We start from the raw sequence: 70,020 nt of genomic DNA, 5'->3' as shown, positions 1-70,020 counted from the left end.
TGAACAGAATAAAATAACGATGTAAAAAAGATGTTGAGACTCTAGAAAGAGTGCAGAGAAGAGCAACAAAGATGATCAGGGGACTGGAGGCTAAAGCATATAAAGAAAGGTTGCTGGAATTGGGTATGTCTAGTTTAACGAAGAGAAGGATGAGGGGGGACAGGATAGCAGTCTTCCAGTATCTCAGGGGCTGCCCCAAAGAAGAGGGAGTCAAGCTATTCTCCAAAGCGCCTGAAGGCAGGACAAGAAGCAACGGATGGAAACTGACCAAAGAGAGAAGCAACCTAGAACTAAGGAGAAACTTCCTGAGAGTTAGAACAATTAACCAGTGGAACAACCTGCCTCCAGAAGCGGTGAATGCTCCAACACTGGAAGTTTTTAAGAAGAGACTGGACAGCCATTTGTCTGAAATGGTATAGGGTTTCCTGCCTGAACAGGGGGTTGGACTAGATGACCTCCAAGGTCCCCTTCCAACTTTATTATTATTATTATTATTATTATTATTATTATTATTATTATTATTATTATTATTATTATTATTATTATTATTATTATTATTATTATAAGGGTTTTAAAAAAAAGAGAGCCAATTAATTGAAGGGCTTTTTCAAATTGAACCGGCCCCCAGCTCTCTGCAAACTCGGGTTCCATGCTTGAAAAACTGGCCCGTCCCTAGTGGAGTAATAATCCCTTGCCGTTTGGATTGGGGAAGAAGCGATTCTCGTGGGATTTGATCTTGGCAAGGAAGGTTAAATCTTCCGGTGTTTGATCACGGAGCCCAGCTTTGTCCTGTTTCACTTCCTGCTCGCCTGGATTCAGCCCCGGCCCAGATAAGGCGAAATTAAAGAATTTTAGGTGTGGCCCAAGAGGCCAGCAGTGGCATGGAAAAAGTTGAGAGACTTGTATATTCTGAACTTCTGTTTGGAGAATTTTTAACTCCGAAATCCAGTTTTTCTGGCTTCTTAGCATAAGTGTTTTGCAATGATTCTCTCTCTTTCTCTCTCTCTCTTAATTTCTCTCTTTTGCATTTTTGAGCTCCTGCAGGCAGAAGCCGAGCACTGAAATTAAAGCATAATAAATATGGATCTTTTTAATGAGGTATTTTTATTTCCAGCGCTCGTAAATTAAACAGCGTCTCCTGTTATGAATTGCATGCACTGTCTTCCCTTCCAAATTTCCCCTTTCCGACAGATCCACCCCCTCCTGGGGCAAAACCATTCCTCCTTTCTCCATATATCAAACTTTCCATAAATATTTCTTTCCTATCCTGTTCCCCCAAATGGTCTTGGAATACCTCCAATTCCATCTCAAGCTCTTCTACCCCGCCCCTCCTGCATTGTTTTTGTAGTGTATTTTTGCAGCTGGCTCATTTCACCAAGGAGAGTCAGGCTGAGGGGTTTTTTTTCCCTAGTTTTCTTCTGTTGCCAGAAATAAGAGAGTTTGTGGGACATCTTGAGATCCTCAATTAGGAAACCTGAATGGTCCAGCTGGTTGCCAGAAAGATCTTTCTGCTTTGAATTCAAGAGCGTGTGATGGTTGGTAGTATAGGAGCTTAATTTGATCGCCTGTCTCCAAGATCTCTTTTAGAATCAGAATCAGCATAGAGCTGGAAGGGACCTTGGAGGTCTTCTAGTCCAGCCCCCTGCTCAAGCAGGAGATCCTATACCTATACCATTTCAGACAGGTGGCTGTCCAGTCTCTTCTTAAAAATCTCCAGTGTTGGAGCACCCACAACATCTGAAGGCAAACTGTTCCACTGCTTCGTTGTCCTCGCTGTTAGGAAGTTTCTCCTTAATTCCAGGTTGCTTCCCTCCTTGATTAGTTTCCATCCGGTGTTTCTTGTCCTGCCTTCCGGTGCTCTGGAGAATAGCTTGACTCCCTCTTCTTTGTGGCAGCCCCTCAAATACTGGAACACTGCTAACATGTCTCTCCCCCCCCCCCCCAGTCTTTCTTTTCTCTAGACTGGCCAAACCCAAGTCCTGCAACCGTCCTTAATATGTTTTAGTCTCCAGGCCTTTAATCATCTTAGTTGCTCTTTGTTGCAGTTTTTCCCCAGAGTCTCTGGATTTTAGGATCCGTGCAGGGAGTGGAAGAAACACGAGATCATTGTCTCTGTAAAGGGAGCTCTGTGTAGGAAGATGTCCACAGCCTCTGAAGATATCTAGCCAGGGTTCCAGAGCAGCTTGGTTTAAAATCGCCCGGATATCAGATCAAGAGACAAAACAGTTGACCTCAGTGCTTAAATGCGTCAAACCAAATGTGTCTTGCTTTGTCGAGGACTCCAGCGTCTCCTGCTCTGCAAGGCTGAGTGGTTTGGGAAGTTGGAGGCCGATTTCTGATGAAGATCGGACAATATCCAAAGAGCTTTGGTGGCTCCTCCTTCTTCACCACTCCTCAATCCCTCCTCCTCCACCACCACTCTTTTAATGTCGTCTTTCTTCTTCTTCTTCTTCTTCTTCTTCTTCTTCTTCTTCTTCTTCTTCTTCTTCTTCTTCTTCTTCTTCTTCTTCTNCCCCTCCTGGGGCAAAACCATTCCTCCTTTCTCCATATATCAAACTTTCCATAAATATTTCTTTCCTATCCTGTTCCCCCAAATGGTCTTGGAATACCTCCAATTCCATCTCAAGCTCTTCTACCCCGCCCCTCCTGCATTGTTTTTGTAGTGTATTTTTGCAGCTGGCTCATTTCACCAAGGAGAGTCAGGCTGAGGGTTTTTTGTCCCTAGTTTTCTTCTGTTGCCAGAAATAAGAGAGTTTGTGGGACATCCTGAGATCCTCAATTAGGAAACCTGAATGGTCCAGCTGGTTGCCAAAAAGATCTTTTCTGCTTTGAAATCAAGAGTGTGTGATGGTTGGTAGTATAGGAGCTTAATTTGATCGTCTGTCACCAAGATCTCTCTTAGAATCAGAATCAGTATAGAGCTGGGAGGGACCTTGGAGGTCTTCTAGTCCAGCCCCCTGCTCAAGCAGGAGATCCTATACCATTTCAGACAGGTGGCTGTCCAGTCTCTTCTTAAAAACCTCCAGTGTTGGAGCACCCACAACATCTGAAGGCAAACTGTTCCACTGCTTCGTTGTCCTCGCTGTTAGGAAGTTTCTCCTTAATTCCAGGTTGCTTCCCTCCTTGATAAGTTTCCATCCGTTGTTTCTTGTCCTGCCTTCCGGTCCTCTGGAAAATAAGTTGACCCCCTCCTCTTGGTGGCAGCCCCTCAAATACTGGAACACTGCTATCATGTCCCCCCCCCCAGTCTTTCTTTTCTCTAGACTGGCCAAACCCAAATCCTGCAACCGTCCTTAATATGTTTTAGTCTCCAGGCCTTTAATCATCTTAGTTGCTCTTCGTTGCACTTTTCCCCCAGAGTCTCCAAATTTTAGGATCCGTGCAGGGAATGGAAGAAACACGAGATCATTGTCTCTGTAAAGGGAGCTCTGTGTAGGAAGAGGTCCACAGCCTCTGAAGATATCTAGCCAGGGTTCCAGAGCAGCTTGGTTGAAATCGCCCAGATATCAGATCAAGAGACAAAACAGTTGACCTCAGTGCTTAAATGCGTCAAACCAAATGCGTCTTGCTTTGTCGAGGACTCCAGCGTCTCCTGCTCTGCAAGGCTGAGTGGTTTGGGAAGTTGGAGGCCGATTTCTGATGAAGATCGGACAATATCCAAAGAGCTTTGGTGGCTCCTCCTCCTTCACCACTCTTCAATCCCTCCTCCTCATTCACCACTCTTTTAATGTTTTCTTCTTCTTCTTCTTCTTCTTCTTCTTCTTTCTTCTTCTTCTTCTTCTTCTTCTTCTTCTTCTTCTTCTTCTTCTTCTTCTTCTTCTTCTTCTTCTTCTTCTTCTTCTTCTTCTTCTCCTTCTCCTTCTCCTTCTCCTTCTCCTTCTCCTTCTCCTCCTTCTCTTCCTTCTCCTTCTCCTTCTTCTTCTTCTCTTCCTTCTTCTTCACCGCTCCTCCGTCTTTTACTTCTTCTTTTCTTACTTCTTTTTCACCACCTGTCCTTTACCACCACCCCTCCTTCTTTGTCTCTCTTCCTTCTCCTTCTCTAGCACTCCTTCCCCTCCGCTTCTTTTCTCCTCTTTCATCACCACTCCTTCAACCGCTTCTCCTTCACTTCCTTCCTCCCCACTCCTTTTTCATCACTTTCTCCACCCCCCCTTGTTCTTCTCTACCACTCCTTTTCCTCCCTCCCTCTCCCCCTCCTCCTCTTCCACCACCAAAACAGCATGGATGTGCATAAAGGCATGTGTTGTTTTTGTTTTTTTTTAACAACCAAATCCTGGCTGCCATCTTGACTTTCTCGCCTGCACCTTGGCGACACGGCTGCCAGGATCCGGCTTTCTTTGACGAAAGATTCCCAGGGCTGGTTTCGGGATGCCCTGCCCGTTGCAAGACGGAGCAGGCCGAAGCGGTTGAGCAGCGTGGAGGAAACTGCTGGCTCACAAACCGCCAGAGATCTGGTCTGTTGGGGCTCTCAGGAAAAGTTAGCTAACAACTCCAGAGTGTTGAGCGGTTGGCATGGGTGTGCACAGGTGGGGAGCTTGCCAGAACGGGACCTGGCAAACCACGGCCTGCGTAATTACCTCCCTCGCTTTCCCTAAATGCCAAGTCACACCCTCGTGTCAAAAATCACACATTTAAGTCTTATTAATTTTCAGCAAGCTGCCTGCAGTTTGACCTTAAGGCTTGGCTAGCTGGGGAAAGAGAGTGGAGCACTCTTTGAGAGATTCGTCTCCCAGGTTCTCCCTTAAACAGGATGCATTTAATTCCATCCTTCCCTTGTCCTTGGGATATTTGTAGACACCCCCCCCCAAAAAAACCAAACATTTTTTAGATATTAGATATGGCTGTGCCCGGATTCTGTGACAGACATGGTGCAGAAAGCTTCGTGTCACACAATATGCTGTTAGAATAATTTGGTTTATTATTTTTTTTTCTCTGAATGCGCCTCTAACTCGGAACCGGTTCCCACTGAAATATCTAGTCCAGTCTTACTCAACCTTGGCAACTTTAAGATTTGTGAACTTCAGCTCCCAGAATTCCCCAACCATCATGCAACCTTAAGATGGGCGGGTTTCCGCAGCTATCATGCAATTTGAAGAGGTGTGGACTTCAATTCCCAGAATCCATGCTGGTTGGGGAATTCTGGGAGTTGATGTCCCCCCATCAGTGTTGAGAAACCCTGATGGAAACCATTGTTCCAATGGCCAGCCAAAGCATATTTATATATAAAGCTGGCTCGGCGTCATGTTTATAGGTATATATATATATTCCCCCCTTTCTGCCCTCCATCCAAACAGCTGTCTTTCAGGCAGGGATTATAAAAATAGGCCGTTCTCCATGGAATCCCTTGAAGTTAAGAGAATGAACATCAGCTGGAGTTGGAACAGATACATTCTGGTTTCCTGGTTGGAAGAGAACATCCCAAATTCCATCAGAAAGCCCTGGGAATTGGAATCAGGCTTCTGTTGACCGGAGAGAAATGCTCGCATTCCAAAAAATTGGATTTGAAGAATGAGACGTTGAGATAATGACTTTAAAATATGTCGGGCTCTTAAAAAAAAAAAAAAAGCAAAAGGCCTTTTTTGATTCTTCTGCCTTTCTCTCTAGCAGAGGGAAGCTGCCTTTGCCTCAGTGAAATGGATTCTCAGGCGCTGAATTACACCGTGGCTTGCTAGAATGATGGTCTGTTGAGTAGGACATGGGGGGCGGTGAGGATAGCCCCTAGCTCAGTGGTGGCGGACCTATGGCACGGGTGCCAGAGGCGGCACTCAGAGCGCTCTCTGTGGGCACGCGCGCCGTCTCCCCAGTCCTAGGCCTTCAGCTGGGTTTTATAAAACCTTTTCGCTTTAGGCCTCCGTCACCATGTGCAAAAAAAAAATATGTTCAATCAGTCAATTTCAACTTCTCGCGGGGAAAAAAAAGATCTTGCAAAGTTGGAATTGATTGATTGAACTTTTTAGTCCCACCCAGTCTGCCGTTACCACCGCAACCATGCCCACCCAATGGGCCATGCCCACCCAATCGACCACACCCAGCCAATGGACCACACCCACCCGGCACCCAACGATGCATAAATGGGTTTTGGGTTGCAGTTTGGGCGCTCGGTCTCTAAAAGGTTCGCCATCACTGCCCTAGCTGGTGAAGCCATCCATCATCCCGGAGGTCTGATGCTCAGAATACCCTCCATCAAAGCCAAGCTCCCCAAATTTCTGGGAGTTGAAGTCCACAAGTCTTGAAAGTGGCCCAGTTTGAAGACCCCCTGCTCTTAAACAAACGATAAATGCATTTAGCTTCACTTTTTATCCCTTTCTCTCTCCCTTTCTTTTTTTTTGGGTGGTGCAAAACCTTTATCGATATTCCCTTTTTTCTCTCTCTCTTCTCCTTGTGGAGGTGGCATCTCTTGTCTGACGATAAGGTCTTTCCCCTGAGGGTCACAAACAGCTGCTCTGCATCTCTTCCGATCTGGCCCGACACCCACCCGCCCGCCTGGATAACTCAGCTTTGAGGTTCCTCCGGGGCGGCGTTGAAAAAACAAGGAAGAGGGAAACTCCGAGGTCCTGATTTAGACTTTGGGAGGGAGCGGGCGGCCCCACCCGGCCTTGCCACCTTTCTTCTCAAATGAATTCAAAAGCCGCGTTCCTCAAGGCTGAGCTCACCAGAGGCCACCCCGATTGGCCGGCCTCGCCTGGCAAATGGTTTGGAAAGAAGCCACGGTCCACCCCAGGTCATTCACGTGCCTCTGATGCCACCCAGGAGAAGCCCCGTGGGGGGGAGCCTGTCTCGTGGAATGCAGACCCCCGGGGTTCCCGAACCTTTTAAGGACTCCTCCGAGCGTGGGAATCGGTGCGTGCAGTGGTGATCATGTGGTGAGAATAGAGCTGGAAGGGATCGAGGAGGTCATCTAGTCCAGCACCCTGCTCAAGCAGGAGACCCTATGCCAGTGATGGCGAACCTTTTAGAGACCGAGTGCCCAAGCCACAACCCAAAACCCACTTATGTATTGTTGGGTGCCGGGTGGGTGTGGTCCATTGGATGGGTGTGGCAGACTGGGTGGGACTAAAAAGTTCAATCAATCAATTCCAACTTTGCGAGATCTTTTTTTTTTTTCCAGCAAGAAGTTGAAATTGATTGATTGAACCTTTATTTTGTTTTTGCACACGGCGGCGGAGACCTAAAGCGAAAAGGTTTTATAAAAGTTAGCTGAAGGCCTAGGACTGGCGCGACGGCGCGCGTGCCCACAGAGAGGGCTCGGAGTGCCGCCTCTGGCACCCGTGCCATAGGTTTGCCACCACGGCCCTATACCATTTCAGGCAAGTGGCTCTCCAGTCTCTTCTTAGAAACCACCAGCGATGGAGCACGCACAACCTCTGGAAGCAAGTTGTTCCACTGGCTAATTGTCCTCACTATTAGGAGGTTTCTCCTTAGTTCCAGGTTGCTTCTCTCCTGGATTAGTTTCCATCCGTTGCTTCTTGTCCTGCCTTCAGACGCTTTGGAGAATAGCTTGACTCCCTCTTCTTTGGGGCAGCCCCTGAGATATTGGAACACTGCTATCATGTCCCCCCTCGTCCTTCTCTTCTCTAGACTATCCATACCCAGTTCCTGCAGCCGTCCTTCATATATGTTTTAGTCTCCAGGCCTTTAATCATTCTGGTTGCTCTACTCTTCTCTTGCACTTGGATCATGCTTTTCTTGGCTGGGGCTGTGGCTATTTTTTTTCTCCATTGCAATCATACAGGTTAGCCGACTCTATAAGACAGTGGTTCTCAACCTGTGGGTCGGGACCCCATTTGGGGTCGATCGACCATTTCACGGGGGTTGCCAAGCAAGGCTGTCCGCCATTTTTTTCCCCCTTTTCCGGCGGGTGCCTTACCTCCCTTGGGCTGGGCCAGCTGGTGGTCGGCCTGCTCCGTCTCTGCCGCTTGCCAGCTACGCCTCGGCCGGCACAGGGGGAGGAACCACGCATGCGCGGCACTCCCGGGCAGGGAAAGTCCTCGACCTACGACCGGTTGGGTAGTCCTCGACTTACGACCGGTTTAGTCCTTGACTTACGACCGGTTTAGGCCTCGACTTACGACCGGTTTAGGCCTCGACTTACAACTGGTTGGGGTCGCAGCATTAAAAAGGTTGAGAACCACTGCTATAAGACCTTCATCGGGTGTTCGAAGCCGGTCGCGGGCATCCTCTTGTGAAACGGTATGACTCTGGGGTCGTGTATGATGAGCCTGGGATCCCTTGTGTGACAGACCTGGTGCCAGCTGGGAAGACGCGACGCTCGCCCCATGAAAGCGGCCCCTTCCCTGCCCTTGAAACTGTCCCCCTCCTTCTCCTCTCCAGTTCAGGGGGGCCGTGGCACCGAACAATTAGGTAGTTAGTGTGTGACACTCAGCAGGAGCCCTGGCGTCCGATCCCCCCTGTTTCGCAGAACCGGCCAGCCCAACATTGCTCCCTTTGTGCCACCCGGTGCCTTTGCCCAGTTTTTGGCCTCTCTCCTGCCCCACCCCGAGCACCGGCTGTCCTGCCTGCCTTGAGCAGAACAGATGAGCTTCTCTTGTGGGTCTCTTCAGGACCTCCCCTTGCCCTTTCCGATTCTTTCCGACGCTGGTCAACTTTGCACTGGTTTGCCAGCTTTGGGGACGAGGACAAAGCCGCCCGCCTCCATCCGGGCTGCCTCTTTCCACTTCAATTGTCCCACAGTTCCGGAGTGGGGGCCCAAAGATGCCCGGGGCTCTATGGGCCCAGTTAAAGTGGCTTGGGCAACCGTGCCCAGCCCCATTGGCAGTCTCAGAGGAGCTGGGGTGGCACGGCTGGTCCCTGGATCAGGTCTGGTCTCCATTTCTGAATGAAGAAGGTGAGTGGAACAGAAAACGAGAGGAGCTTGTCCGGCAAAAATGATTTTTCTAATTTTTTTTAAGCAATATTTTAATCTTTAGCAATATTTCGATTTTTCATCATGATTGTGGTACACCGGCCAGCGTCACCTCTGGCGAGGAGGGCAGCCATATAAATAAGATAGACAGACAGACAAAGGTGAGTGGATGCATGGATGGACAGACAGACACTAGATGGACGGAGAGATAGACGAACTTTGTAGATGGGTGGACAGATAGAGACTGTTGATGGGTGGATGGACAGACAGAGACACTGTAGATGGATAGACAGAGCCCGTTGATGGGTGGATGCATGGAAGGACAGACAAACTGTAGATTGGTGGACGGACAGACACACTAGATGGATGGATAGGCCAACACTATTGATGGGTGGATGGACGGACTACAGACACTCTAGATGGACAAACTGTTGACAGATGGATGCATGGATGGACGGAGAGATTGTAGATGGATGGACAGATGAAGAGACACTGTTGATGGGGAGATGGACGGACATACACTGGATGGATGGATGCATGGACGGAGAGATTGTAGATGGATGGACGGATGAAGAGACACTGTTGATGGGTAGATGGATGGACATACACTGGATGGATGGATGCATGGATGGACGGAGAGATTATAGATGGATGGACGGATGAAGAGACACTTGACGGATGGATGCATGGATGGACAGAGATTGTAGATGGATGGACGGATGAAGAGACACTGTTGATGGGTAGATGGATGGACATACACTGGATGGATGGATGGATGGACGGACGGACGGACGGACGGATGGATGCTTGAAGAGGCCATCCCATCTGCTCCCAGTGTGTATGTGTGCACGTGCATGTGAGTGTGAGACACAGGGAGATGTTGGGAGTTGGGGCTATTGCGGGTGACAACTGACGTAGCATGACAAGACCTATTCATAGCCCCAGAGCCGAATAACTTGAAAAGGCTGCTCTGTCACCAGCGTCTTCTGACACCCGCCTCGCCTCGCCCATGCACAGGGGGAGCAGAAGAGAGACCTAATTGAATTATTGAATTTCCAGGGGTGGGTGGGGGATGTTTCAGACAGGTTGTGTGCTTGATCTGGATGGGAGCTTCGCATTTTAATTTTTGCAATGCTTGTCGTTGTGTTTAGTCTAGTCTTTAGCTTTTCGTTTAGATTAAGGTTTAGCGCCTAGTTTATCGTCCAGTTTTAATTTAGTTTAGCGTTTAGTTTTTGAGTCTAGTGTTTAGTTCCGTTCACCGACCAGAATCCTGTTGAGCTAGGAGGCCATATCAGTTGAAGGAACAGTTACATAAATAGGAGATATAAAATATACACTGGGCATCCCTTTTTTTGGAAGGCAGCACTGTGGCAGGAAAAATCCTACTACTAATCTGGGATAGCCCCAAATCAAAAGGAGTTTAGTCGCCCCTTTTCTGATTAACGCATTTCCTACAAAAGCAGAAACGACTCATAATGTGCTCAAATGGATCTGCTGAGAAGTTACCTGCGCAGGCATAAAAACCAGCTCTTCTACCCTGAAGCAAAAATGGAAGAGGGACGGGGATGATTAAGTTGTTGGGCGTAACCAAATAAATCCAGAACAAATCGCTTTTCTTAGTCAGAAAAGGTGTACCCAGACGCCTCCTGATCTTTTTTTTATTTTATTTTATCCCTTTGAAAGTGAACAAAGAATGGATTCTTTTGAAGAATTGGCGTCGGTTGGATAATGGAAAACTCACTATAGTACTAGCGGTGGTTTTTATCCTGGAAAGAAATGAGGGTGCAGGTGTAGTAGTAGTAGTAGTAGTAGTAGTAGTAGTAGTAGTAGTAGTAGTGGTGGTGGTAATAATAATAATAATAATAATAATAATAATAATAATAATAATAATAATAATAATAATAATAAAGTTGGAAGAGACCTTGGAGGTCATCTAGTCCAACCCCCTGCTCATGGAGGAAACCCTGCACCATTTCAGACAGATGGTTGTCCAGTCTCTTCTTAAAAACTTCCAGTGTTGGAGCATTCACCACTTCTGGAGGCAGATTGTTCCACTGGTTAATTGTTTTAACTGTCAGGAAGTTTCTCCTTAGTTCCAGGTTGCTTCATCTCCTTGGTTAGTTTCCACCTGTTGCTTCTTGTCCTGCCTTCAGGCGCTTTGGAGAATAGCTTGACTCCCTCTTCTTTGGGGCAAACCCTGAGATGCTGGAAGACAGCTATCATGTCCCCCCTTGTCCTTCTCTTCACTAGACTAGACATACCCAATTCCAGCGACCGTTCCTTATATGTTTTAGCCTCCAGTTTTTCCAAACGATGTCAAATGTGACGCATAAACCCAGCCTATTTTGGTGAAAATCTCCTTTTCCAGTTATCTCATCTGTTTGCATCTTATGCTCATGGTATCATCAGATGCTAGGGTGATCATGTATACCACTTAATAGATTACATTTCCATTTTTTCCTTTTCTGGTCTTCTGCTCTGGATGATTCGTTGTAATGGTGAAAGAGGACAAAAACCTGCATCCTCCAGACCATTCTTTGCACATGTGTTCCTTACTCATCCTTTCCTCCAAAAACTATCTGACGGGGTCATCTTCTCCAAGCCAAGCCTGATGCAGTAGACAAGGCCTAAGTAAACTTGGGTCGGCTTCTGCAATTTTCTGAAAAGAAGAAATTGCAACTGGGACTTTTCTAAATTTCTTCCCCTGCTTTTGAAAGGCGGTTCCAGGAAGCTGACGCCAGATTCCCGCCAAGCCCTGTGTCCTTGTGACTCCCTTGTTCACTTTGGGTTTCATCATTACCCACTTACACATGTTCCACGGACACACAGGTAGAGCAAGACTTGAAAACCCCGTGAGTTTTGTTCCTTAAAACGAATTAGGACTTTGACGGTGGTGGAAAAGAAGCTGGTTGCAAAATTACGTGCAAGGTCTTGAAGGACCTGGAAGCAGCTGATGTTTTACTGCCTAAAGTTTCCTCTGTTGCAAAACTTCCATTGCTAATCCCAAAAAAGTGGGGCTCCCTTGCTGAATCTTCTTCTCGGCCACATGTCAATAGGACATCCTCTTTCTCCTTCCTTCTGAGGTTTACTTCAGGTTGAGCAGACGAATGTGTCGTCTTTTTTTTTTTCTTTCTCCTGCAGAAAAAAGATGGGGAGGGGTTTTTTGGTTCAAATCTTTTGCTCTAGATCACTTTTCTCCTGGTAGTAGGAGAAAACGAGAGGGACAGTCCATCATTTCTACCGAAGGGGAGAAAAAAAATAGCTTCCTCCAGATGTGAAAGAGAAAAAAAAAAATTCTGCTGGCACACCCAGTGGACAGCTGTACTGCTGCGTTAACTCCTGGCTTGGGCCTCCTGCATCCAAGCTGGGCTCAATTTTTATTTTTTTTCTGCTCAGAGAAGCCAGGATTAGTTTGCAAGTTGCAGAAGTTTGCAACGGGACAAAGAGAAGCCTGTATGCAGGGCATCAAATCCACCGTACCAATTCAGTCCCTTTTTCAGCAAGGTAATAATAATTAATAATAATAATAATAATAATAATAATAATAATAATAATAATAATAATAATAATAATAATAATAATAATAAAAAGTTGGAAGGGACCTTGGAGGTCATCGAGTCCAACCCCCTGCTCAGGCAGAAACCCTACACCATTTCAGACAAATGGCTGTCCAGTCTCTTCTTAAAAACTTCCAGTGTTGGAGCGTTCACAGCTTCTGGAGGCAGGTTGTTCCACTGGTTAACTGTTCTAACTGTCAGGAAGTTTCTCCTTAGTTCTAGGTTGCTTCTCTCCTTGATTAGTTTCCATCCGCTGCTTCTTGTCCTGCCTTCAGGCGCCTTGGAGAATAGCTTGACTCCCTCTTCTTTGGGGCAGCCCCTGAGATACTGGAAGACTGCTATCCTGTCCCCCCTCGTCCTTCTCTTCGTTAAACTAGACATACCCAATTGCAGCAGCCGTTCCTTATATGTTTTAGCCTCCAGTCCCCTAATCATCTTTGTTGCTCTTCTCTGTACTCTTTCTAAAGAGTCTCAACATCTTTTTTACATCATGGTGACTAAAACTGGATGCAGTATTCCAAGTGTGGCCTTACCAAGGCATTGTATGATGTCTCAGTCCCACAAGAGTGGCTTATCTCCAGAACTGTGGGAGGAAGGAGAACTTCGATTTTAGAAGGATTTTGGAGCTAATCCTTGTCTGGAATCTCATAACTGTTTGTACCCCTGTTTCAGATGTTTTTATGGATTCCATTTGTCCGGGATGGTATAAGGTTTCCTGCCTTGTGCAGGGGTTGGACTAGAAGACCTCCAGGGTCCCTTCCAGCCCTATGATTCCATTGTACGTGACACAGGTTTTTAGATTACCCACGGTGTTCCGAGATTTTGCAGCTTGGAAAAATAGCTCCCAAAGGTAGCTTCTCCTTTTCCCCAGCTTGGGCTGGATCCCACCAAAATCGGGGAAAAAATTAACATTTCTAGCATTTACAATTGCAGAGATTCTCTGGACGTCATGTGAGCTTTGCATGCTGACCGAGTAAGCTTTTGTTTTGTCGGGATGAATTCCTCAGAGCAAAACCAAAGAATTTTCAAGAGGGGCAACTTTAAGATGTGTGGACTTCAGCTCCCAGGATTCCCCCAGCCTACAAATGGAGTCCTACACATCTTAAAGCAGGGGTCTTCAAACTTGGCTGAGGAATTCTGGGAGTTGAAGTCCACAAGTCATAAAAGGGCCAAGTTTGAAGACCCCTGTCTTAAAGTATGCTGCCTGGGGAATTCTGGGAGTTGAAGTCCACACATCTTAAACTGACCAAGTTTGAAAAACCCTGTCAAACTGCTCTCCCGATGAGGAACGAATGAGTATTAAGTTGAATCCTGCTTTTCTGTAGCTTAGCTCACTTGATGTGTATCTGGAATGACAGAGAGCAGATCTTGGTCAGACCTTTGATGTGGCCTAGATCAGGAAACAGACTCCATAGGAGGATTAGAACTAAGCTTTACTTGGGACTGTTCGGAACCGCTGAGGAACAAGAAAGCCAGAATTCTGGTCTGCTTCCAAAAGAAGGGTTGCGAGTTTCAGAGGTCAGGTGGTTGGTTCCACGTTCAGGGAATTTTGTGAATTTCCAGTAGTTGCCAAACGTCAGCCCCTGAAATTGTGGTGGAATTAATCCAGAGTTACAGGAGGAAGGGGCTCCTTCCCAGGGACCAAAGAGGCAGAGGATGTCTGGTGGGCAGGAAAAGAACAAGGTTGGACCCTCCCTAGCAGTTCCTGGAGTCTATCTATAGTTATTTCAGATGTAAATTGCTTCAGTTTGCCAAGATTCTGTCTGTAGGCAAGTAACAATAAAGGAACTACTCAGAAGTGACTCCTGCCATTCTTGGTTCGTTCCTGTCCTGACCACTTTCTACAGGGGGACGATCGAGAGCATCCTGTCATACAGCATCACGGTCTGGTTTGGAAGCATCCCTGCTTCAGATAGGAAGGCGGTGCAGAGAGTGGTGAGGACAGCAGAAAAGGTTATTGGCAGTTCCCTCCCTCCCATCCAGGACATAGCACAGAAGCGTTGCTTGTGCAGGGTCCGAAAGATTATCTGGGACACCACACATCCTCTTCACAACCTGTTTTCCTTGTTACCTTCTGGGAGGAGGGGGCTTTGCGGTATCCGTAGCAGAACATCCAGATTCAGCCATAGTTTCGTTCCATACAGCGTTAACCTTGTGAACGCTCCAGCTTCCTCCTTCCGTTACATATTCAAGCTGGTCAGTATTTAATATTTATTTGTTACTAGCTGTACCCGGCCACGCGTTGCTGTGGCTCAGTCTGGTGTTGCTTTTACGTCCAACAGATGGCGCTGATTTTCAAAAACATGTTTTTACCTGTCACAGGTGTGACGTCTATATAATAGTAGGTATATAAAAACACGTGCGTATTCGAATGCAACGTTGTGTCAAACTTTCAAAGCAATCGGTGAAGAACTTTCGGAGATTTAAGATTTTGAACAAACAAACATTTACATTTTTATTTATATAGATGTATATGTAGGGGTGTGGGTCTATACATATGTTGTACATAGTATGTTTAGGAGTGTCTCATGTATGTGTTTCACTTTGAGAGCGGGCAACTAATTTTCATTTTTGATGTGTGCCGTTGTGCCCACAGTAAAAAAAAATGACAATAAAGGTTATCTTATCTTATCTCTGGCCTGACACCCTCTCGATTTTGGAGCAGCGGATGGGATGAGGGGCAGAAAATTGACTTCCTGTGGATGTCTTCTTCTCGGCCAAAGTAATATCTCCGTTGGTTTACTTCTGGTCTTCAAGGAGCGCGAGAATCCAGTGCTGTGCCCGTCTACGCATTTGAGCCTTAAAGGTTCCCAAATCTCATCTCTCTTCCTCTTTTCTCTCTTAGACTTTCACAGCATGGTGCAATTCCCACCTTCGGAAAGCCGGCACGCAGATCGAGAACATCGACGAAGACTTCCGCGATGGTCTCAAACTGATGCTGTTGCTGGAGGTCATTTCAGGTGAGGCTCCAGATGGCTGGACGTGTTTTTCCAGGCCACCGAAGACTTCCCAGGTCTCCTAAGAGCTCCTGCTGTAGGTAGCTTCTTGAGATGATTCTGGACGCTTGTGTGTCTTCCTAATGTGGTCCTCTCCAAATTGGGATCTTCCCATTTTGTTGGAAAGAACGCCCAGACAACGTTCAGGGCATCGGGTTGATCAAAGCCTCAGCAATAGATCATAGAGAGGAGTCGGTGAAGAAACCCTTAAATCAGGGGTAGTCAACCTTGGCTCTTTTATGACTCGTGGACTTCAATTCCCAGAATTCCTGAGCCAGCTTAGCTGGCTCAGGAATTCTGGGAGTTGAAGTCCACGAGTCATAAAAGAGCCAAGGTTGACTACCCCTGCCTTAAATTAAAGGGGTAAAACTGAACATAGATTCGATCTCTTCCCCTCGGCCCGGTTCAGTGCCCCGATTGAAGCAAAAACGGTTTTAATGGAATAACTTGAATTTTGAGTTTCAATTACATTCTGAAGCGGATGAGATCTAGTCAGTAGTCTGTCTCCTGGCTGCTTGCTTGTACCCGTATTTTGGCCTTTTGTATGGATTCCCTTTCGGAGGCACAGCGCGGCACAGGTTGTGCATACAGGTATTCCTCAATCTTTGACCACAGTTGAGCCCAACATTTATGTTGCTAAGTGAAACATTTGTTAAGTGGGTTTTGCCCAGTGGGTGGGATTCAGCCAGTTTGCACCACTTCGGCAGAACCGGTAGCTAATTTTTTGTTGCCCAGGCCCATAAGAACATAAGAACAACTCTTTATAGGCCAAGAATGTGTTATATTTACTGAGTTTTCTCTGTTACAATATATTCTCAGTGATGCACAGCAAACAAAACATTGATCAGGGAAGGATAGGATAGGATAGGATAGATTGTAGAATAGAATAAGAATAGAACAGAACAGAAAAGAATAAGGAATAGAATAGAATAGAATAAAACAGAACAGAACAGAACAGAATTACAAATAAGAATAGAACAGAACAGAAAAGAATAAGGAATAGAATAGAACAGAACAGAATAGAATAGAATAGAATAGAATAGAATAACAGAATTGGAAGGGACCTTGGAGGTCATCTAGTCCAACCCCCTGCTCAGGCAGGAAACAGTATATACCATTTCAGACAAGGGGCTGTCCAGTCTCTTCTTAAAAACCTCCAGTGTTGGAGCATTCACACCTTCTGGAGGCGGGTAGTTCCACCGATGGATTGTTCTAACTGTCAGGATTTTTTTCTTCTTCGAAGAAAATAATAAAATAACACAGCGATCTGTGTTTATATGCTATATTTATTAAATTTAAATACCACCCACCTCGCAGGCAGATGACTCCGCGCGGCCTGCGACACAATAAAAACAGTATTCTAAAAGATTAAAACAGTAGAGTATAACATTAAGAGTGAGCTAAGTTGGGTGTTTACATCAACTAATGCAGCAAAGCAGGATGTAACCACATCCAGTGCATTCTTTTTAGATGTAAAAATGTATACAAAACAATCCTCAGTTTGAAAGTTTTCTGCCGCTGCTCTTCTGGAGCCCCTGAAAGCGTGGGAGTGAAATTTATTTGGCTTACATTTCTGGAATTAATAAAGGAACTGAAACATAACAATATTGTTTTTAGGTTTGGCCCTCTTCTCTTTGCTGTTCAAATTATGCTGGAAAATATGTGAATTAGGGGGGGGGGAATTGTGCATTGTATATCAACAATTATATGTCACCACCACCCCACCCCGAGCTACAAATATTCTTTTACTATTGCAATTGTAAAGAGAGAGAACAATATAATTAGAGGAATAAGCTTGGGGGCAAAAAAAAAAAAACAACCACGTCTCTACCAAAAATTCTGTTCATCAATTCGTTGCGATTCCTGTCTGCCCCAAAAGACATGCAGAGAATTGGTGGATCTGTTAGGGAAATGAGCTGTTCCAAAAACTGACACAGAGGTACAAGGAAATGAATTTATTTATTTTTTTTAAAAAATAAATAAAATACAGCCGGAAGGTTGACAAGCAAAACAGATGGCTTTGTCTGGCTAATAATTGTTTATAATAGAGTTTTGCCAATGGGGCAGGATACAAATTTATAACAATCCCGGAGGGCTAGAGGCATTCCTTGACTTAGGACTATAGTTGGGGGCCAGGGTTTCCGTTGCTAAGCAAGGCGGTTGTTAAATGAGTTATGAAGTGAATTGCGTGGTCATTAAGCGAATCCAGTTCTCCCCCCCCCTCCCCGGCGACTTTGTTTGTCAGAACCAGCTGCGAAGTTTGCAAATGGCAAATTACAGGATCCAGTCCTCATGAGGACATGCTGGTTTGCCAAGGGGTCCAGTTTTGACCAGGAGACTGTGACGATGTTGCGACGGTCGTAAGTGCAGGATCAGGTTCAAGTCACTTTTTTCAGGGCCCTAGGAATTTTGAACGGTCGGCTGTAAGTTGAGAACTACTTGTGCAGGGGGTCCTCCACTCATGACAGTTCATTTAGTGACCATTGAAAGTTAACAATAGCACTGAAAAAAGTGACTTACGATCGTTTTTCACACTTACGACCGTTGCGGTATCCCCGTGGCCACATGATTAAAATCGATCTGAATTTTATCTGAACGTCAGTGGCAACCGACTCATATTTATGACGGTCGCAGCATCCTGGGACCCTGTGATCCGTTTTCGCAGCCTTCCGACAAGCAAAGTCAGGGGGGGGGGAAGAGCCAGATTCACTTAACAACCGGGTTATTAACTTAAGAACCGTAGCGATTCGCTTAACGCCTGTGGCCAGAAGAGTCGTAAAATGGGGTAAAAAGCCACTTAAACAAATGTCTCGCTGAGCGACAGAAATTTTGGGCCCAGTTGTGTCCGTCGGACGAGGAGTACCCATCCTCAACGTTCTGATTCTCGGTTCGGTTCCTTTTTGGAATCTCTTTAAGATCCCGCCTTCTCTGTTTTATGGATTTTAGGAGAACGGTTACCGAAGCCAGAAAGAGGGAAAATGAGAGTACATAAAATCAACAACGTGAACAAAGCGCTGGATTTCATCGCAAGCAAAGGAGTCAAGTTGGTTTCCATAGGGGCTGAAGGTAAGATGGCCGGCCTTTATAAAGAGGGATTTATTTTTTTTTTGCACTGGTAATCTGCACCCAATTTACTATGTGTACTAAAGAGGAGGTGTAAAACTTTTTAACCCTTCCTAATAAAGGGGCAAAGGTCTAGTGCAAAACTTTTAGAGACCAAGTGCCCAAACTGCAACCCAAAACACACTTATGCATTGTTGGGTGCCGGGTGGGCGTGGCCCATTGGGTGGGTGTGGCTGCGGTGGTAACGGCAGACTGGGTGGGACTAAAAGTTCAATCAATCAATTACAACTTTGCAAGATCTTTTTTTTTCCCACGAGAAGTTGAAATTGACTCATTGATTGAACCCTTTTTTTTTTTGCACACGGCGGCGGAGGCCTAAAGCGAAAAGGTTTTATAAAACCCAGCTGAAGGCCTAGGACTGGGGCGACGGTGCGCATGCCCACAGAGAGGGCTCTGAGTGCCGCCTCTGGCACCCGTGCCATAGGTTCGTCACCACTGGTCTAGTGATAGAAAATTAGCTGCCTTCAAATTGAACTCGTTCCCCCCCCCCTTTATATTTGGGGTGGGGGTAGTCGTTTGTCTTAAGTCTGCTTCCCTGCTCATCTCCATCTTATAGAATAGAATAGAGGTGAAAGGGACCTTGGAGGTCTTCTAGTCCAGCCCCCCGCTCAAGCAGGAGAACCTACACCATCTTGGACAAGTGACTGTCTAGCCCAGGGGTAGGCAACCTTGGCTCTTTTATGACTCATGGACTTCAACTCCCAGAATTCCTGAGCCAGCCACAAGTCATAAAAGAGCCAAGGTCGCCTACCCCTGGTCTAGTCTCTTCTTAAAAACCTCCAGTGATGGAGCTCCCACGATTTCTGGTGGCGAGCTGTTCCACTGGTTGATTGACCTCACTCTCAGGAAGTTTCTCCTTAATTCCAGGTTGCTTCTCTCCTTGATCAGTTTCCAACCCTTGTTTCTTGTCCTGCCCTCTGGCTCTTTGGAAAATAGTTTGACCTAAGAACGGGGTGGGCTGCTGACTGGATCCCCCCACCCTTCCCCATAGATTGTCGCTTCTGTACCTTCGATGAGGACAGTGCAGTTAGCAGATGAGCTGAGCCCCCATTAAAAATATATATATACTTAGCTGGAAATCGCAAAGCCGTATTTCCATTTCAGCTCCCAGCTTTTGCTGCTTGTCTGCTTTGCTCTATCTTTGTTTTTCCTTCGTTTCTCCGGATCCATTTCCAGAACAAGCTGTGTTTTCCTTCTAACTGTGGCTGTTCCTAGAAGGGCCTCATTGCTGGGGCCACAAACACAGCAGGATGCTTTAGGAAAGACATTCTTCACTCAGTTTGGTGCTGCCTGGGCTGTGCTGAAGATTAAGGCTGATTTCACACACACACACACACACACACACACTCTATGCTGCTTGAATAAGGGCCAGACATTCTGCTGCAGCCTCAGTTTCCCCACTTGGTTCAGAGAGGGAATAAAAATGATCTGGATGGGTTACGAAGGGAGGCCGAGAACAGAAAGATGTAGTTGTTATGTTTTTGCTTATTAGATTGGCAGGTAAGAAAGGGAAAAAGTTATAAAGGGAAAACTCGGGAAAAGTAAGAGCGCAAAGGGCCTAGAAAGATTCACGAGAATTATAAAATTCCCCTAACAATATTTCCCAAAATGACATCGATATAAATCCACATACGAGGATGGCTCGCCCCGAGGTAAAGTTTTGAGACCGTATCGAAATTGGGTTACTATACAGCCACGAACAATTACCACTATGAGTAACTCATGATGTGTTATAAAATCCAAGCGAAAAGCCGGCCGTAATTTTGCCAGATTTAACAGCCCATCGAAATGACGAGCGGTTAAAAATGAGAATTTTTGACATGCCTTTCATGAAGTTGCGCAGAGAAAAATGTTCCTTTTAGGGAGCCAATTTACAAACGCAAATACAATATATTTTTTTTTTTTAAAAAAATGCATTTTCGTTTGCCTGGGCGTGTTCATGATTCCGTGTCTGAGGATGTGCTTGAGGGACTCGGTCAGAGTTCTGGCTTTATAATAATAATCACCATCATAATAAAGTTGGAAGGGACCTTGGAGGTCATCTAGTCCAACCCCCTTTGTGACACCTATGGTGAGAACATGTTGGCCGGAGTTTTATGGAAGGGTAAATTCTGAGCATTCAGTGTTTACACAGGATCCTTTCCCGGTGACCTGTACCCACTTGGCACAATTATCCCGGTGTTGCCAACTGATGATGATGATGATCATGATGATGATGATGATAAAGTTGGAAGGGGCCTTGGGGGTCATCTAGTCCAACCCCCTGCTCAGGCAGGAAACCCTATACCATTTTAGACAAGTGGCTGTCCAGTCTCTTCTTATAAAACTTCCAGTGTTGGAGCATTCACCGCTTCTGGAGGCAGGTTGTTCCACTGGTTAATTGTTCTGTCAGGAAGTTTCTCCTTAGTTCCAGGTTGCTTCTCTCCTTGATTAGTTTCCATCCGTTGCTTCTTGTCCTGCCTTCAGGCGCTTTGGAGAATAGCTTGACTCCCTCTTCTTTGGGGCAGCCCCTGAGATACTGGAAGATGGCTATCCTGTCCCCCCCTGGTCCTTCTCTTCATTAAACTAGACAGACCCAATTCCAGCAGCCGTTCCTCATATGTTTTAGCCTCCAGTCCCCTAATCATCTTTGTTGCTCTTCTCTGCACTCTTTCTAGAGTCTCAACCTCTTTTTTACATCGTGGTGACCAAAACTAGATGCAGTATATATCCTGTTTCTTTTGAGCAGGGGCCCTCCGCGTGAAGGCAGCCAAGGTGTCCACACTCCGGCAGGAAGGCGTAGAGCAGTGTTTCTCAACCTTGACCATTTTAAGGCATGTGGACTTCAACTCCCAGCATTGCTGGCTGTGGAATTCTGGGAGTTGAAGTCCACATGCCTTAAAATGGTCAAGGTTGAGAAACACTGGCGTAGAGAGTAAGGAAGGTGACCTTGATGGAAATGATTCAGTCTCTTTTGCCTAGGAAGCAGTTCCTGTACATTTCCATCCGGACAGTCCCAAAAGATGCTTTTTTTTTCAAAAGGCAAAACAGGACATGGTTGTTTTTTTCCCCTTGAAGACGTTTCGCTTCTAATCCAAGAAGCTTCTTCAGTTCATTCAGTCCAGTTGCCTCCTGAAAAAAGCACTTTTGGGACAACCATGACCTGGATGACTGAGAATCTCCATAATCTCCACTTCCATCTGGATTATTATCTTCGCTCCCTACAAACTGGGTATATATGTCTTGCTCATTCCCTTCCTGCTGTCTCTTTCCAGAAATTGTCGATGGCAACGCCAAGATGACCCTGGGTATGATTTGGACCATCATCCTCCGGTTTGCCATCCAGGACATTTCAGTGGAAGGTAAGAGGGCAGGTTGGTGCTTGCGAGATTGCTAAGGCCCTTTTCTCACGCCCATCCCGAGTCGGCAACAGCCTTCCGTTTATCCCAACGTTTTTTCAGACTTGGCAATTTTAAGAGGGATGGACTTCAACTTCCAGAACTTTTAAGATGGGTGGAAATTCAGCTCCCAGAATTCCCCGGCCAGCATGCTAATAAATTTTTAAGATTGGCAGACATCAGCTCCCAGAATTCCTGACAGGGGAACCCTAGGAGTTGAAGTCCACCCATCTTGAGGTTGCCAAGTTTGAAAAAAAACATTGATTTCACTCAACTTTTCCTGGCTTTGACACCTTCCACAGTGGTCAGGCTGGATGAGATTGACGGGAACGGTGGTCCAACCCACGTGGAGACCACCTGACTGAAGGAAGGCAGTGGCTGGACGTGAGAGGGCGAGATTAAAAACCAAGAACGAAGCCTTGCGGTGATCCAGGATGGTGCTCACGCCTTAAGAGTGACTTCTGTGCTTGTAGCTTCTCACTAGATCTCGACACTCCAATGGCCTAGAACGGGTAGGCAACCTTGGCTCTTTTATGACTCGTGGACTTCAACTCCCAGAATTCCTGAGCCAGCTATGCTGAGGGGAAAGGGAGAGGTTGCCATGCTGAGCCATGCTGGCTCAGGAATTCTGGGAGTTGAAGTCCTCCCATTGTCAAGTGGCCAAGGATGAGAAACACTAAGTCTAGGCCAGGGGTAGGCAACCTCGGCTCTTTGATGACTCGTGGACTTCAACTCCCAGAATTCCTGAGCCAGCATGGCTCAGCTTGGAAACCTCTCCCTTTCCCCTCAGCATGGCTGGCTCAGGAATTCTGGGAGTTGAAGTCCACCAGTCATAAAAGAGCCAAGGTTGCCTACCCCTGGCCTAGAACGACTGTCTAAATGCAAGAAACATTGTAAAATGAAGCATACTCATGTGATGACCACTTAACGACCGTAATTGCAGGCTCAATTGCGGTCGTATGGTGAGGACTACCTGTATTCTTAGGCTTTGCTCAATCTGGAGTATGGCAGCTAGCAGAAAGTAGCTGGAAGGATGGAGCTTGATAAACAAGATCCTTACCTTCCCTCTTTTCCCATCTGCTCTGCAAATGTCTGCCCCCACCCCACCCCCATTCCTTGAATCTTTTTTTCCCCTTTTTTCTTTTTTTTAGCAACCAGTTGCATCCTGCAGCCAGATTTGATTCGATGCTGGCTTAATTTTGCCTTCATCCTGCAAATAGCCCCCAAAGGCTGCCTCTCTCAGCCCCCCAACTGGTTTCCATTGGGTGGGTGGGGGGCATCCCAAGCCTTCCCAGCTGTTTGCAGACACAAGAAAGCCATTTATTTGTTGAGAAGACATTTTCGGCCCTTAGTTGTTGTTTTTTTGGCACCTGAATTTACGTGGGATCTGTTTTATTTCTTTGGTATTGTATTGTGTGTTTTCGTCTCTTGGTTCACCGTCGAGAGTCTGGGGGGATCGGGGTGGAATATAAATAGTGGGAAAGAGAAATAAAATACCCTTTTCTCGTGGCAAGGAATGCGTGTGTAAAGATGTCGTTCTCTGTGGAAGGAAAGATGCTCCAGTGGATTCTCTATGATTTATTTGGATTTAGGTTGATAGATTTGGCTTCACCTCAGACTTTTTTCAAACTTGGCTCTTTCAAGATGCGTGGACTTCAACTCCCAGAATTCCCCAGTCAACTTTATTGGGAGTTGGAAGTCTGCATATCTTAACGTTTGCCAAGGTTGAAAAAAAACACCACTCGGTCCTTTTTTTTTTCTTTTTTTTTTTTTTTGGCCTGGACTTATAGTGTGATGTTGTGAACCTGCCCTTGCGACAACACCGCACGAGCAACACGATTACCTCCTTTCTCTCTCTCTCTCTCTCTCTCTCTCTCTGTAGAGACTTCAGCCAAAGAAGGACTCTTGCTGTGGTGCCAAAGGAAGACGGCTCCTTACAAAAACGTCAACGTGCAAAATTTTCACATCAGGTAACTTTTCAACACGACAGATATACCGATATATTTGGGCCGGCTCTTGGTTTTACCTCTTTGAAACACAGAAGCAGCCGTCTCACATCTGGAGAAATGGGATAATAATAATAATAATAATAATTAATAATAATAATAATAATAATAATAATAATAATAANGCTTCTGGAGGCAGGTTGTTCCACTGGTTAATTGTTCTCACTGTCAGGAAGTTTCTCCTTAGTTCCAGGTTGCTTCTCTCCTTGATTAGTTTCCATCCGTTGCTTCTCGTCCTGCCTTCAGGCGCTTTGGAGAAGAGCTTGACTCCCTCTTCTTTGGGGCAGCCCCTGAGATATTGGAAGACTGCTATCATGTCTCCCCTCGTCCTTCTCTTCATTAAACTAGACATACCCAATTCCAGCAGCCTTTCCTTATATGTTTTAGCCTCCAGTCCCCTGATTATCTTTGTTGCTCTTCTCTGTACTCTTTCTAGAGTCTCAACATCTTCGGAAGGCTGCAAAATGTTGATTTCTTGGCTTAAGAAATTCTACCAGCCAGGAAGCCAACTTTTTGAAGCTTTGTGCTGGGACCTGAGGCTCAGGATTTGGAGAATCCCAGGAACTTTGTGAAGGGCTAAATTTCCTTCTTTTCACAAAAGGCCTTTTGTGTTGACAGCTGGCTGCAGCAAGGTTGCTGTGTTGGGCGGGTTGATGGATGCCGATCCAATGAAGCATCCGGTAGGGAAACGTCCCCGGGGGCGTTGATTTTTCCACCACACAGCAAGGTTGAGGGGAGATAGAGCAAGGCAGCCTTTCACACACACCCCACTCCACCCCCTCGACTTAATTGACCCTGGTCAAGGATGGGCATTGGCCTGATTTCAAAACTTGTGCAAGGGAACAATTTGGACTTTGGGTAAGAGCTATCTGCCCTTCCCTGGAGCTTGGGAAAAAGAGAAGAATCTCGGAAAAGGAGAAGAAAAAAAAGAGGAGAGGAAAGGAAGGGAACGAGGGGAAAGGAAGGGAGGGGAGTTATAGAAGAAGAAAGGTGGTGAGAGAGGAATTGAAGGAGGGAGGGAAGGAGGAAAAGGAAGGAGGGAGGAAGGAAAGAAAGGAAAGAGAGAGAGAGTGGAAGGGAGGGAGGGAGGAAGGAAGGAAGGAAGGAAATAAATGTCAGAGAGAATACAACCATGTCCACAGATTCCTGACCCTCATTAAGTCCATTTACCTTTGCTCAGCCTCATCCCTTCCACAGCTTATTCCTGAGTAGACGCTACGCTCCACAGCAACAGCCACCCCTGCAAAAATGGCTGCCAACCCCCAAATTCTGGAATAATTCCTCTTACATTTTCACTTTTCACCATCCTCTGGATGATTCAAAATTTATATCTTTGCCCAGAGTCGCTCCAACACTGACATGGATGGTCTGTAAATGGAACAAAAATATGTTTCCCAAAGCTGTTGCCATTTCTTCTTATCCTGGACCTGCAAGCTACGTTTTTGGAAAGCTCAGAAGGGTCCCACCTTTGAACCAAAACTTGTGTGTCTGAAAAGGCGCTGCCAGATGCCTTCAGATGTTGAGCTCCTTCCGTAACTCAACAGGTTCTCCCAACAGGACACCCAGTTTTGTGATTAACGTTTTTCTAAAGACTCTCTTGGCTTCCTCAAAAGACTTGACTCTCTCTTATTTTCCATTTTTTCAGTTGGAAAGACGGCCTGGCTTTTAACGCTTTGATACACAGACACCGACCAGAACTCATCGAATATGACAAGCTCAGAAAGGTATTTGCGTGTGTGTGTGCGCGTGCGCTGTTCTGCCTTTCACCTCTTGGTTTTGAAATATTTTCCACCTTATCCTGGCCGAACTCGTTTTTTTTCTGCCGTGCCATTTGTACTGGGTTGAGTGAGGCCTGGGATCAAACCCCAGTTTGGCCCCCCAAAAATGCTGGGTTACTCTAGGCCAGGGGTCTTCAAACTTGCCCCTTTTATGTGGACTTCAACTCCCAGAATTTCTGAGCCAGCATGGGGAAACTATGGCCCCTTCATGACTGGTGGACTTCAACTCCCAGAATTCTTCAGCCAGGCGTGCCTGGCTGGGGAATTCTGGGTGTTGAAGTCCACAAGTCATAAAAGGGCCAAGTTTGAAGACCCCTGGCTAAGAGGTAGGATGAGAAAATCAGACACAGCTGCTCATAGTGATGAGCCATTAAGGCAGTGGTCAACCAAGTTTTAACCTCTCCAGCCATTTCCCTTATCCCCAGGACGATCCAGTCACGAATCTGAACAACGCTTTTGAGGTCGCCGAGAAGTACCTTGACATTCCCAAGATGTTAGACGCAGAAGGTAAGCCGGAGATTTATGCCTTAATATCCCGTTTTGTTCCACAAAATCCACCAAGGCAGACGTCATCACGGCATTTGAATGAAGTTAGTTGGGTCAAGCTTGGCGCTGAAGTACAATCTCTGCTTTCTTTTTTTGCCGTCAGAAAGTTGAAGGGGACAATGCAGAAAAGTTAGGGAGACGATCTCGATAGAAATAATAAGAGGAACCTTTATGGGAACAAAGAGGGAGGAAATATTATTTTGTCTTGGGAAACAGGATAGTATTAGGAAGAGGCTCAGGCTGATTCACGGGAAGGAAAAACATAACCAGGCTTGCAAGATTCTGTTATGGTAGCCTACAGCTAGTCCTTGACTTAGGACCAGAATTTTAATTGCTAAGCAAGCTGGTTGTTAAGTAAGCCATGCCCAATTTTTACAAGCTTTTTTGCCAGCCAAGCAAATCACTGCAGATGTTAAGTGAATCACGTGGACGTTAAGCAAATCAGTTCCCCCCCCCCATTGACTGGCTGGGAAGGCTGCCAATGGTGATCACATGACCCCGTCATAAGTACGTGCTGGTTGCTAAACGCCTAAATCTTGATCATCTGACGGGGATGCTGCGATCGTCATAAAGTGCAAAGACCAGCCGTAAGGTTTTTTTTTTCCCCCAATGCCATGGTAACTAAATAAATAGTCAAGGTCTATCTGCATCTCAAACATAGTTCTAATATTTCTGTGTAATCTGTTTTGTGACCTGAGCTAAGTGCTGACATTAGCCTTGCAAACTGCAAACATCCAGATTAATTTTTTTAGAAACAACTGTTTTAAAATAGGCTGAAGGACTGAAATGGAATTTGGAAACCATTCCTTACAAACACACAGATTTGCAATTATTTGTCGAGATACAATGCGAAGGAAGAGTGTGGCTTGGAAACAAGTAATTTCCTAATCATGTTTTTGAGTCATTTTAAAAAAAAATTCCCTCCTCCTTCATATCGACAGCCACAAGTCTTTTGGCTCAATGACTTGTGTGGCATTTCTTAATAATAATAGAAATGTAGATTCCCCCCCAAAAAATTGTGAATCAAATTTATACGGCTGCCTATCAGGTGCAAGCAGCCAGACCCACGTGTGAATAGTCGAAGTCCGTAACTTTATCGCCTACCACCTATGTTACAAGAATCTCCCCAGACTGCTTGCCATCCCCTGGGAAGGACCAGATTAAAGTTTCATGGATCTTGGGGGAGGGTCAAGCTTAACGCTGTTTGCAGCTGTGCAGTGACTCCCAGCTAAGTCCCCACTTGACCCTTCCCTCCAGCCTAGCTGGCAGTCCCCCAACATTGTTCGTGTCACGGAAAGGGATCTTGCAGCCCTGAAATTCCCGCTGCGATAGAAGAATGCGAGGAATTGCCGCGAAGTTACAGACGAGCTTTGCGGTCTTTCGGCAGGCTTGAGTTATGGGACAGGAAACGCGATACAAATCTTGGATAAGCATCCCAGCTTGTACGACGGACAGGCAGCTAAGATCCCGGGTAGAGTTCGTCTGGATTTTTATGGCATTAAGTTTTTCCCAAGCTGGATTTTTGCCTGCGGTCCCTTGGTGATGTTAGGGCTCAAATGACCTGAGTTATTTCCGATGTGCTTAATCCTTCTTGTTCGCTTTTCAGACATTGTCAACACGGCCCGTCCCGATGAGAAGGCTATTATGACCTATGTCTCCAGCTTCTACCATGCCTTCTCCGGGGCCCAGAAGGTACCAGAGACGGGTGGCGTCTTCCCATTAACCGCTTCTGTTCTTTCCAGCATCCTGCCTTCTTTTGACTTCTCTTGGAGAGGGCTGCCGCTACGAGCCAACTGGGAACCCCAGACCTCAGCTAGTTCAGGATAAGCTTCAGAACGACCCAATGCAGGAAGAAAAGAAAAAAATAGGGGCTGGTTTTCCAAAACTCACCCAAAATCCCTTTGGGGGGGGAGAGAGGCTGGGAAATGACACCTGGGCTTGTCGTAGATCAGGGGTTCTCAACCTTGGCAACTTTAAGACTTGTGGACTTCAACTCCCAGAATTCCTCAGCCAGCTTTGCTGGCTGAGGAATTCTGGGAGTTGAAGTCCACAAGTCTTAAAGTTGCCAAGGTTGAGAACCCCTGTCGTAGATGGAGGCCGCTTTAGAAGAAGGAGAGGCAACCTTAGAACGTTTTACGACAGTAAGACCAACCAAACAGGAACTCCACAATTCATCCTTCCCCACACACCCCAAAAAAGAAGTCAATGAGAACATGGGTTGATGAAGACCAAGGTCCCAAATTCTCACTAAGAAGGTCATTTGGTCTTCGACTTCCAGAACATGCAGTGAGGCCATCTGGTAGGCCAAAGAGTCCAAGGGTCTGTTTCAGGGGTCAAGGATGAAATTTGAGTTCCTTAGGAGAAATTCCATGGGGTCCTTTGGCCAGATCTGGGTGTTTTAGGCACCCAGGCCACATCTGGCCCTTTGGCTGACCCTGTCTGGCCCATGTGGGGACTACTAGTTGGTATAGGGCAGGGGTAGTCAACCTTGGCTCTTTTAGGACTCGTGGACTTCAACTCCCAGAATTCCTGAGCCAGCTGTGCTGGCTCAGGAATTCTGGGAGTTGAAGTCCACGAGTCCTAAAAGAGCCAAGGTTGACTACCCCTGGTATAGGGTTTCCTGCCTGAGCAGGAGGTTGGACTAGAAGACCTCCAGGGTCCCTTCCAACTCTTGTTATTCCATACTATATTTTGAGAGCAACTGCTATTTTATTTTATTTTTCAATTTACCTACGTGTGCACATGCACCTTCTTAGCCCTCTCGGTTCACCCTTCCACAACAGCCCCACTTTCTCACGGGGAAAAATGAATTGCCCACGGCTCAAGTTCTGTTCTAGCTGAGGTCTGGTTCCCCCCAGGGAGCAAAAATCTGTCTTCCGTCCTGCCTCTGGTCTTCTGCATGTCCGGGCAGACCTGAGGGATCTCCGGCCGTGCCCTTGACTCTCTGCCTCTCTTTTTCTCTTTCCTCTCGCGCAGATATTGTAGGCACGCTCAGGCCCGACGAGAAGGCCATCATGACTTATGTCTCCTGCTTCTATCACGCTTTCTCAGGGGCTCAGAAGGTGAGCTTGGGCTGGGCTGGGCTGCTTCGCGCTGCCGCCGCTTGTTGGCTTGGAAGATCTCGGGCCGAGCATGGCTGTAGAAATGGGAGGAATAAATAATAGCTAAATAAATAAATGTCGGGACCAAAGGGGCTTGGAAGCGCAGAGGGGATCCGTCAGGTTAGGATATCAGGCATGGTTCTCCACCCCACCCCCCAAATAATGGGCCAGGAAGAGGATTCTGGGCCATCTAAGCCAGCGTGTCTCAACCGTGGCTACTTTGAAGAGCTGCGGACTTCAACTCCCAGAATTCCCCAGTCAACCCCCTCGCTGGGAGTTGAAGTCCATGCATTTCAAAGGGGCTTAAAAATATTGTGTTTCTGAACCTGGCCAGCCTTAAAGTGTGGCCTTCAACTCCTGGAGGAGGGGGATTCTGAGAGCGGGGGTCCACCCCGCTTCAAGGGGCCACGGTTGACAAACTCTGATCTAAGACAACGGGCCGGTTAACTCCTGCCCGTCTTCTCCATCGTTTCGGAAGGAGGCAGGAACGAAACGTGAGATGGGTTCAAGTTGACTTTTGAAAGCGACTTCAAGGAGAGGCGTCAGAAAACACCACAAGGACACAGTCAGAAAACACCACAAGGACACCGGCTGTGGAACTGCCCGCCCCCTCCTTTTTCCCACCCCCAAAAGCTCTCTCTCATCTGGAAATTACTTTCTGCTTTTGATTATCCTTGCTTGCTCTTCCAGACAGTCGAGAGATACACAGACACACACACACACACACACCAAGGTATTCTTTCACGTCCCCCAAATTTTCTGGATGAGGTGTTTCTCCTTCAGTCGTCCTCAGGTTTCAACCGCAGGATAAACATTTTGGCTAGCGTTGACATTTTGGCTAGCGTTGACCTTGAGCGATGTAGTTTCCAGAACCAGCAATTGTGGCTCGTGGTGGCAGGGAAAACGAGGCCACCGATGTAGGGTGTCAGTTGCCCTCTTTCCTAACCTGGGAATCCACAGCTTGCTTTCTCTCCCCCCCCCCCCCTGCATTTCCAAAGATCCCGGGAGATTGGGATTAGAAAAGCTGGGAAAATTCACAGCCTGGCCGGTTCCTTTTGGCCTTTGCGGGAAGCTAAGATCTCTGGAGGGAGGGCCTGAGGCTGCAGAATCCGGGACAGAAATGGGAAGGACAGCCACAAGGCTGAATCCTAAGGAGGAATTTTGTGCATGGGGGGCGGGGGGGGTCTCCATCGGTGATGGATTGTTTCTGGAGGGGCGGGCGATGTTTTTTGCGTGCCGTGAGAAAAGCGGATCGATGTGGGTTCTGCACATCCTCCGTCGGCGTCCTCCAGAGCAGGATTAAAAGAGTCACCACACAGTTTCCTGAACATCTGTGTGTATATGTGTGTGTGTGTGTGTGTGTGTGTGTGTGTGTGTGTGTGTGTGTGTTGGGGGGAACTGTCTCTCTTGAAATTAAAAAAAACAAACAAACACCTAGTTCTCAACTGCTGCAAAGAGCAGCTGGATTGTTCTCTTAGCCAGGCCTGGTTGAAAAGCTCTCTTCCCCGAGTGGATTTTAAGATCCCGTTAAAGCTTCCTTGCTCCCAGTCCCTTGCTCCTAGCGACTTAACGGGAAGAGAGCCAAGCCTGCAAAAAATGCACCCGCAAGCATGAGTTTGCGCTGGGTTTAGAGATTTTGTTTTTCTGGCACAAGAGTTCTCTTTCTTTCTTTCTTCTACCCCCCCTTCCCCTCCCCTGGCTTAATTGCTTGCTTGCTAATTTTAGCTTTTGCATGCTGAACATCCAGCCCAGTTTTACCAAGCTGTGCTTTTCCTCTCTTGTCTCTTTTCCCATCGGATGCCAAGTCGCCCTTTCCTTCTCCTCGGAGCCTGGAAAGGAAAATTGGAAACCTTTCTCCCCCCCCACCCCACCCAGCCAGGTCTTGCCTAAACCTCCCTCCTCCATGTATCCCCCCTATACCTTGAATGCGGCAACCCACCGTCCATTTTTCCCTGGTCCTCCCCTTTGCTGTGCCCGCTTCCCTTCCCCTCTCTGCAACTGTGTTTTCCCTTCCTTCCTTTTGGATGGCTTGTTCTGTTTGTGTTCTTGGGGGGGGGGGTTATGTTCCCCTTTGTCAGATGGGCTCTTGAGTGGGTGGATCGGGCTTGTAGGAGATGGACAACTTTGCACAACTCTCAGTAGTTTTTGTTTTTTTTTAAAATCCCAATAAAATCCCAAGCTTTAATAAAATAAATTAAAATAAACTCTGCAAGCGCTGGTTGCTTACGCGGGTAGAATATGTTCCGATGTTTTAGGGCTAGAAGATAATATCTGTAGCTCAGGGTTGAGCTGTGGGGTCCTCGGTGGTCTCCAAGCTCGCTGGTTTTCTTGCAGACGTTTCGCCACCCAACTAGGTAACATCGTCAGTTCTAGAAGGGAGCGGGGTTTGCCTCCGACCCTCTTTTTTTTCATTTTTTAAAAAAAATCCTTCTGGACCTTTGTCAATCAAGCACCGGGTTAAACCCTCCAGCTTCCTCGGTTACGGGATTATGTCCCATTTTTTCCCCTCCTGAAACCATTCAGATGTGCAGAACCTCAAGCACCGGGCTTAGGGGCAGACGATGAAGGAAGATCGCTTTGCAACAAGGGGTGGACAGAAGTTGAATAAGGATGTTTGGAGTAAACTATTAGCGCAGACTGTAGATCAACCTTCTCCCATCTGATCTCCTCAAAGGGACCTGCAGCTCCCAGATCTCCCATCTGTAGAGAGCCAGGAGGATGGGTAGTGCTCGACTTACAACACAGTTCGCTTAGTGACTGTTCGAAGTTACAATGGCACTGAAAAAGTGCCCCCCGAGCCACAGCCGAGCAAGACACCTGCCTGCCCGCCCGGCGGCGCTCTTCCTCCTGTCCGAGGTTTTCATTGTTATGAGCATTTGTGTTGAGGATTGGCAGTAGGAGTGGGATGGGGGGGTGTTTGGTTTTTATTCCCCCCCCCCCCATCTGCTGGGTGGTTGCAGCAGGTTTTGGTCACTTCACATGACCCTGGGACACTGTGACCGTCATCAATATGAACCAGTTGCCAAGCATCTGAATGTAAATCACAAGACCCTGGAGAGGCTGCAACATTCCAGCTGATCGGCGCTTCTTCTGGGCTCAGCGGAAGCGCCAGGATCAGCGCCGAGCTCTAGCTGGAGCCTGGCGCTGATCCTGGCGCTTCCGCTGAGCCCTGACAGCCCCGAAGAAGCGCCGATCAGCTGGAAAGCGGCACTGATCCTGGCACTTCTGCTGAGCCGACAGCCCCGAAGAAGTGCTGATCAGCTGGAGCCTGGCGCTGATCCTGGCGCTTCCGCTGAGCCCTGACAGCCCTGCAGCTCCAGCCGTCTCTCGCTCAGGCTTGGGCGCTGCTGCCACCAGTTCAGCTCATTCCCCTCCCCTGCTACCACTTTCTTAGGATGGTCGCGTACCACCTGCCAGGTTGCCGATGTACCACAGGTGGTACCCGTACCACTGGTTGAAAAGCCCTGGATTAGTCGATTCCCACTGGGGGGGAGGGACTTATAGTTTTTTTATTATTATTTTAGTGGAAATAAAAGATCTCTCTCTTTTTTTCTTTTGAATATCCTATTTTGTTGGCAACTCATTTCTTCCATGGCTCTCTCCCTTTCCCCTTCCCCTACTATAGACCCTCCTCTTCACCCTTTCTGTTGATGTGTGGCTTCCATCTCCTTCCCTTGGACTCTCTCTGCTCCTAGCAAGGTACTTTGATCTCTTGACTTTTCCCATTTCATGGCTTCTGTGTAATTTGTCCCTTTTTTTTGCTTTGGGGGAAGCGCAGGTGTGGGCGCTACTACGGCGGGACTCCCAACACCACGCGCCCCCTCCCTTCCTCTTTTTAGCAGGCCCTTAACCTGCCCTGCTCCTGCTGCCTTTAAAAAAAACCCAAACCCTGACTTTTATATCCTGTTGTTTTTGAGAAAGGTTCTTAATCGGTTTCATTTCTCCTTTCTTGTGTTTTGGGGTTGTTGTTTTTTTTGTCAGCTTGGAATGTAGCTATCAGTATGAAACTGGGAAGGTTATGCTCACTGGGGGGGGGGGACACAAGAGGGGAAAATAACAATCAACCCCCATTGCTGGAAGTTTTCAAGAAGAGACTGGGCAGCCATTTGTCCAGGATGGGATAAGGACTCCTGCTTTGGGCAGGGTTGGACTAGAAGACCTCCAAGGTCCCTTCCAGCCCTAGGATTTTATGATTTAAGCATGACTTCGTTGAAATAGGATTGACTTAGGAAAGGGGAGCTACCAAAAACGTGCCACTGAGAACTTGTGCAGCTTGCAAAGGAACAAAAAGGCAGGAAAAAGAGGGGAAAAAAAGATTTTGCAGGAGATAATAGAATAAATGCCATAGCAAATGTTTGAGCAGTGCTTTCTGAATCCTAGATAAAGTACAGTAGTCCTCTTAAAGTATTCAAATCTTGGCTTATGAAAAGCTAGGATAACTAGAGGTTTTTGCACAAGTCCTTTAATCTCCATGCAGACCAATGGTTTACCCTCAACATCCAACTTAGAAAATACGGTAATCAGTATTGGGTTTAAATCAGGGTCTGAAACCATGGTTTGAAGATGCTAGCTTTGATCCATGCATGCTAACTATTGTGTCTTGGTTGTGAAGCATCAACAGTTGTAAATTCAAGTGCTCGACTCGAGTAGACCAAAACAGGAAGTATATGAGTTTTGGACATAACATTGGTTTAAGCTGTGATCCAAAACTGGGCCACGGTCATCAGCCAGATACAAAAGATGAGCCTTCTCATCTGGTTCTGTTATCCAGCAGCTCAAACCAAGGTTGGTCCAATCAACTGACCTGGCGTTACGCTTAGCATGCTATCATCTCTGCTTGCGTTAGTAGTCTATGGGAAAGGTCTGCACAGCTTCCAGATCAGCGTTTCTCAAGCTTGGCCACTTGAAGATGGGTGGACTTCAACTCCCAGAATTCCCTAGCTAGCTGGAGAGCTCCTCCGTGGCTGGAGAACCCAACCGTGGCCCGGAGAACCCAAATTTGGTTGGAGAACTGAAGTCCACACAACTTCCAAGCTGTCAGAGTGGAGAAACGCTGCTCCGGATTACGTCCTCAAACTGGATTGAGACTTAATTGTTTGCTCCAAATTCTGCTTTTTCTCTACTTGTGGGGGAGCTCAGTTGTTTCTTATGATGGTTTAATTATTGCTTTGATCTCATGCTGTGCCTTTCCTTGGTAGGTCTCGGTCTACGAGGCGTTTGCCCGTTGAGTCATCCGTTTTTTCCCCTCTTGTTTTGCTCGTAGGCCGAGACTGCTGCAAACAGGATTTGCAAAGTGTTGGCCGTCAACCAAGAGAATGAGCACCTGATGGAAGATTACGAGAAGCTGGCTTCTGACGTGAGTGTTGATGAGCCTTCCCTGTTTTCAAAGCCTGTGACAAGCCAGTGTTGATGAGCCTTCCCTTGTCAAAGCCTGTGACAAAGCCAAGAGTTTTGCGAATCCCATCTGTCAGCGGGCTCTGTGGATATATTTGAGACCATTGAGAAATTGGGGGAGTGACAGGGTGCCTTGATCACTTCTAAGTCTGAACTTAATTCTTAAGGTGGACGTCATAACCAGGTTCACCAAAGACAACCTTGCCTCACTGTCACGTGGGTTGAGCTGGCTAGCAAAGCCAAATGCTTGCCAAGTCTGCAGAGGCTTAGAAGCTAGGACTGATGTATCTCTGAACGTGCTGGTTGTGCTCCAAAAACAGACCTCACAAAACCTCATGCTTATTCCTGATGACTTCCCGTGGTCCAAAGAAGTGTTTCTGAAGGTGCTTTTTCACGAGGCAACTGGACTTTCTTGTTTTCCACGGAAGACACACCCAAGAAGCTCGTGAAGCTCGTCCAGTTGCCTCGTGAAAAAGCACTTTTGGAACAACCATGACCTGGTTGACTGAGAATCTCCATAGACAAGTGTTTCTGAACCTTGGCAATTTGAAGATGGGTGGATTTCAACTCCCAGAATTCCCCAGCCAGCATGTTGAAGTTTGCCCATCTTCAAGTTGAGAACCACTGGTCAAAAGCAAACATATTGTTTCTCTGCTGTCGGGCACAATCACAGCGTCCTGACTTCCATCCTCTCTTCTGCTGTCTCTCTTCAGCCCTTAAAGGTTCATCTGGACTTTGGGAACAGCTGCCCAATCAGCTAAGAGTCTACCTTAGCCAACCTTCCCCAACTTGGCACCTTCCAAATGTGGGGAAGGTTGTCTTTGGTTGTTGCCAGACCTTCTGTGGCTGTCCCATTCTAACCCATCCTCCTTAGGGCTGGTCAGGCACACAGAAAAAAATGGAATCTTTTGACAGGTTGATAGTAAAAACTGAGAAGGATCTGAGAAGGTGAGTCAAGCTGAAATGGGTGATGGAAGTAAGTTTGGGTTACTTCTACCCATCCATCCTGGAATGAGTGGTCCACTTGCCCATCCGCACAACCTTGGAGAATTCTAGACTTGGACAAGGAAGACCGAGGCCATTTCATTCCATCGATGGTGTGCTAGAAGACCTCAAAGATGGTTTTTCAGGAGGCAACTGGACTTCCTTGTTTTTTCTTTGAAGACCTTTTGCTTCTTAACCCAAGAAGCTTCTTGGATGAGAAGCAAAAGGTCTTCAAAGGAAAAACAAGAACGCCCAGTGGCCTCGTGAAGAAGCATCTTTGGGACCACTGTGACCTGGATGACTTGAGAACCTCCATCGAGAAGATCTTTGAAAGACAGCTACACGGCTTCTTCTGAAGAACTTCTAGGAAGCCAAGCCACCTTTCCTAAATAGGTGTCTCCTAGAACATGTACGTAGGATTAAGGTTGCTGTTTAGCAGCCACCCCTGGACTTACGACCAACCTTTACACCTGCCCCACGTGTTGCAGTACTTTGGGTTGTGAATGCTGTCATATGGTCCATTTCATCACCTGGCTTCTTTGGTGTACTTCCACAGCTGCTGGAGTGGATTCAGCGCACCATCCCTTGGCTGGAGAACCGGGTTCCCCAGAAGACCATGCAAGAGATGCAGCAGAAGCTGGAGGACTTCCGGGACTACCGGCGGGTACACAAGCCCCCCAAGGTGCAGGAGAAGTGCCAGCTGGAGATCAACTTCAACACCCTACAGACCAAACTGCGACTCAGCAACCGGCCGGCCTTCATGCCCTCCGAAGGGAGAATGGTCTCGGTGAGTACCAGGTGCTCCTCGACGTAACGGCCCACACCGGAGCCCCAGATTTCTCTTGCTAAGCAAGCTCAGTGGATTTTGCCCCATTTTTCGACCTTTCTTGCCAGATATTAAGGAAATTGTTTTAGTTAGTAAATTAGTTCAGTGACGTTAGTAAGTGAATTTGGTTTCCCCATGGACTCTGCAAAAGGGGATCACATTATTATTATTATTATTATTATTATTTATTGAATTTATATACCGCCCTATCTCCCTTAACGGGACTCAGGGCGGTGAACAGGCGATAATAAAAACCACGATAAATATACGCAAGTTTCTGTTCTAAAATCAAATTAAATAACAGGCCTGCTCTAAAAGTACCCCATGCAAAACCCCCACTAAAACATAATCAAACTACGCCAGGGACGCTGCCACCATCATAAATATGAGTGGATTTTGATCATGTGACCAGCGGGAGGCTGCAACGGTCGTAAGTGCGAAAAACGGTCCTAAATCCCTGTTTTTCAGTGCCGTTGTAACTTCAAACAGTCACTAAACAGACTGTTGTAAGTTGAGTACTACCTAGATCCTCTAGGTCAGTGTTTCTCAACCTGGGCAACGTTAAGATGTGTGTGGACGTCAACTCCCAGAATTCCCCAGCCAGCCATTGTGGCTGGCTGGGGAATTCTGGGAGTTGAAGTCCACACACTTGAAAGTTGTCCCGGTTGAGAAACGCTGACTTATTCCACCCGTCTGGTAAACTCGAAAGATTAGTTTTCCTCGCCGTGCACATGTATACATAATCCAAACTAGATTGTTATTTCTCTGTGTGATATAACATAGGTGAGTATATGCATAATTCTGTATTCCTTTATTCATTTATTTTTGTTGTATTTATGTAATGTATATTGGAGGCGTCGCCTCTTTTGAGAGCCGTATGCAATGAAATTTCATTTTAATGTATGCCGATTAGTGTACATTCGAAGTGACAATAATGTTATCATTCTATTATTCTAAGACCTTAAGGGTGACATCTTTAAGTAAGCAGGGCGGGGGCCCCCGGTTGAATCCTTAAAATGGGGAAACCGTGAAAGACCGTCTCGCTTCAGAGTTTGGGAGACTTGGTGTTTTGTTTTACCTGCGCCCCCAAATCCTCCCGCCAGGATATCAACAACGGCTGGCAGCACTTGGAACAGGCCGAGAAAGGCTTTGAAGAGTGGCAGCTGAACGAAATCCGAAGGCTGGAGAGACTGGATCACTTGGCTTTGAAGTTCCGGCAGAAGGCGTCGATCCACGAGGCCTGGACCGAAGGTGAGAGCAACTCTTAAAATAGGTGGGCTTCAATTCCCAGAATTCTCCAGCCAGCTTTGCTGGGAGTTGAAGTCCACCCGTCTTAAAACATGCCAAGGTTGAGAAACACCCACTTAGTAGACCCTTAACCGTGCCTGTGGTTTGGCCCTGACCATCTGCCCTAACCAGGTGTCCAGATCCAAAGAGTTTGCTTGTGTTAGATGAGACATTTGAGAGGATCTCTGAGCCGAGGGATTTTATGAGAGACAGGACTGACCCACACTCCCACCCTGTCTACATGAAAGTTTCCCACGCCTGGCTACCTCTTCCTTGGGTGGTCTTTCTATGACCAATACAATCCCCTGGAAAAAGGAGACTTTGGGAGGTACTTTGTAGGCCTTCCACAAATCTGAGGAAGTTCTCCAGAAGTCTGCAGGCCCAAGGAACTCCTTGGCCTGGCCTTCCACGGGAAGCCACCTCGCCTCTTTCTGAAGGTAGGAGTGGGGTCAGTGACCACTCCAGGACCCAGAACATGTTCGAGTTGTTTACCTTCCTTTGTCACAGCCCTATTCTTAACACAGCCCAGGGTGGACAAAAGGTTATCAGCCTCCTTGCAGCTTCCTGTTGGGCCGCTGTGAGTGAGGAATCCATTTCTTTTCTCTTTTAACAACAAGAGAGCACCAGCCCCCTCCCTCTGTGGCTTCATCCATCAGACTAGGCAGTTGCCGTGGAAGTTAGAGGGTGTCTTTGAGCAGTTCTGGGGGGGAGAGAGAGAGAGATGGAGGGAGGACAGGGCTCTCCTTTGGATGCTGGAAGTGCCAACTTTTCAGATACTGCCTTGGCTGCAGACGAGAGTGGATAGGCGGTGCCGGGGAGAGCCTCAACTCTGCTTTTAATGGCATCCTGGATTGCACCACCGTTCAATTCATGCTTGTTTCTGATTTTCTCCACGTGCTTGGGACCACAGTGATGACTTTGGCAGAGGGTAGAATGGGTGGCAGGCTAGCAGTTGCTTGTTTCAGATGGCACAGATTAATGGTCTCTTTTAAAGCAATGTTTCAATAATAATAATAATAATAATAATAATAATAATAATAATACCATTGGTATTGACAAATTCGCTATTAGTCAATTGCAAAAGGCGGCCTTACTAGGAACTGCTTCCATCCTGCGACGATATCTGTAATACCATCAAACATCCACATCTGCCTATCCCAGGTCCTGGGTAAGGACTCGATAGGTAGACAAAATGCCAAATCCAGTCTGAACATCTGGCTGACTGTGCAATGATCAATAATAATAATAATGATGATGATGATGATGATCCATAACAACAACAACAACAACAACAACAACAACAACAACAATAATAATAATAATAATAATAATAATAATAATAATAATAATAATAATAATAATAATAATAATAATATAAAAAATAAATAAAGTTGGAAGGGACCTTGGAGGTCATCTAGTCCAACCCCCTGCTCAGGCAGGAAACCCTATACCATTTCAGACAAATGGCTGTCCAGTCTCTTCTTAAAAACTTCCAGTGTTGGAGCATTCACTGCTTCTGGAGGCAGGTTGTTCCACTGGTTAATTGTTCTAACTGTCAGGAAGTTTCTCCTTAGTTCCAGGTTGCTTCTCTCCTTGATCAGTTTCCATCCGTTGCTTCTTGTCCTGCCTTCAGGCGCTTTGAAGAATAGCTTGACTCCCTCTTCTTTGGGGCAGCCCCTGAGATACTGGAACACTGCTATCATGTCCCCCCTCGTCCTTCTCTTCATTAAACTAGACATACCCAATTCCAGCAACCGTTCCTTGTATGTTTTAGCCTCCAGTCCCCTAATCATCTTTCTTGCTCTTCTCTGCACTCTTTCTAGAGTCTCCACGTCTTTTTTACAGCGTGGTGACCAAAACTGGATGCCGTATTCCAAGCGTGGCCTCACCAAGGCATTCTCAACCTTGTCGATCTTAAGACGGGTGCAGAAATTTAAGAATTGAAGTCCACCCATCTTCAACTTGCCAAGGTTGAGACAGACCGCTTTAAAAAAGGCCCCATCTTCATCCCCTGTCTGGTCCTGGTTAGTCCTGAGAGATTCTAGGTTTCCTCACTAACTTGCGAAAGCTGCACAGGAGAATTCCAGAAATCACAATCCTCCTCTCTCCCCCCCCCCCAGTTTTGCGCAGTTTAATACGGCGCATAAGAAAGGGGTTTCCTGCTCCGATGTTCATGGTTCAAGTCTCGCCCCAGCCAGCCTCTTTTGGAGGGGGGTCTCTCGTCTGAAGTTGCACGCAGCCAGATGGAGACTCCCGTCCCTGTCTGCACCGTGGGGGCTTTTTGCTTGTCTGGATCTCTCCTGGCTGGCAGCCAAGGCCAGATTTTCCAAGCCGAGCGTGTCCCGGAGAACAGCTGATTGGAACAGAGGAGCATTTTCAAGCATCCAACAGCTTCTCAGCTCTTAAGCCAAATAGTTGTTCAATTAATGGAGAAACTCCAGCAATATGGAAGTGGGCTTGCGAGGGGGCCCGGCCCTTGGCTGAAGCCAGGGGACAAAGTGGGGGGGGCAGAGGGGAGTTATGCCAGCAGCAAGTAAATCTCAACCGTCGGGGGAACCGAGGCCCAGGGGATAGAGTTAGTTCTTGACTTACGACGGCAGCTGAGCCCAAAGTTTGTGTTGCTAAGCGAGACATTTCTTCAGACAGTTTTGTCCCATTTGACGGCTTTCCTTGCCACGTTTGTTAAACAAATCACTGCTGTTGTTAAATGAGTCACCCGGTTGTTAAGTGAGTCTGACTTCCCCCGTTGATTTTGCTCATGAGAAGGTCGCGTGACCCCGACACCCTGCAACCGTCGTAAATCTGAGTCGGTTGCTAAGCGTCTGGATTTTGATCCTGTGCCCATGGGGAGGCTGTGACGGTCGCAAGTGTGAACCACGGTCGTAAGTCGCCCGTTTTCAGTGCCGCGGTGACTTCGAACAGCCGCTAAATGAACTGTTGTAAGTCAAGGACTTCCTGCACGTGGGCATGCAGGCCCCACTGCAGCTAGCAGTTCCTGCACAGGTGTGTGTGTGTGTGTGTGTGTCCCAAATGCACTCCTGGCGTCCAATGAGGGATCCATCCGTTTCGTGGTCATTCAAAGTTACCGCAGCACTGAAAAGAGTGGTTGACGACCGATCCTCACACTTACGACCACCACGGCATCTCCACGATTCACGCGATTGTGATTCGGCATGCATTTATGACGGCTGCAGCCCTCCCGGGTCACGCGATTGTCCGACAAACCAGGTGTAAACGGGGGAATTTGCTGGATTTGCTTAATGACCGCAGTCCCCCCCAAAAATGGACATAAAATCAGGCTCGACTTGTTTAACAACCGCATTGCTTAGTTAGCGAAAGTTCTGGCTCCAGTTGTGGCTGAAGTGGAGGACTGCCTGAATTCACCAGGGCTCATTCCACACCTCTGGAAACCTGGGAAGGGGAAACAGGTCCTGGAGATGTGCACCCCGCAAGGAGCTGGGCTCGCCTGGGGCTCTGCCGGGGTACCCCGAATCAGCTGCCCTTGTGGAAAAGGCGGAATGCTCACATTTTGCACCCGCTGCCCTGTTTATCTGGTTGGTTGCCTCAAATGTTGGGCGCTTGGCCCCCCTCTCTTCCTGACCTCCTTGTGTTGGGCTCCCCAGGAAAGGAGGCCATGCTGAAGCAGAAGGACTACGAGACGGCCACGCTGTCCGACATCAAGGCCCTGATCAGGAAGCACGAGGCCTTTGAGAGCGACCTGGCAGCTCACCAAGACCGCGTGGAACAGATCGCGGCCATCGCTCAGGAGCTCAAGTACGTAAGGCCTTGCTGTATTGTTCTGCGGGACTTTTTGGTGGGGTATGTGTGTGTGTGTGCGCAAGGGGCTGTCATCCAGATAGGTCCCAAGGTTTTCTCCTGCTCCAAAGGCAGCATTGAGGTGCCAAATGGATTGATTGTGTGCCATCAAGTCAAGATGGACTCTTAATGACCAGCTGGATGGACCTTTCCCACTTATGCGCTGGCCTGGTCCTTCAGCAAATTCAGTTGTGCCCCTCTGGGGTTGTCCACCTTGCTGCTGGTTCTCCTCCTCCTCCTCCTCCTCCTCCTCCTCTCTCAACAGATGGACTTGTCAAAGGATTGACCCCAATCCTGCTCATTATGTAAATTATCCCCTGCATTAAAACCCGCCTGTTTCAAATTGCCAATGGAGCAGGATGCCTGCTCTCCATCACGGGGAGAAAACTTTATCATAAATCTGAACACCAGCTTGGGGAACCCCCTTTCCTTCCCTTCCCTTTCCTTTATCTTTCCTTTCCTTCCTTCCTTCTTTCCTCCCTTCCTTCCTTCCTTCCTTCCTCCCTTCCTCCTTTCCTCTCCTCCTTTCCTTTTGTTTCCTTTCCCCTTCCTTCTTTCCTTCTTTCCTTCCTTCCTCCTTTTCTCTCCTCTTCTTTCCTTTCCTTTCCTTTCCTTTCCTTTATCTTTCCTTTCCTTCCTTCTTTCCTCCTTTCCTCTCCTCTCCTTTCCTTTCGTTTCCTTTCCCCTTCCTTCCTTCTTTCCTCCCTCCCTTCCTTCCTTCCTCCTCTCCTTTCCTTTCGTTTCTTCCCCTTCCTTCCTTCCTTCCTTCCTTCCTTCCTTCCTTCCTCCCTCCCTCCCTCCCTCCTTTCCTCCCTCCTCTCCTTTCCTTTTGTTTCTTCCCCTTCCTTCCTTCCTTCCTTCCTCCCTCCTTTCCTCCCTCCTCTCCTTTCCTCTTTCCTTTCCTTTCCCTGTCCTTCCTTCTTTCCTCCCTCCCTTCCTCCTCTCCTTTCCTTTTTCCTTTCCTTTCCTTTCCCCTTCCTTCTTTCCTCCCTCCCTTCCTCCTCTCCTCTCCTTTCCTTCCCTTCCTTCCCTTCCTCCTTTCCTTTCCTTTCCCCTCCATAAACCCACTCTCTTATAGCGCTGATGATTCTTCCAAGTTGGGTAGTGAAGCATCTGCAAGACAACAACCCAGAAAAGCACCCAGGACCCCGCAGTCCTCCTCCTCCTCCTCCTCCTGAGTCCAGATTCCTTCTGATTCCTCCTGAACCAGGCCTCTAAAAACGGGGCTGTAAAAATTCTTTGCTGCGGAGCACTTGAAGCCGTAAAATTCCCCTGCATCCTGTTAAAAAAAAAAAACTTGCCTTGGCAACCTCCGAGCCTTTTAAAAGGCTTCCCTGCCAACCTCTCTCTCTCTGTGTGTGTGTGTGATTTGGACCGTCTTGCAGCAAGACACAAAGAGACGTTGTAAGGTATTTCTGGCAAGTTCAAAATAGCAGCCCTCCTTCCCCTCCCCTTGCAGCTCTCCCCCCCCCCCACATCTCTCTTTTAAGATCCTTTTCCAAACAGCCTCCTTGACTCCCCTCTGAAGTCAGCTAGGATCACCTCTCTCTTTTTTTGGGAATATAAGCTCCTGAAAGGGTGTTTTCTCCCCCCCCTTCCTCTCTTCGCCCCCCACCCCGTATTGCACAGTGCCCCCATTGTTCCCCATCCCTCCTCCCTTTGTGTGTGTTACCAGAATGCGGTTCTTGTCAGAGTTTACAGCAAACTCTTCCTGCTGCCCCCACCTTGGATAAACTCACACGCCATTAGTATACACACAGGCCAGAAACTGAGCGTGCCCTGAATGGGGGGGGGGTGTCCTTATTTGGGGAGGGGGGGGCTGAGAGGTGGCAGAGAACTTGGAAAGCCTGATTGTGTGTGGCCTGCGGCGTGACTTCACGCATAGCCCTCTGCCTCTTTACATAAACACCACTTAGGCACATTCATCCCAGGATGCTGCTTGCCAATATTTTGAAGCCTGGGGAGGGGCTGAGGGGGGGGGGAATCCTTAATTCTTTATCTGCCGTCGTCGTCGGAGAAACTCTTGGGAATGGAGGCTGGTCACAGAGGCTTTCTTTCCAGCCCAGTTCTCTTTTCCTGAATTTCTCATGTTCCTTGGGTCACACACACACATACACACCCTCCAGATTCCTCCCCGGTTGTTTGGCTTGGCCAGTGGCTGGATGCTGTTTCCTTTCTGGTCCTTAAAGCAACATGCCATGTTTGTGAGGCCGGCTTGGCGCCCGCATTCCGAAGGGGCTTTGGCAGCTGTGCGGAATTACTCACCGGCCCAGGCGGTCTCCGGGTGCCCTCTTGTCGCCGAACACGGGAAGTGCAAACCTCAGGAAAAGCCGGAAGAATTCGGTGGCCGTGGAGGAGAAGAGAGGGCATCTTAAGCCAGACATTTGAACGTTTCTTGACTTACCCAGCAGTTCTTGACTTAACGACCGCAATGGAGCCATCGTGGTCGTAAAGTGGGTCAGGTTAGGGGGATTTGAGGAGCCTTTTTGTGGCGGCGGTTAAGCAAATCGTCGCGATCGTTAAGCGAGCCGGTCGTTTGCTATGGGCACCGTTTTGTCAAGTGCAAGTTTTCAGCGAAGCCCTCGTAGAAATGCGGTCACACGGCTGCAGGGCCACCGCAAACAGCCGGAAACGTGTCTTGTGTTGGTCACGTGACCACAGGGAGGTGACAGTTGGAACTTAAGAAATTGGGTTGTAAGTAGGTCCAATTGTCATTTGAACCGTCTTTAAGTGACCGGTTGCAAGTCAAGGACTGCCTGTAGTTATGTAATGTATACGCTGTCGGATTAGCTAGATCAGCGGTTCTCAACCTATGGGTCGCGACCCCATTTGGGGTCGATCGACCATTTCACGGGGGTCGCCAAGCAAGGCTGTCCGCCATTTTTTCCCCCCTTTTCCGGCGGGTGCCTTACCTCCCTTGGGCTGGGCCAGCTGGTGGTCGGCCTGCTCCGTCTCTGCCGCTTGCCAGCTACTCCTCGGCCGGCGCAGGGGGTGGAACCACGCATGTGCGGTGCTCCCGGGCAGGGAAAGTCCTCGACTTACGACCGGTTGGGTAGTCCTCGACGTACGACCGGTTTAGTCCTCGACTTACGACCGGTTTAGTCCTTGACTTACGACCGGTTGGGGGTTGCGGCATTAAAAAGGTTGAGAACCACTGAGCTAGATTCTCAGTGGCTTACAGCAACATAACACACCGTTGACCCATTCATGGTTTAAAAAAAACAACGTACATTTACATAAATTAAGTTTGGTAGGGTGATAACCCGGAGAGACAAAATTGTGGCCCAAACGAGAGGACCGTTTCCTGGTTACCTGCCCACCCTCCAATGCCCTCCTTTTTCTCTGCCCCCACAGCGAGCTGGATTATTACGACTCCCCCAGTGTCAACGCCCGGTGCCAAAAGATCTGTGATCAGTGGGACTCTCTGGGAACTTTGACCCACACACGGAGGGAAGCGCTGGAGGTGAGCTGGAACCTGCCCTGCGAGAGGCAAGGGGAGCGGGTGCGGTGTAAGGTTGACCTAATCATGTCGCCCGTCTCTTTTTACGAAGAAAACAGAGAAGCAGCTGGAGACCATTGACCAGCTCCACCTGGAATACGCCAAGCGAGCCGCGCCCTTCAACAACTGGATGGAAAGTGCAATGGAGGACCTCCAGGACATGTTCATTGTCCACACCATAGAGGAGATAGAGGTACAAGGCTGCCCATTGAGTTTTGCTAGCCTCTCTATGGTACAGGGATCTGGAAGGATCTACTCTGGCTTCTGCTGAGGGAGGGAGAGAGAGAGAGAGAGAGAGAGAGAGAGAGAGAGAGAATATGAGAGAGAAACAGAAACAGAAAGAAAGAGAAAGAGAGAGAAAGAAAGAGAGAAAAAGAGAGAATATGAGAGAGAGAAACAGAATGAAAGAGAGAATAAGAGAGAATATGAGAGAGAGAAACAGAGAATGAAAGAGAGAGAGAGAATGAAAGAGAGAATAAGAGAGAATAAGAGAGAAACAGAGAAACAATGAAAGAGAGAGAGAGAGAGAGAGAGACAGAATGAAAGAGAATATGAGAGAGAGAAACAGAAACAATGAAAGAGAGAGGGAGGGAGAGAGAGAGACAGAATGAAAGAGAGAATAAGAATATGAGAGAGAAACAGAAACAGAGAATGAAAGAGAGAATGAAAGAATAAGAGAATATGAGAGAGAAACAGAAACAGAATGAAAGAGAGAGAGAGAATGAAAGAGAGAATAAGAGAGAATATGAGAGAGAAACAGAAACAGAGAGAATGAAAGAGAGAGAGAGAGAGAATAAGAGAATATGAGAGAGAAACAGAAACAGAGAGAATGAAAGAGAGAGAGAGAATGAAAGAGAATAAGAGAATATGAGAGAGAAGCAGAAACAGAGAGAGAATGAAAGAGGGAGAGGGAGGGAGAGAGAGAGAGACATAATGAAAGAGAATAAGAGAATATGAGAGAGAGAAACAAACAGAATGAAAGAGCGAGAGAGAATGAAAGAGAATAAGAGAATATGAGAGAGAAACAGAATGAAAGAGAGAGAGAGAGAATGAAAGAGAATAAGAGAGAATATGAGAGAGAAACAGAGAGAATGAAAGAGAGAGAGAGAGAGAATAAGAGAATATGAGAGAGAGAAACAGAGAGAGAATGAAAGAGAGAGGGAGAGGGAGAGAGGAGCGATGCTTGGGAGATTAGCCAACATGTCTGCTGTCTGGTCCAATGTGTCATCCAGTTTAATTAGTTTAATTAGCAAAGAAAGAGTCCTGGTTCATTTCTTTTTCCAAGACTGTACTGAGAACAAAGCAGTTACAGATCAGAGCAGGCAGAATAGGTTGGCTTAGCCCAAAAACGATGCAATTAACTTTCCCTTTTCCCCTACCCATCCCCCTGTTCTCCGTCAATGTCCAATTAAAAGTTCTCAGGTTGTTTTGGAAACGGGACCCCGTGTTTGCTGACCTTGTGCTTTGATTGGTGCTCCTCATAGTCGGGGCCTGCTTCCCAACACCACCACCCCTTCAACTCCCCCCCACCCACATTCCAATCTCTCCCCCTCCCGCCGTTGCAAATGTCAGGCTGGCAAGATGCAATTTTGAAGCAAGCAGAGAATGGTAGCCACGACACAATTCCCAGCCTAGCTTCCTAAAATTAAAAATCTGCTAAAATTTGTCTCATAGAGGCTGGGGCCGAAATGATCCTTCCTTGCCCATCTTGACTTGGAATGTGGTTTTGTTCCAGGGCTTGATTGCTGCCCACGACCAGTTCAAATCCACGTTGCCTGATGCCGACCGAGAACGAGAAGCCATCCTGGACATCCAGAGCGAAGCGCAGAAGATCGCAGACTACAACAACATAAAACTCTCTGGGAACAATCCCTACACTTCAGTCACGCCTCAGATCATCAACTCCAAGTGGGAAAGGGTGGGTGTGCTTGCGCTTCCTGGACCGTCGGGTTTGCATGCTCAGTGGGCGGAGCTGAAGACGGAGCTTGCCCACCTTGGACTGCAACCTGAGGTCTCCCTCCCTGAGCTGGGGCAAGCTCAGGAATGTTGCCCTCATGGTGTCTCTCTTCCTTGGGGTCCGACAGGTCCAGCAGCTGGTACCCAAGAGGGACAGCGCCCTTCAGGATGAGCAGAGCAAGCAACAGTCCAATGAACGCTTGCGCCGGCAGTTCGCCAGTCAAGCCAACATCGTGGGGCCCTGGATCCAGACCAAGATGGAGGTGAGAAGCTTTGCCCAGGATTCTCCTTCGCCAGAGAACTGGGGGGAAACGGGGAGGCCAGAAAGATTGAGCTTGGGAGGGGGAGCCTAACCATTCAGATTTGAGTGAAGACTCACACCGGCCTAAACAGGTAGTCCTTGAGTTACAGCCATGAAGGAGTCTACCCATCATGGTTGTCACTCATGATGGTTGTCGGATGGATTTTACATAATCCGTAACCCCATAAACTCATGAAGGAAACTCATTGCCCACAAACACTGGTGGCACGGTCCTTCGTTGCTGCTGGGAGACCACCTGAGGTTCTGCTGGCAAGAGAAGCTGGATTGCCAACCCAGCTAAGGGCCCTGGTGGTCTCCCTTTTTGATGGGAGCCCTTCCAAGCACGTGTCAACCCCATCCATTGGCCTTCCCTTGACCAGGAAATCGGGCGCATCTCCATCGAGATGAACGGCACCCTGGAGGACCAGCTGAACCACCTCAAGCAATACGAGCTGAACATTGTTGAGTACAAACCCAACATCGACCTCTTGGAACAGCAGCACCAGCTCATCCAGGAGGCTCTGATCTTCGACAACAAGCACACTAACTACACCATGGAGGTGAGAACACAGCCAAGGGGGTCGATCTGTGGGGAGGTTTGGGTGGGTCGTCTTGATGGACGTCAGTAAGAGGAGGAACTTCCAATAAGTTTGCAATAGTGGTGAATATCTATGTTCTTCTGCTTATAAGGGCTTCGGGTGGGCGTGTCAAGGGAAGGTCTTGTGATGGGTCAGGTGATGGGGAGGTCGTGTCCGGTGAGGATCACTGGAAGGTGAAGTGCTGGTTGGTGTCACTTGACACACCCACACCTGATCCATCACAAGGCCTACTGACCACACAAAGCCTTTATAAGCAGAAAGACACAGACATCCCCTAAACCAGGGGTAGGCAACCTTGGCTCTTTTATGACTCGTGGACTTCAACTCCCAGAATTCCTGAGCCAGCCTGGCTCAGTATGGAAACCTCTCCCTTTCCCCTCAGCACGGCTGGCTCAGGAATTCTGGGAGTTGAAGTGCACAAGTCATAAAAGAGCCAAGGTTGACTACCCCGGCCTAAAACTCTGCTGAAGATAACAAAACGTTCAGAAACCAACCCACAAGCTCGGAGGACGAACCTCCACCCACTTCCAATAAGTGTCCAGGCCCTCACAGTTGCTTTTATTCTGTATGTCGTCCAGACTAGTGATGGGGTTGGGCTGAAATGTTAATACACAGCTAAGTACCAGGGAGATGTCGTGTTTGTGTGCACATGTGAACGTGCTCTCAGCAGGCCTTCTTTTTGTCTTCTCACCAGCTGAGTAGAGTCAACATTGACACCCTTGTTTGAAACGCGCTCGGGTGTTGTTTTCCGTTGTGGTTCTTTTAGCACGTGCGTGAGTTAAACAAGCAGATGCATGGCTAAAAATAACTTCCATTCAGACAAACATCCCGTGCCAGGAGAGAACGGTGTTGTTGTTGTTGTTAGTTGCGAAGTCGTGTCCGACCCATCGCGACCCCATGGACAACGTTCCTCCAGGCCGTCCTGTCCTCTACCATCTTCCGGAGTCCATTGAAGCTCACGCCTGCTGCTTCGGTGACTCCCTCCAGCCACCGCCTTCTCTGTCGTCCCCTTCTTCTCTTGCCCTCCATCTTTCCCAGCATTAGGCTCTTCTCCAGTGAGTCCTTCCTTCTCATTAGGTGGCCAAAGTACTTGAGTTTCAATTTCAGGATCTGGCCTTCTAAAGAGCAGTCGGGGTTGATCTCCTCTAGGACTGACCGGTTTGATCGCCTTGCAGTCCAGGGGACTCGCAGGAGTCTTCTCCAGCACCAGAGTTCAAAGGCCTCCATTCTTTGGCGCTCAGCCTTTCTTATGCTCCAACTTTCACAGCCATACATTGCAACTGGGAAAACCATGGCCTTGACTATGCACACTTTTGTTGGCAGGGTGATGTCTCTGCTTTTTAGTATGCTGTCTAGATTTGCCATAGGAGAGAACGGTGGAGTGATTTAAAAGAAAGTCAGACATAAGAACTTCTGGATGCTGCCTGGGCCAGTTGGGCGGCTGGTTGGGAATCAACGGGGAAGGACACATAAGGGCCGTCCGTTCTGGCTGGTGTTTTTTTTTAACCCTCTTCCTTTCACTTGCACGTCCAGCACATCCGGGTTGGAGGGGAACAGCTCCTCACTACCATTGCCCGGACCATCAACGAGGTGGAGAATCAGATCCTGACCCGAGATGCCAAAGGGATCAGCCAGGAGCAGATGCAAGAATTCCGGGCCTCCTTCAATCACTTCGACAAGGTAACCCCGAGTAGGAGAAGTGGGATAACCTCTCTTGTGTAGCAGGTTTCACTTTACACGTGTGAATGTCGCCACATGCCCTTCCTGCCTCTTGTTAAGTCCCGTGCTCCCTGAAGGGAAGCTGTGCCGTTGGGCGAGCTTTCTTACAAGTCTGATTCAGGGGTAGGACAGACAAGAGGGCGATGGTGCTGCCAACTGGGGGGTGCTTTAGGAAGTGGGCCTCTTACTGTAGGTTTTCAAAAATAGATTGGGCAGCCATTTGTCTGGGAGCAAGGGGTTGGACTAGAAGATCTCCAAGGTCCCTTCCAGTCCTATGATTTAGTCTACACCAGACATGTCAAACACAAGGCCCGGGGGCCGGATGCGGCCCGCGAAGTGGTTTCATGTGGCCCGCGAAGCCATCCTGGAAACAGTGAGGGAACGGCCCCCGCTGCCTTGGCCCTGGCCCAGGCCGGCCGGCCGGGAGCCAATGTACAATTTTGTGGTGGCCATCTATGCTGAAAGGCATTCAGTCTTAGCTCCACAAGGCCGTCTGGAAACAGCGAGGAACCAGCCCCTGCCACGTCGGCCCAGCCCCCTGGGTGCATGCTGGGGAGGTGTCACCCTTTGTGAGGAATGAAGAAATGGACCATGCCTTGGCGCTTGCCCCGGTCTCACCCCCCTTCTGCCAGAGACCCTCAGATCTGTCCCACTCCTGCCCAGGCCCCCACAGGCACCCTTGATGGGAACGATGTAAAGCTGGCTATGCCCACCCAGCAGGCCACACCCACTCTATCCACGCCCACCCCATAGGCCGCACCCACCCTGGCCACACACCCCCAGGCCCCCCCAAGGGCAACCGCAATGCTGATGCGGCCCTCAATGAAATGGAGTTTGACACCCCTGGTCTACACCAAGGATGTTACTGAGGTGTTGGTTTATTTTTACTCCTAGATGCTACTAGTTATTATCTTAATTCGGTCGCATAGATCCTGTCTTTAAAAAAGGAAGCCCAACTTGACACGGTCAGGATCATGCTAGCCTGGATTGGGATGGTAATCTGGGTTTTCTTAGTCCAAGTCTAAGATTCCCTGTAGCAACCTCGATCTACTTTGCTGGTATGAAATGACAGCCAGTCTAAAACCTGTTACTAACCCTCCTTCTCCTGGTCCCCTAACCAGGATCCTTTGGGGTCAAGCAGTGCTAGGGCCATCCCATGACATTTTGCCTTTGCTTGTCACCTAAAAAGAGGTCAGGGTGAGCTCGATGTAGCCCCACCATGTTCCCCGGCCCAAGGGTTGGGGTGCAGATTGGGTTGCCCTGGCCCAGACTGTGGCCCTGCAGTTCCAAGGCATTGGGTTGCCACCAGCAGGAGGTGGTCTGCCCAACTTAAGCAAGGATGGAAGGTAACTTTGCCAGCCCTGGTTGGCCTTTCCTTCCTCCCATCTCTACCTACTGTGGGGAGACACTTCAGAGCAGGGGTAGGCAACGTTGGCTCTTTTATGACTCGTGGACTTCAACTCCCAGAATTCCTGAGCCAGCTATGCTGGCTCAGGAATTCTGGGAGTTGAAGTCCACGAGTCATAAAAGCCAACGTTGCCTACCCCTGTCCTAGAGCCTTCCACTTCCTGTCTGGGCTAAGAGTCCTAAGCTGGTTTGGATCTCCCCCCCCCCAACAGCCAGCCTTGAACTAACGGCGTGTCTTTTCCCCTCTCTCGCCTTCACGGGGGGCCTCCCTGCCACCACACCCTTTCCTCGACGGGCGTGTCTTCGTGCCCCGTGCCCCTTCCTACCCGCGGCCTGGTGGTAGGACCACGGCGGCTCCCTGGGACCCGAAGAGTTCAAGGCCTGTCTCATCAGCTTGGGATACGATGTGGAGAATGACAGACAGGTACCCGTCGCCCGTGAATCGCGCCGCCCACAGTGACCATTGCAATTAACCGATCTCCTTTCTCTCTTCCTTCACCACGTTCTCTTCCCCCTTCCCTCTGACCATCGTGCTGGTGTCTGGTGTCTGGTCCCTTGGACTGCTCCTGCCCCGCCCCTCGTGCTGACCCCCACCCCACCCCAAATACTTTCCGACTGACTGTTCTCTTTCTGCGTCTTCTCCTCCTCCTCCTCCTGTGGGGTCGATGCTTTTTTTTTAATCGTTGACCTCGGCATGCTTTATCCATCTCTGCTCGCCCACCACCTCTCTTCCTTCCTTTGTCCCGTCTGTCCTCCCTCCTTCCCGCCCGCCTGCCCTTCCTTTCTGTTGGCTGCTTGGAATAGAAGCGCACGGGGAGCATGGATGCCGACGACTACAGAGCCCTCCTTATCTCCACGGGATACAGCCTGGTACGCCCTCTGCTTTCGCCTTTCGCTTGGCTTTCTCGCTGCTCTGACGCTGCTGCTGCTGCTCCGGCACTTCTCTCTGCCCTTCTTGGCGAGGGCCTCCAGGCCGGGCCTGGGATGTCACACGTAGGGGCAAGGGAGAGGAGGGGAAATCGTGCATACTCGGGGAGTGGGGAAGGGAGGGAGGACACAAGAACGAGGAAACACCGAGTTACGCCCACACTGAGCTGCATTGCTTAAGCCAGTGTTTTTCAAACTTGGCGACTTTGAAGAGGTGTGGACGTCAACGCCCAGAATCCCCCCAGCCAGCAGGGCCGTGACACAGAAGAGCTGGGGAATTCTGCGGGTTGAAGTCCACACCTTTTAACCTTGCCAACTAGGGTGAACTTTCAAGAGTTTGTCCTCGGGGCGCCCGTTGTGTGTGTAGAGTCCTTCAAAAGTGGACCTGGGGGGGGGGTTGGTTTCCGCCCTCCTTGAGGAGAACTGAGTCTTGTTCTTCTCCCGACCGCCCCTTCATCAGGGCGATGCAGAGTTCAACCGGATCATGAGTGTCGTGGACCCCAACAACAGCGGTGTGGTGACTTTCCAAGCCTTCATCGACTTCATGTCCCGGGAAACCACCGACACAGACACGGCTGACCAGGTTATCGCTTCCTTCAAAGTTCTGGCTGGAGACAAGGTGAGCCGAAGGACTTTGTCGTCTGTAGAATTTGGCCAGGGATGTGGGGTTTCCCAGAAATGGGGGAAAGCTAGCTAGGGGCAGGCCCATTGATCCTGGGGGGTGGGTGGAGGAGCCCTCCCATTGCGCTCCGGAAGCTTCCCAGGACTGGCTAGCCAGGTTGGGTTGGCATCACAGCGGCCTCTTCTCTCCCCCACTCAGAACTACATCATGGCAGAGGAACTGCGGCGAGAGCTGCCTCCCGACCAGGCGGAATACTGCATTGCCCGCATGGCACCTTACCAGGGCCCCGACGCCATTCCCGGGGCCCTCGACTACAAGTCCTTCTCAACGGCGCTGTACGGCGAGAGCGATCTGTGAGGATGTGGTGGCGGCGGCAAGTGCCGGCACTTCTTAGGAAGGGAGGAGGGGACGCCCATCCTGTTGCCTTCCACCCCGTATTTTCGTTTTTTTTTCCTCTCTTTCCTCTCTGTCTCTTCCTCTCACTTGCGCACACCCACACCACCGATAGGACTACTCTTCTCTTCTTCTCCCACGCTACTTCTTTTCTCTGAAGACAAGAAGATGCCTCCTCTCGTTTTTTTCTTTTTTCATTTTTTTTTTAAATTGTGACTTCTACAAGCACGGTTACCTATGCAACAAACATGGTTGTTTTTTTTCTCCCCCCCCCCCTTCGGCAAGGACACCCCCTCCCTCCCAAGAGGGACTCAGCAGCCCTCTTGATCATTGCATTGTGTTGCTGTGACAGGCAGGAAGAATCATGGCGTCCCACCAGAGTGCCAGGTCCAGCAAACAGGCATCCAGACACAGTTTGGGGAAGGGGCTCGTTCAACATGGATCCCTTTGTATAGGGGGTTATATATATTTGTTTCTTATCACGTTCCAAAAGTAGGGGAAAGCTTTAAAGTCTCTGTTGTCCCACCCACCCACCCACCCCGGCTTCGTTTCCTTTGTTTTTAATTTATGTAGCTGGTAGGCAGGAACTCGGCGTAAAGAGTGCTGGGGCGTGGAGAGTAGGGTGATCCAGCGGGCACCGTAATCCACTTTGGATGTGTGTGTGTGTTTTGATGCAGAACAGGATCCTGGCCCCTTCCCCACTTAGGTTAGGCACTTCCTGGAGTGCAATCACCTTCCTTTGCCGCCGTCGTCAAACCCATTGCCCACTTTTAATTTAGCAACGCCAAAGTGACAGGACCCCTGCCCTGCCGGGTTCACTGTGGTTCAGCACAGCGGGGAGGCACAATTGCTAGACCTGGGTAGGGGGTCTCTCCGTCCCACCGGCCAACGATGACTCCTTGACCCCAACCCACCTTGTTGAAATCCATCCCAAGGTGGGCGGGTGCTTCTAACGTTCTGCCTTAGAAGAGGTGGGCTCTCTTGGATCCTGTCTCAAATTATTTGGGTGGGGGGCATTTCTGGGTGCAAATGCTCACCCCTGACCACCACCACCACCACCCCAAATCTCTCTCTCTCTCTTTCTACTGTCTTTTTGACTCTTCTTGGGTCCAAGAGGCAAAACAAGCCAGAATTTGCTTGCGAGCTGGCCTCAGGTGTCCCATTTTTGCACATTCTCTTTCACACACACACCCCAGCCACCCCATTGTGGGGCAGTGACCAAGATAAGGGAATATTGACCTATGGAACATCCATCCTTACTTTTTGGAGGGGGGAATTCTTAAGGGGGTGTATTAAAAAGGGGAAGCTTTTGGCTTGGTTTGTCAGCCTGGCTGGGACCACGAAGGAAGCCCACACAATGTCAGGTTTGCAAAACGGGGCGTGAAAGAAAGGCAGCCCACTTTGCATCAGAAGTTCTGTGAAACCGCCCAGCTGTTCTTATTTTTGTGGCTGGAGGGCGGCATGGGACCAAGTCTTCCTTCCTTCCTTCCTTTTCCTCTTCGCTCTGAATAACTCTTTTTCGTTGCTCCACCCTCTTAGTTCTACTTGTAATTTCCTCATCAATGACGCAGGGTTTTCTGAGGACCAAATTCAAATGAAAGAGAACCCTGCGAATCCGAATTAATTTTTATTTTTTTTTAAAAAAAAAGAGAGACACAGCAAGGGGTTGCAATTTAACAACATCCAGATGGTTATTATTATTAAATATAAATATATATATTCCTCTAGCATTGTATATTGTTAATTGATGGGGAGGGCATTGTTTTCTGTCCCTTTCCCACCCACCCACTCACCCCTATTTTCATCATGTAGTTAAAAGAGTTACAGCTGCCTGTAGCACCAGAAACTTAACATTTCCACACTGTTTTGGGGGTGGGGTGGGGGGGGAGGTAAGAGGGCATCCTTTCGGTTTTGTTTCTCTCTTCTTTTTTTTTTTGCCATTGGGAAAAGTTTAATTACTTATTTTATTGCAGTTGCTACAAAGATCTGTCTACCAAGAGTAAAGCCTTGACATAATAAGGAGTAAACCAGGTTATTATGTCTGCCTCTCCTGGCCATCAAATCTGTTCTAAAACTTCCACACTTTTCTGAAGGAGCAGCTCTCCTTGCTCTTGGGAAACCAGACAATAAAATATAATATTTTTAAGGGCGACTTCTAGTGTTGTTTTTTCCCCTACTCACCGCCTTCTCCGTGATACCCCCCCCCCCAAACTGTTACGGCTGCTTTTTGCTCACGTTAAGGAAGCTAATTAAGTAGAGTCCAGCTTAGCCCAGATTGATCCACTTTCCAAATTGTGGTCAGGGAATGCTGACCCTGGCGTTGGTTTTCTAAAGTTGTGCCCCCAACCTGGCTTAGTAAGCTGCTTTGATCTGAAGCTTAGGGAATCAACAGAGAAGTGGTCCTGGGTAGACAGCATCCCTAGTGAAGGGAAGCCTACCACCTCCCACCATCAGCAGATTTTACTACAGATAATCCTCAATTTACGACCGTAGTTGAGCCTGAAGTTACGGTCAAAAGTCAAGGCATTAATGGGACAGGCCTTGATTTTTTGCAGTGGTTCAGCAGTCCAAAACAGTTCATCCCAGGTGACTGGTAGGATAAATGGCCATGTGTAATGAGTGGGTTTATTTTGTAATCCTGCCTGAACATCTGTTCCCCTTTGGAGAACTTTATGCAATAATACATTGTGCTGAAGGTTTGTTTGCTTTTTTTAAATAAAAGCGGCATTCATTCGTTCAATAAATAATTGGAGAAGGAAGCTGCTATATATGCGCTAGAAAAGACTTGAGACTCCATTTAAAAAAAAAAAAAAAGCCACAAGGATTTTCTGTAGATTAAGGGACCGGGCTGGGAAATGTTTCTCAAAATCTCCCTAATTAAGTATACGTGCATGACAATTTGTCCTCCACTAATAGCATCTTTTTTGTCCTGGCATGACCCATAAACCAGTTTGACCAGAAATAGTTTCAGGGACCAATTCAATTTGGACTTAGGTAGGTGGCTGAATCAGAAATAACCAGCAGTGTTTTATTGTTTATTCACTCCCTGTCCTTTTCTAGCGGTATTTTTCTGAAATAAGTTTGATATAGTAAAAGCTTACAGGGAAAAATCCATTTATAAACGTTTCTCAGTAAAGTTTTGCTTCCCGGGTTCATCTTTGGCCTAGAATGTCTTCTGAGTTTGAGAAAAATGGTACAATGTGGAGAACTTTAATCAACTTTGACTCTAATCCCAAAGAAATGCAGGATCTGGTAGTCTTCCACAATTCCTTCACCAGCGTGGCTGCCAAACCGAAGGAGTGGTTGTGTTCATATATGTAAGAGAATTATTGTTTTTTTATGATCAATTTGACAGGAGCCCCAAATTTAATTCGATGTTTCTCAGGGTGGATGAGGAAGAACAAGTTCAGGTGACAGAAAATTGAAGCTGTGCCTGTTTTATGTGTGTCACCTTGACTTTTCTGACCACACCCTTTGGACACTCCTGAACAAGGCCTGAAGGCTGCAGTAGATCCAGAAAATCCAAACGATGTTTATTTTTGCAGTGCCAAACAAAAGCAGTGACAATAACTGTTTCCTTTAATTCACCAGGCATAAGACCCACCCATGATATGCTGTCTATGAGATTTACGGTGCCACCTCAGAATGACAGCCGGATAGCCCTTGATGTTGGCCACCAAATAAACTCCATAAAATAGCCTGAAGGCATGAAATCTTCCTCTTGTCAGTCTTCACCAAACCTAGGATTCCTGGTTCCACTGTTCCTCTCCCAACTGAAGACCACCTTCTCCAGCTTGATGTCCCCGTCCATTCCCAGGAAACGGACGGCCGTGGGTGAAAGGCGATGGTCAAATTCGGAAAGCAAAATGTCATTCTCCATTATCTGGTTAAAAAAAAAAAGCAAAGTTAAATCTCCAATTTTATCAAGAGTATGATAGGAGTATGATCGCGCAGAGGTTTTATAATTTGTTCTGGGCTTCGGAGTTAAGCAAGGTCAGGCCATGTTGCAGGCCTGTGTAAGACCAACTGGAAACTCTTGCTAAGAAAACAACTGTAGTTCTAGTTCACAAGTTCTCCTCCTTCATGTCTGAAATTAGAAGAGGCAGAAGATATTTCCACCCAGAGTTTCCATGCATCTTATTATGTTTGTTGGCCACGAAGGAAGTCCTTCATTCCTGTATTCACAATCCCTTTTCAAAACCACACAAGCTAAGATCCGAGCTCTATAAATTACGTTTTGCCTTAAAAAAAGTAGTAACTGGTCTTCACCCAGGATTAGAACTGGTGGTCTTCCGAAAAGTGATGCAAGTTTGTAATCTGGCCCAGCTTTGGAGACACAGCTGTATTTGCTAGCCAAGGTGAACTTGAAGTGAAGTGAGAATTATGACACCTGTAACCTGGTGCCTTCTAGATAGGCTCACGTTTGCCGGCCAGGTTAGCCAAAACATCTGGATGACACTAGATTGGAGAAGGCTCTCCTACCGAATCCCAATTTTTCTTGATTATCCTCACCCTAAATGTTTATGCTAAAATCCCAAAGGATTTTGACTTCCAATATAGCTGGGACCCCCCGGTCTATACTTCTTGCGCAACCCTGTATTTAGACAAGCGCAGGGCAACCCTGCCACCCAGTTCATTGTATCACCTTGTAACCTTTGCTGGTGACGATGAAAGAAAGCTTGAATCTTTGGCCTTGCTGGAGGTGAGTTGCCATCTGGATCTCTTTCCCCCATTGTTGATTTACAAAGCTGTTCAGAGTCAGGATGGGGCTGGTGGAAGAAGCTGGGGTCCTCTCGAAGTGGAGTTTGAATTTCAGGGGGATGTTGGCCCCATTGAACTGCCCATAAGCAAATTCCACGTGAAATCTGGAGAAGAACGTCAAGAGTCTGCTTGATGTTTTGCCTTGTTTCCCTTCCCTTCCTTGACCTTTTTCAATCTAGGACAGTGTTTCTCCACCTTGGCCACTTGAAGATGTCAGGACTTCAACTCCCAGAATTCCCCAGCCAGCAGGGCTGGCTGGGGAATTCTGGGAATTGAAGTCCAGACATCTTCAAGTGGCCAAGGTGGAGAAACACTGATCTAGGAGAACCAACTGGCTTCCATAACCCCTCCCATCGATGTTCTCCTCACCGACCCATCACCACATCTTCCCACAACTCACTGGGGTAGGAAAGATGCATAATCAGAAACATTCCTGTTTGGGTCAACCCGACGCAAATATGCCAAGCTAGTCAGATGAGCTCCTCCCTGGCTGGGGAATTCTTGACGTTGGTCCACCTATCTTACAATGGCATGTTTGAGAAATACTCTTCTAACACCTGGCACTTGAGTTTTTAACAATGAATGGCCTTGTGAAATCTACAAGTTGCAGGGCGGATGGATTGAGAATGGAACTTTTCAAACGTACAAATTCCCTACTTCCCTAGAAAAAGTACAGAGAAGAGCAACAAAGATGATTAGGGGACTGGAGGCTAAAGCATATAAGGAACGGTTGCTGGAACTGGGGATGTCTAGTTTAACAAAGAGAAGGACGAGGGGGGACATGATAGCAGTCTTCCAGTATCTCAGGGGCTGCCCCAAAGAAGAGGGAGTCAAGCTATTCTCCAAGGTGCCTGGAGGCAGGACAAGAAGCAACGGATGGAAACTCATCAAGGAGAGAAGCAACCTAGAACTAAGGAGAAACTTCCTGACAGTGAGAACTATTAACCAGTGGAACAACCTGCCTCCAGAAGCGGTGAAGTTTTTAAGAAGAGACTGGACAGCCATTTGTCCAAAATGGTATAGGGTTTCCTGCCTGAGCAGGGGGTTGGACTAGATGACCTCCAAGGTCCCTTCCAACTTTATCATCATTATTATTATTACTTCCCTAAAGCCTGGGAGTTGGCTGCCCGTAACTGGATCAGTCAAAGACCAAGCAATTCCATTCACCCAGTTTGTTTTCATTTTGGTTAGCTTGAGGGGAGCTTAGAGTCAACTTGACTCCTGTGGCAAATTCACCATTCATTCCCCCAAATGTGGGAATTCAGTAGCCTATTAAAAGTGTTGTGTGAACTCAACCCAAGTAGTTGGTCCAATATGAAAGGGATTGGTGCTGAATTACCCTTTGCTTTGCTTCAGAATGAGGCCTTCCAGCATCACCCAGGAGTCCACATCCAAGCCCCATGGGACAGCCCGATTGTACGGCATTTGCTGCAGGAGAGAAAATGGAGGTGACTAGTGGTGCACAATGTTTCTAGTCCTCTTGAGGACAAAGAGGTGTGTTTACTACTGGTATTAGGCAGTTCAAACACCTCTGTAGCCAAAATTATTGGTCTGGGGCTTGAAAATATGGCTTCAAATTGTTGGGGACCAATCTACAAAAACCTCATGTAGCCTGAGAGACAAAAAAGCATGGATGGGTCTGTATTATCTTCAGCAGTTGCTATAATCTGCTAAACTCTTATACTCAGGTTAACTAAAATGGCTTTGTTCATATAATCTGCAATTTCCAAAGAAACTATTTTACGATTTAGCACAACTCCAAACCTCCATTTAGACTACTTTGTTAGGGAATCCTGCCAACCCTAATGAGGTTTGAGAAAACCATTAAGATGGGGTCCCCTCGCAATCATATACAACTAGTCCTCACTTAACCACCATTGGGAGTGGCAACTGTTGCTAAGCAACATGGTCACTAAGTGATACATACACGACCGTGATTTGTGATTGTACAGCCAGCTTCTCTGTTGACTACTTGTTGGAAGTCAGCTGCGATGTGTACAAACGGCAATTACATGACCATGAGAGGTTGTGATGGTCATAAGTGCAAGGACTCATTGAAAAGTTACATCTTCAGTGCCAGTCACTTTGAACTGTCACAAAGTAAAGCCCTCACTAAGCAAGCTCTGCCCCTAATGGATTATACTGATTTATGAAATGCTATGATAGATACGACAGGAGAATTGTATTATTGGGTTTTGTTATGTTGGTTGTTCTAATTTTTTGACTGCACCTGAAAACGTAAGCAGGTCACAACGAAGTGGCATCTGAGCTTGAGCAAAGAAATAGATAAATCAAGTTCTGCCTGAATTTAATTGAACAGGAATCTGGTCTATTCACGTCGCTGACCTTTGTTTATGCCATCCTGGAATTTTCCTGTTGCTTTTGCTGTGAGTGACTTCTTGGTGGCTTCCAACCTGTCGGACGAGTTTCAGGGATTTTTGACTCTTGCATTGAAATCTCGTATGTAGTAAGAAAAATTTCTCTTAAGCCACCATTTCCTACATTTCCGCTGTTGCAGAACCTTCATGTTAAGAGAGTGTCATCCCACCTCCAGAGGTGGTGTAAAAATGAGTCAGATGTCTTTCAAAAGAGGTCATGGTTGGTTCCTTTTTCTAAACTGCAAGACCTTCAACCACGTTTACTGAGCAACAGCGGAGATCCTAAAGAGAAGCTGCGACCTTTTTGACCCAGTTACCCTAAAATAGGGTATGACTCGTGGACTTCAACTCCCAGAATTCCATGAGTCATAAAAGAGCCAAGGTTGCCTACCCCTGCCCTAAAACCTCTTGATGAATCATCCCCCCACAAACCCCAAATCGTCCTTTTCACTTTTTTTTTTCCTGTTTACAAAGGTAAACATGAGCGTGTAACAGCGTGCCAAGTGCTGGTACATGGCAGTCGGGATGAGTGTGAACATAAGTGTGGTCGTAGTGGGCACAATCACACCCACGTTTGAGGCCCCACAAGAAGCTGCTAGAGAGCAGGGGTCTTCAAACTTGGCCCTTTGATGACTTGTGGACTTCAACTCCCAGAATTCCTCAGCCAGGCACGCTGGCTGAGGAATTCTGGGAGTTGAAGTCCACAAGTCATCAAAGGGCCACGTTTGAAGACCCCTCCCAGAATTCCTCAGCCAGGTACGCTGGCTGAGGAATTCTGGGAGTTGAAGTCCACAAGTCATCAAAGGGCCACGTTTGAAGACCCCTCCCAGAATTCCTCAGCCAGGTACGCTGGCTGAGGAATTCTGGGAGTTGAAGTCCACAAGTCATCAAAGGGCCAAGTTTGAAGACCCCTGTGCTAGATAGAGTGAGGGAGCGAGGAAAATCTGCCCGGAGACGGAGAAAGCCCGCCAAAACTCAGGTAAATAGATTTGACCAATCACAGGCCGCTGACGTCATCTACAAGCTGTATAAATACCGGTTGTGAGGGAATGCGGCGCTTGCTTCTTTTGAGGCTTTGGGTCTGAGGGGCGGTTTTTGGTCTCCGTGCAGAAATGGAGTTCGAAATAAGATTCCCAGCCATTTTTATGCGATTATCGGCTCAGGAACCGGCCAGCTTTACAACCGCCTAAAGCAGTGTTTCTCAACCTTGACAATTTTAAGGCATGTTGACTTCAACTCCCAGAATTCCACAGCCAGCAATGCTGGCTGTGGAATTCTGGGAGTTGAAGTCCACATGCCTTAAAATTGTCAAGGTTGAGAAACACTGGCCTAAAGCTTTCGAACAGAGTTTCCTCACTAAGGGGTGTGGACTTCAACTCCCCGGCAGCAAGGGTGAGAAACTCCGCTTCAGAAATATCATTTATTTACGTGTCCTTTTTTTTTTGAGGGACCGCCCGTCTCCCTCATAGGGCGACTCTGGACGCTGACTGTGGAGCTTCCCTTGGAGTTTCCAACCTGCAGCTGAAAGGGATGCTGGGAAACGTAGTCCTGGAATGCAGCCGCGGCTGGCAGGACTTCCACTCGCCCGAGAGGACAAACCGGTCTCGGAACCGGTTGGCAGATGCCTTGCAGTCGTCCTTTTGGTGGAAAAGAGGCCAGAATGTGGCAAACCATGATGCCCCCCAAGGCCAGAGGAATGCAGAGTTCAGCCCAAAAGTGGGTTGCCAGGTGTCCACTATTTGAGTGGACAGTCCACTTTTTTCACATTCTGTTCACTAATTTTTTTCACAAAATAGTGGACATTTTTTTATTCAAAAGCTTTATGATGAAATGGTACGTAATCTAAAGCTGTACAGTCTACTTTTTTTTTCTACTACTTAACCCCCCCCCCTCCGCTTGTCCGCTATTTTTTGGAAGCAGACCTGGCAACCCTAGGCCCAAACCTCTATCCTCCCAATGCAAAGTCAGGCCACTGACCACTGGGTCCTGCCAAGCTACCCCTGGCTGGCCTGTCCCCGAATGGATGGGATTTTGGACCTTTTGCAGCCCCCTGAATGGTCAAGAGGTGAGAGAAAAGGGATCGTCCACACCTCTGTTTCAAATTCCCCGAATCATGGGTTTGATCTGGTTTTGCAGCTCTCTTTTTAAAGCAGTGGTTCTCAACCTGTGGGTCGGGACCCCATTTGGGGTCGATCGACCATTTCATGGGGGTTGCCAAGCAAGGCTGTCCGCCATTTTTTTTGTCCGCCATTTTTTTCCCCCTTTTCCGGCGGGTGCCTTACCTCCCTTGGGCTGGGCCAGCTGGTGGTCGGCCTGCTCCGTCTCTGCCGCTTGCCAGCTACGCCTCGGCCGGCACAGGGGGCAGAACCACGCATGCGCGGCGCTCCCGGGCAGGGAAAGTCCTCGACTTACGACCGGTTGGGTAGTCCTCGACTTACGACCGGTTTAGTCCTCGACGTACGACCGGTTTAGTCCTCGACTTACGACCGGTTGGGGTCGCGGCATTAAAAAGATTGAGAACCACTGTTTTAAAGCATCCTGCTCCCCCTTTGACCTAGAGGCCCCCAGGTACCCCCAGCGAGTGGCTCTCCATCTTTGCTCCAGGTGGAGGTTGAGGGATGTAAAGTGTACATGGGGACACAATTGGCCCCAAGGACAGTTTCTGCCTGTCCAGGTTGGGCTAGGAAATGTTTGGAAAATGTGAATGTTTAGGGGGAAAAAATGCACTTCCCTCCTTTCTAGCAAATACAAGATGGGGATAATGGCCTTGAAATCCAAGTTCTGTGGAGATCAGATGAGAAGCTACCATGGGTCTGTTTCTTGGACCAGCTTCAGGCTTATGCTAAGGTGAGATTGGTGTTATCCTGGTTTATTGAAAAGTTGATGAGTTCTATAACCCATCATGGAGTCTGATCATGTCCACCCCACACGGCCTCTGCATCTCCCGGTCAGAGGGTGGTCCATAAAGTCAAGATGCAACTGTAAACGTAAAAGGAAAAGCCATACTTTTTTTAAATATATATATATGCATTGCATATTGTTTCAATTGTACCATTGTAGCCGCCATCTTGACTTTTTGGACCATCCCCTGAAGATATCCCTGAACACAGGTGACATCCCTGTCCCTCTCCCTGCCTCCCCAGCAAGGCAACATACAAACTGAAACTGCTCCATTAATCGTAACGGTTGTGCTACTTACAAAAGTCTCGAATTCTACTGCCATCTCTACGGCGCTGGGCTGGAGGCAGGCTGGCGGTGCAGCCTGGCCTCTTTATAGATGTCCGGGACTACCCCAAGCATCTTCCCTGCAGCAGCCCTGCCCACGCCCATCAGGGCACGCTGAGTCAGGCTTCCCCAGAAGGGTGACATCACGCCTGCAGCTGTGACCTGATGCCCACAAGGCAACTTCACTGGCTCTGCAGCTCCTGATGGAGAAAAACCAAAGGTTGGGCAATGAAGGAAACTTCAAATCAGAGACACTCAGGGTGGGAGGGAGGGCAATGCAGGCTGAGCCAGGTGGTCCAGTCCTGCGAAGAGACAGGGCAGAAGCCGCTGCAGGGCACCCTTTTAGTCTGGTGTGGAAAGAGCAGTAGATTCTTAACAGAGTAGTTTGGCTGTGGTTTTTTCCCCCTGCTAGGCTTGGAAATGAGATTTTGACTCGGGGAAACTGGTTTTTCTGCTTCCAGTGCCAACGGGATTTGATTGTCCTTGGAATATTAGGGATCTTAATTTTTTGTTTCTGCATGATGATTTTGGCGATGTTGGGGAGATTGTAGACCCACAGACAGGTTATGGAAGCTGGAACCATTGAAGCCTCACCCCTTTTAGAGATGCCTCATGTGAAAAGGGTGAGGCTTCGATCCTATAGTAGCAGGCATCATTTTGACTTTTATGACCAAACCTGGCAGATGGCACTAGCTTGAAGGGAGGTTTTATGCTAATCAAAAGGAATCCTAGAAGGATTAGATCCAAGTCATTTCAGGAGAGCCATTTTTTTTATCACCAGGCTATGATCCCTGGATGATTCATAGCATAGGTTTATTGACGAGTGTTTAGCAATCAGGTAGAAGACAATGTTTTTATTCATGAGCGAGAAGTTCAAAACTTACCAGGCCATAGGTTGCACAGCCTTGTGAAAGTAACTCTTTGAAATATGAGGGTCATCTTCAGCAGAAGAACATCCTTCCCACCCTGATTCTGTAGTAGACGAAATTCCTACATGATGTGCATGCGCTTGTGAAATAATGAAATGCAAAGAATTGCTTGATTCAGAAACATGGGTCAGTAGTTTTCCTAGTTAAACCTGTGTCATTTGCTTCAGGCAGTCTATTAGGGCTTGAATGCCCTCTGGCAGAAAGAGACATTAACCCGGCTATGAATGTTTCTTTTATGATCACTAATGTCTTTCTTCAAAGACTCAATCACGAATCAGTTGCATGTGCACCACAGCATTCCCCATGTGCACCACAGCATTCCCCATACGTGGTTTGCAGAGATCTGAGCAAATCTCTCCTCTAGTCATAAACTTCTCTGGTTGGTCCCAGCGGGCAAACGGGCTTTTCTGATTAGGGGAGTATAATTCTGACCGTTTTCAGAAAAGTAGACAAATATTGTATTACAGCAGTTGCTCTTTGGAGTTGCTGGATCTGGACAAACTCTAGTTATGCTATTACTGCTATAAACAGGATTCTTTTATGCTGAGTATTTTTGAATCTAAATGTGCTTTTGAGTTGTACATAAATATCAGTAACTTAGTTGTGAATTCACTGGGTATTTTCAAGTCAGCTCCTATCTTTCCCCATGAAAGACAATTTATCAATTAAAAATATTTACTATCAGAAAGTAGGTGATAGACATCAGCAAAAGCTTTAAGTTTATATTCTTTAGTAAAAATCTTTAAGCCTTTAATCAGTGGTGATTCTCTAATTCTAGAAAGCAAGATTTCCAAAGAAAGTACAAATAATAATGGAGAAAGTGGACAACCTTGTCTGGTACCTTTTTGTATATCTATAAATTCTGTCAGGTCTCCATTAATAATTATTTGAGCAGATTGTTTTTGGTATATCGCTTTTATGGCTGTCTTAAATTGATTTCCAAAGTTCATATAATCCAATATTTTATTTAAAAACTGCCAGTCCAATTTGTCGAAGGCCTTCTCCGCATCTAAAAAAATAAAAGCCGATGGCATTTGATTATTCTTATCCAAATATTCCAATAAGTTCAAAATTTGTCTAATATTAGTTTGACTGCCTGTTTGCTAGCCCTGTTTGGTTCACTCTCGTGTGCTTCCCAAGGTGTGCCACAGAAGGGCGAGCTAGCTCTGCACCAGAAAGAAAGATGAGCGGCTTTCCTGCAGTGTTATCCAAGGCTCTCTTACAAACAGGCGTCGGCAACCGGGATGGTTCAGCACCAGCAGGATTCTAATCCCATGAAGTGCCAGCTCATCTCCCCATTGAAGTGGTACCTTTTTATCTACTTGTATATAACATCATTTTGAACTGCTAGGTGGGCAGAAGCTGAGGCGGGTGACGGGAATTCATCTCGCTACGCATTGCTAGGACTCAAATCAGATGTGTGGTCATCTTCCAGAATTCCCAATTGGGACTGGGGAAATTCTGGGAATGGGACTATACACATCTTGAAGTTGCCAAGTTTGAAAAACACTGTTATAGATAGAATAGATAACCGCCCATGGGTTGAGTTCACTCTAACCAAGGTTAAAACAAGATGTGTGAACGGAAATGCTGGTCTTTAACTGATCCAGTTGTGGGCATCCTAGGCTTTAGGGAAGTTGGGGATGTGTTTGACCTTTTGAAAAAAAAGTTCCATTCTCAATCCATCCACCCTGCAATTTGTAGATTATACAAAGCCATAAGATAAATCAGGAGAGGGAATCCACATCTTAAAATTTGCCAAATTTGAGAAACATTGTTCCTACACATCTGGAGGGTACCAACTTTCAAAAAATATGTTTTGTATCATCCACAAAACAAATTCAGGAGACAGAAAAGCAAGCCTGTTGCATTACTTGATCAAAATGCTTTATTGAAAATGCTGCTTAATAATTCTCAATTGTTCCTGAGTCTCTGATTCAGTAATTGATTGATTGACTGACTGATTGGAATTGAGTGATCAATTCAGCAGGATTCTAAGTGTACTGGCAGACTGAGAGACAGAGAAGAGGGGTCTGTGCTGCTACTGATCTCTTTCCCCCTCCCCCCCCGCCACGTTGCTTAGTACTTGATGTAGGAAAGGGTCACGTCTCCCTCAATCTCTAGGGTGCGGATGTGTTTGATAGGGACATAACGATGAGTGTAGTTGAAGAAGGGCTGGTCGTTAGCATAAAACTTGAATTCATGGTTGTCACAGTTGATTGAGAGCTGGGAAGAGAAGGAGGATGTTAACATGACCGAACTAGCACATCTGGATCACCTACACCAGGGGTCCCCAACCTTGGCAACTTTAAGACTTGTGGACTTCAATTCCCAGAATTCCTCAGCCAGTCTTAAAGTTGCCAAGGTTGAGGACCCCTGACCTACACAATCCACACCATCCATAGCTTGCATCAAATAAAAAAGCACCCCCTATACATAAGGGATAGGGACTTTAATTGGAGAGGAGTCACAACTGCCACTGTTTTCTACACACACAAACACACACTCTTTAAAACCCCAAGGGCAATGCGAAGGTAATTTTCAGAGCTATATACATTGGCATCGGACCCGGATACCTTCGAGACCGCCTCCTGCCGCAGATTACCTCCCATCGACCTGTACGCTCCCACAGAGTGGGTCTCCTCAGGGTGCCGTCGGCCAGACAGTGCCGGCTGGCGACCCCAAGGGGGAGGGCCTTCTCTGTGGGAGAACCCACCCTCTGGAACGAACTGCCCCCAGAGATCAGGGTCATCCCTGATCTCCCTTCCTTCCGCCGCGCCCTTAAGACTTGGTTATTCCAGCTTGCAGGACTGGCCTAGGGTAATTTTTAGAGGGGTTTTAATCATATTTTAATTGGACAATGTTTAAATATTTCTTTTAATTAATTTTAAATTTGTAATTGTTATTTATGTATTTTAATTGATTGTCAGCCGCCCTGAGTCCGCGAGGAGAAGGGCGGGATATAAATCCAAATATAATAATAATAATAATAATAATAATAAAGAGCTAAAAATGGCATTCTGGTGAGGCAATTCCACTCATCTCCACTAGAGGGGGCATTCCTTCCACCAGCCTTCCAAGCGTTCAGATTTCAAAGTTGTGCTAGCTGGGAATTATGGAAGATGGAGTCTTACACAATTGGAAGGCACCAGCTGGATCTTCTTTCCATTGCCTACCTGCCTGCCTTCTTGCTGACCTACCAGCCAAGGTCTTTGCTGGAATCCAGGGGTGTCAGCATAAGCCAGGTAAAATATTGCCAATCTGTCAATTGCAGAGCCATGGCAGCCATACTGACTTTTTTGACCTCCTCCCTGTGGACACCCCTCCCTGCTGAAATCAAAGCCAACTCACCTTAAAGTGCTGCCCAGGCTGAAAAGGGTTAAAGGTCAAGTTGCTTTCCTCGTTTCCCCAGCTACCTTGCAAAAAACTATTGCGTACTACGGCTTTCCACGGTTTCATGCGAAAGTTAATATGCAGAGCAAGTTCCTGGCCAGCCATAAAATTTATTTCAAACCTTGGAAAGAGAAAAAAAAAACCAGGCATCTCAGACTAGGTCTTTGGAGTAAATAAAAGGAAATCTGATTCCCCCCTGCCCCTTAATCCAATAGCAGCCTGCCAGATCCTTCCATGGATGAAGGCTAAAGGGGGAAAAAATAGCTCTTGTTCCTTTTTTCAAATATTATTTATTGGTAGACTGCTGCTGAATGTGTAAGTTCTACTTAGCATTTTAGGTATTTATTCGTTGCATTTACATCCTGCCACAGTTAAACCAACTCTCAATGAGTTATAAATTAGAGTTAGGCAAACACATATTAAGGAGCCCTGATGATGATGTCAGAATGCAGTATTGCAGGCAAACTCTGCCCACAGCCTGGAGTTCGATCCTGATGGTGCTCAAGGTTGACTCAGAATTCCCCAAACTCTTTAACTCATCAATCCTTCTATCAAATTTCTGATTCTCCACTTTGGGGACCCCAACCCTAAGCTAACAGCCCTTGCTTCTTGTGGCAGTGAGTTCCACAGACTGTGTTTATACAGAGCAGAATTTTAATTCCACTCCCCTTAATATCCTTGTCCTCTGGGCTGACTCTGCAGAAGTGTAGAGATGGGAGAGTCATAAAAAGAGATGAACTGGGAAAGGCCCTAACCAGTGGTGCTTTGCTATGACCCTGACTACAGAAAGGCACCTATGCCCAATGGTCACAATTCCATTCCTCTACCTGAATCCCAAATGAATGCAAAAAAAAAAAGACTTGAGACCTTTTAGCGTTTTGGGGAATAGAGCCTTGGACTGTGATGGTCCTGTTGGCTCCCAGACCTCCAGGAATGTCGCCTGTGTAGGGCATCGGCTGAAATAAATAAGAATCGAGGTTACATTTAACATTCTCCAGTCCAACCATGTGGCTCTCGCCCCTGCTAGTTGGGGGTCAAGGTAGTTGCAGTCCAGTAGGTCTTGGGGTGCCAAGTGGGAGACCCACAAGATGGGTGGGAGGCAGCTTGTAGGATCTTGTAGGGATTATTCCTGGGTGCCTTGGTGGTTACAAGCATCTCTTCCTTTAACCAGGCAACCAAGGCGTTGGCTGCATTCAAGTGGCTTGTTTGCTACCTGCAGGATGTGGTCAAAATATTCAAGATGGAAGCCTGGATGGAGCCAACAAAGCGGAGGCGATTGTTTTATGTGCAATGAACACAAAAAATAGGTGGGGTGGTGATATTGCTGGCGTGGCTGCTGTGTTGAGTTTTTAAATCACAGGCTGTGATAGACCCTGCATCACAAAAGACTGAGTTTATAGATGAAATCACCAATCTTGGTTCTATGAGCTGGTTTCCTGGTGCAATATATAGGTCTTTCTTTCTACTCTGTCCCATGTTGACCTAACAGCCTTCTTTCATCCCAACTTCTCTCCTTCAACTAGAGATTTTTTGAGTGATGGGGACATGTGGCAAAAGGGACTATAATTAGTTCCCTCCTTAACCACAAGGAAGCTAATTTTCTCTTAAATATCCCATTCATTGTTCTCTTTTTTTTCTTTCTTCCTTCCGTCTGATTGGTGAAGCACTTGGAAGATGACTTGTTAAAGTTTCCACTTTCTAGTTGTTGTTCACCATAAGCATGATCAAAGCCAAATACCAGGAAAAACTAGGTTCCTTGAATTCAACCTAAATGCACATACTCCCCTCATCCTGGTTTCTGTCCCACCCCAAAAATCTGGGTAAAGTAAGGAGAGATAGGCTGGGTTAGCAAGTCTGTTGGTACTTACTGGGTAGTAGATTGCAGGGTTCGTCATTATCTGGTGGGGGAGAAATCCAAACAGGCTGTTAACGATCCTGTGTTCTTCTCCTAAAACCACTAGCCCTGAATAACCTTGCCCTTTGCCTCCTTTTTTTTTCCTTTTGAGTATTTACAGAAAGATTTTGTGGTGGCCCATATTCAGGGGTCATCATAACATTTGAAAGAATAGGAAAACAACAATGGCTGATTTTGTGTGGAACATTCACCCAAGGTCAATTGAAATCTTTGCAGGTGGCTTTGTGCCACTTGTTCAACTGGGTTATTTTATCTGGGTTGGTTTTGGAGAGGTTGCCAATCACTCTATTGTGTGAATGGAGGAAACAGATGAAGTGCATTATGTTAACTTTGCGGTGCTCA

General features: G+C 47.4%; 3 protein-coding genes across 3 annotated transcripts in view; 1 reads left to right on the top strand and 2 right to left on the bottom strand.

Annotated features, from left to right (window-relative positions):
* The first annotated feature begins 15,271 nt into the window (after positions 1-15,271).
* On the top strand, positions 15,272-53,085 carry ACTN4 (actinin alpha 4). The gene is made up of 20 exons (XM_015824799.1): positions 15,272-15,380; positions 18,363-18,482; positions 21,794-21,880; positions 23,799-23,886; positions 25,568-25,646; positions 26,126-26,207; positions 27,853-27,938; positions 34,611-34,703; positions 36,282-36,512; positions 37,655-37,802; positions 41,462-41,612; positions 45,009-45,117; positions 45,206-45,346; positions 46,889-47,071; positions 47,238-47,372; positions 47,791-47,970; positions 49,543-49,689; positions 51,479-51,559; positions 52,523-52,681; positions 52,883-53,085. The coding sequence occupies exons 1-20, from the start codon at positions 15,356-15,358 to the stop codon at positions 53,039-53,041; spliced, it is 2,484 nt and encodes an 827-aa protein (XP_015680285.1). The 5' UTR covers positions 15,272-15,355; the 3' UTR covers positions 53,042-53,085.
* Positions 53,086-56,792: 3,707 nt separating this feature from the next.
* On the bottom strand, positions 56,793-59,245 carry LOC107295481 (galectin-6-like). The gene is made up of 3 exons (XM_015824796.1): positions 59,178-59,245; positions 57,723-57,942; positions 56,793-56,960 (listed from the first exon to the last, which is right to left on the bottom strand). The coding sequence occupies exons 1-3, from the start codon at positions 59,210-59,212 to the stop codon at positions 56,802-56,804; spliced, it is 414 nt and encodes a 137-aa protein (XP_015680282.1). The 5' UTR covers positions 59,213-59,245; the 3' UTR covers positions 56,793-56,801.
* A 7,204-nt stretch (positions 59,246-66,449) lies between these two features.
* The window catches only part of LOC114923205 (galectin-6-like), a 5,232-nt gene continuing 1,661 nt past the window's right edge, over positions 66,450-70,020 (bottom strand). Inside the window, exons 5-8 of the mRNA XM_029285859.1 lie at positions 69,632-69,661; positions 68,631-68,719; positions 67,722-67,884; positions 66,450-66,596 (exon numbers count right to left, since the gene is read on the bottom strand). Coding sequence (XP_029141692.1) covers positions 66,450-66,596; positions 67,722-67,884; positions 68,631-68,719; positions 69,632-69,661 — 429 coding nt within the window. The remainder of the gene's footprint in view (positions 66,597-67,721; positions 67,885-68,630; positions 68,720-69,631; positions 69,662-70,020) is intronic.

Source organism: Protobothrops mucrosquamatus, unplaced genomic scaffold (assembly GCF_001527695.2).
Source record: "Protobothrops mucrosquamatus isolate PMUCROS unplaced genomic scaffold, P.Mucros_1.0 scaffold2357, whole genome shotgun sequence".
In the NCBI taxonomy this organism is placed as follows: domain Eukaryota; kingdom Metazoa; phylum Chordata; class Lepidosauria; order Squamata; family Viperidae; genus Protobothrops; species Protobothrops mucrosquamatus.
Note: the sequence above shows the minus strand (reverse complement) of the source record. Positions and strands in the feature narration are given on the sequence as shown.

Coding starts and splice junctions, on each gene's coding strand:
- ACTN4 (XM_015824799.1), top strand. CDS start 15,356: ATGCTGTTGCTGGAGGTCATTTCAG. Junction 25,647..26,125: donor AATATGACAAGCTCAGAAAG/GTATTTGCGTGT, acceptor CCTTATCCCCAG/GACGATCCAGTCACGAATCT. Junction 45,118..45,205: donor CACGGAGGGAAGCGCTGGAG/GTGAGCTGGAAC, acceptor CTTTTTACGAAG/AAAACAGAGAAGCAGCTGGA.
- LOC107295481 (XM_015824796.1), bottom strand. CDS start 59,212: ATGCTGGAAGGCCTCATTCTGAAGCAAAGCAAAGG. Junction 57,943..59,177: donor ATTCTGAAGCAAAGCAAAGG/GTAATTCAGCAC, acceptor GTTCTTCTCCAG/ATTTCACGTGGAATTTGCTT. Junction 56,961..57,722: donor TCACCAGCAAAGGTTACAAG/GTGATACAATGA, acceptor TTTTTTAACCAG/ATAATGGAGAATGACATTTT.